The 70,700-nt window shown below is 41.6% G+C and overlaps 5 protein-coding genes across 7 annotated transcripts in view; 3 read left to right on the top strand and 2 right to left on the bottom strand.

Annotated features, from left to right (window-relative positions):
• pwp2h (PWP2 small subunit processome component) overlaps positions 1-6,902 on the top strand; it is a 9,374-nt gene extending 2,472 nt beyond the window's left edge. Inside the window, exons 7-21 of the mRNA XM_020941794.2 lie at positions 410-636; positions 1,257-1,400; positions 1,839-1,909; positions 1,987-2,123; positions 2,406-2,554; positions 4,398-4,545; positions 4,628-4,778; positions 4,894-5,074; positions 5,184-5,331; positions 5,424-5,532; positions 5,622-5,687; positions 5,761-5,979; positions 6,233-6,383; positions 6,495-6,569; positions 6,661-6,902. Of these exons, the coding sequence (XP_020797453.1) occupies positions 410-636; positions 1,257-1,400; positions 1,839-1,909; positions 1,987-2,123; positions 2,406-2,554; positions 4,398-4,545; positions 4,628-4,778; positions 4,894-5,074; positions 5,184-5,331; positions 5,424-5,532; positions 5,622-5,687; positions 5,761-5,979; positions 6,233-6,383; positions 6,495-6,569; positions 6,661-6,829 (2,145 nt within the window). The 3' untranslated portion in view covers positions 6,830-6,902. The remainder of the gene's footprint in view (positions 1-409; positions 637-1,256; positions 1,401-1,838; positions 1,910-1,986; positions 2,124-2,405; positions 2,555-4,397; positions 4,546-4,627; positions 4,779-4,893; positions 5,075-5,183; positions 5,332-5,423; positions 5,533-5,621; positions 5,688-5,760; positions 5,980-6,232; positions 6,384-6,494; positions 6,570-6,660) is intronic.
• A 491-nt stretch (positions 6,903-7,393) lies between these two features.
• On the top strand, positions 7,394-13,006 carry eed (embryonic ectoderm development). The gene is made up of 12 exons (XM_020941805.2): positions 7,394-7,533; positions 8,530-8,682; positions 8,781-8,873; positions 8,986-9,051; positions 9,163-9,288; positions 9,640-9,721; positions 9,983-10,074; positions 10,154-10,287; positions 10,644-10,749; positions 10,824-10,982; positions 11,054-11,127; positions 12,206-13,006. The coding sequence occupies exons 1-12, from the start codon at positions 7,414-7,416 to the stop codon at positions 12,330-12,332; spliced, it is 1,332 nt and encodes a 443-aa protein (XP_020797464.1). The 5' UTR covers positions 7,394-7,413; the 3' UTR covers positions 12,333-13,006.
• An 8,744-nt stretch (positions 13,007-21,750) lies between these two features.
• Positions 21,751-38,512, top strand: atp7b (ATPase copper transporting beta). Of its 2 annotated transcripts, XM_020941788.2 has the most exons (22): positions 21,754-22,067; positions 25,781-26,164; positions 27,363-27,801; positions 28,292-28,480; positions 29,682-29,845; positions 30,188-30,349; positions 30,432-30,505; positions 31,071-31,239; positions 31,308-31,541; positions 31,880-31,971; positions 32,046-32,173; positions 32,259-32,413; positions 32,558-32,692; positions 32,764-32,958; positions 33,034-33,216; positions 35,803-35,986; positions 36,109-36,249; positions 36,328-36,470; positions 36,550-36,753; positions 36,826-36,943; positions 37,400-37,502; positions 38,165-38,512. In XM_020941788.2, exons 1-22 carry the CDS (start codon positions 21,903-21,905, stop codon positions 38,319-38,321), a joined length of 3,918 nt encoding a protein of 1,305 aa, XP_020797447.2. In that variant the 5' UTR covers positions 21,754-21,902; the 3' UTR covers positions 38,322-38,512. The 2 variants fall into 2 exon arrangements, with proteins under 2 accessions (XP_020797448.2, XP_020797447.2); XM_020941789.2 differs by lacking the exon at positions 37,400-37,502 and having other exon boundaries at positions 21,751-22,067; positions 38,165-38,335.
• A 2,984-nt stretch (positions 38,513-41,496) lies between these two features.
• Positions 41,497-42,497, bottom strand: LOC110175621 (leucine-rich repeat-containing protein 3-like). The gene is made up of 2 exons (XM_020941826.2): positions 42,042-42,497; positions 41,497-41,817 (listed from the first exon to the last, which is right to left on the bottom strand). Exons 1-2 carry the CDS (start codon positions 42,495-42,497, stop codon positions 41,497-41,499), a joined length of 777 nt encoding a protein of 258 aa, XP_020797485.2.
• A 9,723-nt stretch (positions 42,498-52,220) lies between these two features.
• Positions 52,221-60,143, bottom strand: pcbp3 (poly(rC) binding protein 3). Of its 2 annotated transcripts, none has more exons than XM_055164412.1 (12): positions 60,069-60,143; positions 59,961-59,984; positions 59,851-59,883; positions 58,883-58,999; positions 57,934-58,065; positions 57,344-57,472; positions 56,388-56,531; positions 54,500-54,541; positions 53,577-53,652; positions 52,806-52,858; positions 52,455-52,624; positions 52,221-52,275 (listed from the first exon to the last, which is right to left on the bottom strand). In XM_055164412.1, exons 1-12 carry the CDS (start codon positions 60,141-60,143, stop codon positions 52,221-52,223), a joined length of 1,050 nt encoding a protein of 349 aa, XP_055020387.1. The 2 variants fall into 2 exon arrangements, with proteins under 2 accessions (XP_055020387.1, XP_055020393.1); XM_055164418.1 differs by having other exon boundaries at positions 53,577-53,655; positions 56,457-56,531.
• Positions 60,144-70,700: the final 10,557 nt, after the last annotated feature.

Raw genomic sequence — 70,700 nt, 5'->3', positions numbered from 1 at the left:
GCTGCTCCGTACACGCAGCACCCACCCTCCACACCTCTACTTTTGCACCAAAGCGAAACAGGTCACATATGGGCACGCAGCTACAATGCACAAGCCAGGAACTGTGGAAACCGTACGGTACGCACACATCCTGAACCGTGATAAGAAAACCCTTTTTTTTTTTTTTTTTTCATGAACTGTGCCACCCCTAAAGATAATGTCAGTTCTTGTTTTGGGCTGGTTATAATGCAAGGCTTGGTTTGTTTTTCATGCTATTTATACATAACAAATTCTAATTTTCCTAAAACAAAGATTTACCTGAGGAGTCTTTACTTTCCAAAGTGAAAACATTATCTGTACTATTTTTATTGCAATGGTGTTGTTGTTCCTACACTGGGCCAGATGTGAAGGTGGAATCTTCTTTTATCAGTTGTACACAGTGAGCCAGGACGGGACCCTGTGCATCTGGGAGAGTGACACAGAGCCAGACGGTTTAGTCCTGAGCAAGAAACAGCTCCAAAGAGAGGAACAGGAGGAAGACGAGGAGGAGGAAGAGGAGGGGATGGAGGGACGGGAGGGGGAGGTCATCAGGGGCAAAGCACACACCCAAAAAGACAAGAAGCACAACAAGAATGTCCGATATAAGCAGGCCAGCAAGTAAGTGTCTCGTGCATCTTAAAAAACCACTGCATAGTACAGATACTTTATGTAGTGTTATGTTATATGAGTATTTGATTTTTGTCCAACACTTGACATTTCAGCATGAAAGATACTAGCATATTATTGTATTATTATTATTATTTCATTCATACTGTAGATTAAGGTCTTTTTAATTGTATTGTTCAGAAGTATGATTTCTACACAAAGTGAATAATTTATTGATACTGCTTACAACCAGTATTTTTATTAAACTTGTATTACACCTGAAAGTTCTGAGATTCTGAATCTGCTCTGTGCTATGACTGCCACCAACATGTTTGATCATTCAAATGAACTGTAAAATATATTTATTCCAAAACATGTCTCAAAAAGAAAAATATCTAAAAATGAAACAGCAGGACTATAATGGCAGTTTGTTCTCAACTTTTTGGTGGAATTAAGAGTCTCCAAAAAGTACACTATTTCAGGAGTCTGCAGAATGTTGCATAATTGGGGATTTATCTCTGTATTGGGGATTTAACTGTTCCTTTCACAACACCCCCTTTATTATTCCTCTGACGGTCTGGAGCCACTATAATCTGCTGTTTAAAATGATTTACCCTGCACTTGTTTCTCAGGCACTTCTTTAATAAGGAGGGGGACTTTAATAACCTGACCGCAGCTGCCTTCCATAAGCCCACTCACATCCTGGTTACAGGCTTCGCCTCCGGGATCTTCCACCTGCACGAGCTGCCAGAGTTCAACCTCATCCACTCGCTCAGGTACAAGTACAGCTGCAATGTCACAAGTTTTATGACTAATAAAGAAAATCAACTAGATTATTCCATTTAGAATAGCTGTATTGAATTAGACGTTAATTTAATATTAATTAGATTAGATTAAGACTGTTTTAAAAAATTAAATTATAACCACAATTGTTGTTTTTTTGTTGACATTTGGTAATGTCTTGCTCCTGTTGTTAAGTCCTTGGGCAAGACACCACTACCACTGTTCTCTTTAGTCTTAGTAAAATGTCTGAAATCACCTGAGCAAAGGGCATCCTACATAAAAATAAAAATAAAGAAATCAGTGTGCAACTTGTACTGTGATGGCCAGTAACAGAGTAACCAAACTGGACAAAAGGAACATCTATCCAGACATTTCTGAATATGATATAACTTATGTCTTTCTAATAATAGATCACTTTTATGTGTGTGTAGTATCTCAGACCAGAGAATTGCCTCTGTGGCTATCAACAGCTCTGGAGACTGGATCGGCTTTGGCTGTTCAAGTAAGTCTGTCATTTTGTAGATTAGCTCACAATGTTTATTTGTGTTTGAACTCTATATATACTTGGATATTTTCTAGGGATGGGTCAGCTGCTGGTGTGGGAGTGGCAGAGTGAGTCTTATGTGTTCAAACAGCAGGGACACTTCAATAACATGGCGTCTCTGGCCTACTCTCCAGACGGACAGTACATTGCGACTGGAGGAGACGACGGCAAGGTCAGGGCTCCAAGTTTTTTAATTTATTTACAGTGCCTAAACTGCAAAACACAATTACATCCCTGAGTAGAATCGAGAACATTAAGTGTTTCTAAATAATTTCTTTTTTTTTTTTTTCTATTTTTTTACATTTGAGGCCTTGAATATTTTACCTATTATGAAATTTATATTGTTATTTTTATTTCACGCTTATAAAATGGCACAACGAGTGAAGATTTTTTAGACTTTTGTGTAATTAAACATACGAGATGCTTTATGTCATTTTGTGTATCTATTTTTCAGGTGAAAGTGTGGAACACAAACAGTGGCCTGTGCTTTGTTACCTTCACGGAGCACAGCAGCAGTGTGTCTCAGGTGACCTTCACCTCCAGTGGGATGGTGGTGGTCAGTGCCTCTTTAGACGGGACGGTTCGTGCTTTCGATCTACACAGGTGAGATACAAACTGCTATTGAGCTTTTAAGTATAATAAATTGGGTTTATGCAGATTTGTTGACCTGGTTTATGGTCAATATTTTTACTTACTGGACCTATCCACATGAAGCAATAACTGGAACAAAGTTCAGCGTCTTCTCTGTCAGTCAAAATAAACAGAGGTTTCAGACCATGGTGCCGTTATTCAAACCTAAAGACCTGATTTTTGTCCATCAAGGATTTTAAGACATAAGATTAATACGGTATATGGTGTCTTGGACACTCGGGTGAAGAGAGGGGCTGAGCTGTCAACTGATCACCTGGTTGTGAGTTGGGTCCACTGGCGGAGGAGGAAGCCGGAAAGACCTGACAGGCCCAAGCGTGTAGTGAGGGTCTGTTGGGAACGTCTGGGTGAGCCCTCTGTCAGGGGGACTTTCAACTCGCACCTCTGGAGAGCTTCTTGCAGATTCTGGGGGAGGCTGGGGACATGGAGTCTGAGTGGGCTTCATTCTCGGCCTCTATTGTCGATGCGGCCGCTTTGTAGCTGTGGGCATAAGGTCTGTGGTGCCAGTCACGGCAGTAATCCCCGAACTCGGTGGTGGACACTGGAAGTAAGGGATGCCGCCAGGCTGAAGAAGGAGTCTTATCTCCTGAGGCAGCTGACATCAAGCGTGCTTCAGCCCATGCGGTTGCAGAGGCAAAAACGTGGAGCTGGGAGGAGTGCGGGGAGGTCATGGAGGCCTCAAAGCGATGTATTTATGGACAGAATTTCTAGGTGCAGTCAGGAGCCTGAGGGGGTCCGGTGTGGGGACTGCAGGATCTCATCTCTGCTGTTTGCAGATGATGTTGTCCTGTTGGCTTCATCAAGCCAGGTCCTGCAGCGTGCACTGGGGCGGTTTGCAGTCGAGTGTGAAGCGGCTGGGATCAGGATCAGCTCTTCCAAGTCCGAGGTCGTGGTTCTCGACTGGAATAAGGTGGCTTGTCCTCTCCGGGTGGGTGGAGAGTCCTCACCTCTAGTGCAGGAGTTCTGGGTCTTGTTCACGAGTGAGGGGAGGATGGTGCATGAGATTGACAGGTGGATTGGTGCAGCATCTGCAGTGATGCAGTCACTGTATCGGACCGTTGTGGTGAAGAGGGAGCTGAGTCGAAAGGCAAAGCTCTCGTTTTACCGGTCAATCTTCGTTCCTACTCTCACCTATGGTCATGAGCTCTGGGTAATGATCGAAAGAACAAGATCGTGGATACAAGCGCTCGAAATGAGTTTCCTCCGCTGGGTGGCTGGGCGCTCCCTTAGAGATAGGGTGAGGGGCTCGGAGTAGAGCCGCTGCTCCTCCATGTCGAGAGGAGCCAGTTGAGGTGGCTTGGGCATCTGTTTCGAATGCGTCCTGGACACCTCCCTCAGGAGGTGTTCTGGGCATGTCCCGCCGGAAGGAGGCCCCTAGTAAGACCCAGGACACGCTGGAGGGACTATGTCTATGGGCTGGAGGATGTGTCTGGAGTGAAGGAACTCTGGGAGTCCCTGCTTAGACTACTGCCCCTGCGACCCGGCCCCGGATAAGCAGAAGAAAATGGATGGATGGAAGATTAATATGGCAAGTTTGTGGAGACAATTCCTAACAACAAATAATAATAAGTTCTACAACTGCAGATTTTTTTGTTTGGTTATTGCTTTTTCAAAAACATAAAGATGGATATACCTCAGTCCTCCAACTGAAATTCTGACATCAGATTCTATAACGTGACCCTGACTTATTCTCTGTGTAGAAGATTTTTACTGTGGAAAACAATGCAATACCGGTATTAGAAAATAAGCAAATAAACAAATGACTAAAAGCTGTTGGTATTTGCATGTTTGTTTAAAGGTACCGAAACTTCCGCACCTTCACGTCCCCTCGGCCAGCGCAGTTCTCTTCTCTGGCAGTAGATGTCAGTGGAGAGCTGGTGAGTGCAGGGGCCCAGGACTCCTTTGAGATTTTCCTGTGGTCCATGCAGACGGGCAGACTGCTGGAGGTTGGTGCATTTCACTGTAATGACTAAATACTGGTGTTAATGAGTCTGAGGTTAAAGTAAGAGTGATCTGTTTGATGTTCAGGTCCTGGGAGGTCACGAGGGCCCCGTTTCCTCCCTGTGCTTCAGCCCAGTGCAGTCAGTTCTGGCCAGTGCCTCGTGGGACAAAACTGTTCGACTGTGGGACATGTTGGACAGCTGGCAGGTCAAAGAGACACTAGCCCTCACTTCAGATGGTAGGTAATTTGTGATCTACCAAAGAGGTGGATAAAATTATACATTTGGATTCAATTGGTATACAAAAATAACAATGCATAGTTTTAAAGTATATAAGTAGTATATTGTTTTCAGGCCTGGCAGTGACGTACCGCCCTGATGGTGAGGAGTTGGCAGTGGCCACTCTAAACGGTGAGATCTCATTTTGGAGCCCACAGAGCGCCGCACAGACCGGCTCTGTGTCCGGACGCCACGACCTGGAGCTGGGACGCAAAGAGACAGACAAAGTCACTGCCAAGCAGACCGCCAAGGGCAAGTGAGTGACCATAGAAGTTATCTGGATAGATCACTAAAAAGCAGCATACATTTTGCATTGAAATATATTGTGGTTTACACCCATTTGACTGTATGTCTTTTGTTTAAAGGTCTTTTACGTGTCTGTGCTATTCTGCCGATGGGGAGGCCATTTTGGCGGGAGGGCAGTCCAAGTTTGTGTGCATCTACAATGTGAAGGAGCAGATGCTGATGAAGAAGTTTGAGATCTCCTGTAACCTGTCCTTCGACGCAATGGAGGTTTGCACCCAATTTCACCACAAATATTTATGTTTGCTTATGTAGATATGGAGTTATTTTTATGCTGAAACTTTTGCTATGCTTGTTTTCAGGAGTTTTTAGACCGTCGTAAGATGACAGAGTTTGGCAGTCTTGCTCTGGTGGATGATGGAGCAGGAGATGGAGAGGGGGTGAACATCAGCCTGCCCGGTGTCCGCAAAGGTATGACTTGTCCACATAACATGAAGCCTTACTACTCCCTTTTCATTCAAAGGTATGAACTCACATTTTCCTCTTCTTTTCTTCTAAAGGCGATATGAGCTCAAGACACTTCAAACCTGAAATCAGAGTCTCGTCTCTACGGTTCTCTCCTACTGGTAAGTAACACTGTCAGTTCACACACATTTAAAAGGTTTAGCTGTGTTTGAAATGTCAAATATTGTCTGTTAGGCCGGAGTTGGGCAGCCACCAGCACAGAGGGCCTGCTGGTCTACTCGCTGGACGGCTCCATGGTGTTTGACCCCTATGACCTGGACCTGGACGTGACCCCGGAGAGTATCCACAAACAGCTCCGCCTGAAGGAGTGGACCTCTGCCATAGTGCTGGCCTTCAGGCTCAACGAGAGGGCTCTAAAGCAGGAGGTCATCGAAACCGTCCCCCACGACCAGAGTGAGAACACAACACATTTTTATATACGTGTAGTTATGGTCAATTTTTTTTTGCCAATATTGAAATAAGCATGGCTATATTCATATATTCTTTGTTTGAAACCTCTGATGTAATAGATTGTACTGTAGCATGAGTACACAATAATCACATAATAAGAATTGACTTGCATTTTCCTTCCCAAGTGAAATTTGCATAGATTTCATCTTGCTTTACTAAAAAACAAGCAGTGAATATATTTTTCTGTGTATTTCAGTTGGTGTGGTGTGTGGATCTCTGCCTGACATCTATGTTGAGAAGCTGCTGGGCTTCATTGCCTCATGTCTAGAGACGTCTGGTCACCTACAGTTCTACATGAGCTGGGCCCAGAGCCTGCTCATGCTGCATGGCCAGAAACTCAAGAACAGGTGGGACAAATCAACCATCACCAGTAGCATCTTGAATAAATGCTTCAGAGTAGAGACATTGTTTTGGTCAGCGATATCATATAATCTCCTTTGGTTTCATGTATTTCATAGATCTGGCGCCATCCTGCCCACACTCCAAGCTCTGCAGAAAGCCATCCAGAGACACTATGACAGTCTTTCCAAGCTGTAAGTCTGAGAGCTTATTTTATCCATCAGCTTTTATTAACTACTAGCCTGGAAATGAAGGGTAATACTGAAGGTTTATGTACGTGTTTAGGTGTGATTTCAACAAATACAACATCCGGTATGCAGTAGCCTTGTCCAAACAGAGAGGAGTGAAGAGGGCGGCTGAGGAGGTGGAGGGAGAGGAAGAAGAGGAGGATGAAGATGACATGTCTGAGGAGAGGAGTGAAGCTTCACTGGAGGAGGCAGAGATGATATTATAACTAGATTGGACATCTACATACTGAACATTCTGCTTTGTAAATGTGTTTTTAATAAAATGTATGTGTAAAGGCATATCGGTGTGATCAGTGTCTTTTGTCTATATTGTTGTATTGTATATTATTATTTGTGGCCACAGCAGCTTGTCAAAGGCTGATCCCGTCAGATCTCAGAAGCTCAGCAGGGCCAGGCCTGGTTAGTACTTGGATGGGAGACCATTGAGAAAATCAGGAGCCACAGGGGGGTGCCAGTCGCAAAAACTGTTATGTCCATAGGCAAGGCACTTCACCTATATTCCCTAGTGTGAAAGTGATGGTGGTGGGTGGTGGGTGGAGGGGCAGATGGCGCAGATTGGCAGCCTCACTTCTTTCAGTCTGTCCCGGGGCAGCTGTGACTACATTAGTAATTCACCACCACGAAGTGTGGAGTGAATGAATAATGAAAAAATGATTCCTTATACAATGAGGGCCAGTCCAGAGGATCAGTGAGTCCAGCGCACGGTCCAGTGTGGGATTGATTCTTTTTTTCTTCACGCTGTGGGAAAGTGTTTCCGGCGCAGGGCGGAAGAGGCGGAGTCTGAGCCAAAATGAGGGAAAATAAGAACATGTCTGAGTCCCCGTCTCCAGCGGGAAAAGAAACACCAGCGAAGAAACAGAAACTAAGCAGTGACGAGAACAGTAACCCCGACCTGTCAGGAGACGAGAATGTAAGACCATCAGCGCCATTTGTAAACCGCTACAAACATGTAACACCAGGTGTTAGCATCAAGCTAAAGCAGGCTGCTAGCTTAGGAAGCTAACTCCACAGCAGCTTTGTCTCCCGCACCGGCGCCGCGCACACACAGCTCTCTGTTCACTCTCAGCACACACATCACACCATGTGTACCTCGAATCCATGTCACACCAGTAGATCTGCTCCTGTAAATGGAGTGTCGACAGAAACAAACTTATGTCCGCTGCTTTAGACACATTCACGTGGACTCGTGAGCCTGAGGTGTGTTCACATCAGGGAGACAGGGAGAGCTGCTCACACCATCTGTCATCACTCAACATAGAACTATAGGCTCTTTCCCTTCTTTTCTACTCGTCAGAGCCTCATCAATCCTTTAGACAAAAACTGGAACACTTTGTACTTCCTCATTGACCAAACCCACAGTTCTTTGTCATTGCTGTAACACTTGTGTTAGGAGGCCAAACCTCATTTATCTGAACATATGTACTATATAGTGTCCGTGCAGTGAGACTCCCTTCCCCAACACCCAAAGAAGTACATTTTAAATGCAAGTGCATAATATTACAGCATTATCTGTCTTCCTATGACCTCTTGTATAAAGCTGAGATTTTATATTTTATTACTTATCTTTCTATTTTATTTTGACTTTTACATTTATATAATTATGTGGTATTTGATACCTGTCTCTTGCTCTTTTTTGCTATTTATTTAGAATTTACTATGACCATTTATATTTTTTACTCTTTATTGTATTATATTGTGACGTGTGAGCTACTGTGTCCAAATCATTTCCCTTGTGGATCAATAAAGTTTTTCCAAGTCTAATTATACAGACACACACATCTTTGCTGACAAAATGTTTTATACTTAAGTTGTGACACCATCACATCCACACAGAATAAATACTTGTGTGCTAAAACTGCAGTCATACACACGATTTAAATATGTGTGTGATTTGTGTGTGTTCCAGGACGATGCTGTTAGCGTGGAGAGTGGGACCAACACAGAGCGCCCAGACACCCCCACCAACACAGCCAACGCCCCCGGCAAAAAGAGCTGGGGCAAGGGCAAGTGGAAGTCCAAGAAGTGCCGCTACTCCTTCAAATGTGTCAACAGCCTGAGGGTAACACGATGACAATAATTAGAACATGTAGTCACTGAATGTACCATTACTTATTCCTTATCATTATTTTCAAATCCTTGTGTTGCCTTTCTGTCCAGGAAGACCATGGGCAGCCTCTTTTTGGAGTCCAGTTTAATTGGAACAGTAAAGAAGGGGACCCACTGGTGTTTGCGACTGTGGGGAGCAACAGGGTAAATCACAATTTACATTATTCTTACTGAACAGTTGTGTCAGTGTCCATAAAATCTACTTTTTAAGTGGCATTAGTAATAGAAATAATGACATAGTTCTGTGTTTTTCTAGGTAACTCTATATGAATGTCACTCTCAGGGAGAAATCCGCCTGCTGCAGTCCTACGTAGACGCTGATGTATCTTTTCTACATTGTTATTACTCACTTATTCTCTCATAGCTCTAAGCCTCCATGTTGTGAGAACACTTGAGTATTTGCGTGGAATCTTCTTAACCAGCGTGTGCCCAGGCCGATGAGAACTTCTACACGTGTGCCTGGACCTATGACACCAACACCAGCCACCCTCTGCTGGCTGTGGCCGGCTCCCGCGGCATCATCCGAGTCATCAACCATATCACCATGCAGTGCATCAAGGTCTGCACCACCACTATGTTTTACAGTGAATAGTTTCATCTTGATGTCTCTTGTTTTGTCTTATTGGTTTAAGTTTTTTAATTGTATTCTAGGGCTCCATGATTTATCCCGCTAAGCCTGTGTTTCCAAATTGCATTTCTTGTATTAGTTTGTCAGTTCATATTTCAGTCTTTTTGTCATATCTTCAGGACACATTTAAAATATGAACCCTGAATAGAATCCTATTATTGAAACGTGAATTGCGAATCTAATCACAATTGCAAAGCTTGAAAAAAAAAACGCTAATTGCTCTGTTTTATTCAATATATTCAGACTTTCTATAAAGCTCTTTCTAAAAACATGTTTTCGCAGCATTATGTAGGACATGGGAATGCCATTAATGAACTGAAGTTCCATCCCAGGGACCCTAACCTCCTCCTTTCCGTCAGCAAAGGTACAACTTCTATATTATACAGTGTATTACACAACAATAGTAAGTAATTCAAATGCAAGTAGTTGTGGTTTTTATCCTGTTGTTATCCCACACCTTGGCAGAACTTAACTTGACCTGCTTATGTTCCTATAAAACTCATAGATGATGGAATGTGATGGTCAGGGGTTCAGCAATCACTGTAAAAATCACTGCTAAAGACTCATTACTGTGTTAATTAACTGTGTTAATAACTGATGTTTTTGTAATGCTCTGTAATTGTAGACCATGCACTGCGCCTGTGGAACATCCAAACTGATACTTTAGTAGCCATCTTTGGAGGCGTGGAGGGTCACAGAGATGAAGTGCTCAGTGCCGTGAGTTGTAATCTTGTCTACTCACTAATATTGCATCACCCTATAATCACTAAATAAACTGCCTTCTGTATTGGCGCAGGATTTTGACCTTCTGGGTGAAAAGATCATGTCCTGTGGGATGGACCACTCTCTGAAACTGTGGAGAATTAACTCAGAGAGAATGCAGAAAGCGATCAGAGGCTCATATGAGTACAATCCTTCAAAGACAAACAGGTACCATTTGCGCTGTTCACAATATCCAACTATTAAAAAAAAAAAAAAACATTATTTGCTTAGTATGGACTACCTGTAACAAATGACTGATAAAGAATCCTGAGGACCACTAAAATATACTCTGTGACACATTTGCCTCTCCGTCATTGCTTTGATACCTCCAAAAAAAGAGGTCAGTTTGCCAGACAAATTGTGCGAGAAGTGATTGTACTACCTCCATAGACGAGTGGTATGACCATTTGGAAAGTGCTGTGTCCCTTTCTGTGACGTTTTATGACAATAAGACCTTAGAAAATGATGAATTGTCCTGTAAAACCTTTTATGCTGTTTCCTTATTCTCCTCTTGCTGTCTCCAGACCTTTTGTCTCACAGAAAATCCACTTCCCTGACTTTTCTACTCGTGACATCCATAGAAACTATGTGGACTGTGTGCGCTGGCTGGGAGACCTCATCCTCTCCAAGGTTTGTCATGTAGTTCTCATATACACTTTGTGAATATACTAATAATTACTCTTTCTGTTTATTTTCTTGAATAGTCTTGTGAAAACGCCATTGTGTGTTGGAAACCGGGGAAGATGGAGGACGACATAGACCACATAAAACCAAATGAGTCAAATGTGACCATTCTGGGGCGCTTTGATTACAGCCAGTGTGACATCTGGTACATGCGCTTCTCCATGGACTTCTGGCAGAAGGTAGCACACAGACAGAATCAAATTTAAAATTGAGATGCTGAATATGAATCAAACCCAATTCTGTGTGGCAGATGCTGGCTTTAGGAAACCAAGTGGGGAAGCTGTATGTGTGGGACCTTGAAGTGGAAGACCCACATAAAGCCAAGTATGTTACTCTCCACACAAACCATTGTAATAATGTAATACTCATCGGCAGGTTGTTAAAGTTAATAGATAACTTGTGTTTGGGCCACGCAACAGCCAGTGGCCAGAAGAGAATGTTGACTCAGCAGATTTCTCAGACAGATTGGCATGGTTTGTGGTTAACCATCATAATTCATATTTTATTGGCACACAGGACTCATGACTCAAAAAGGAAATGAAACAGGATTTATTCTTGCTTAATTTTTAACATCCATGCTTCAGGAGTTTGGGGTGTAAATTTTCTAATATTTTCTTTCCTATTTCATCTTGTGGTTATATATTTGTTCATATCCCTATTTGAACTTAATGACAGATTATGTAAAATATTTTTTTTAGCTTTCTGCCATGTTATAATGTTCCTTCGTCAAAAACATTCTTGAAGCGGTCATCCATGCATGTTTCAGTAATTAAGCATTTTTGGCCCTCAGGTTAGCTGTAAGACTCTGTTCAAAGCTCCACCCACAAGCCTACGTCACCCATACTCCCGCATGACAAGTCTCTATCAATATACAAAAATATGACACACAACTGTACACAGCAACTTGACAAACCTGCCGCATTGTGCTGTAGTTTCATAACTGGGATGCAGTGATTATGTTGGCAGGGTTCCCATGGAAATCCTGGAAAAGTCATGGAATTTTAGTATCGCTTTCACACAGCTGCAGCGTTCTTTTAAGTTCTCATGAGGCTGTTATGAATATTTCTGAATGTCTGCACCTTTTGTCTGAAAGAGATGAGAATAAATGCACTGACAGGATTTTGAATGTTCAAACTGTAAGGTGAGTGGAAAGAGTTAATATTTCAGATTTAACCCTAAATTGAAATTTGTCAGTGAAAAAGAGTTGGAAACTTGAATATAGCATATAGCATCAAAACAAATGGTAATCTAAATACACACACCACCGTGGAAGGTGAGAAACACCTTTTTTACATACAGACATACATTTATTTTACTTAGAGCAAAATCCGTGAGTATACCTTCAAAAAACGTATGCAAAAATGTACAGACGCACACTTTTATTTCTATTTTCTTTGTGTAGATGTACCACCCTAACACTCCCCAAGTGCACGTCGGCCATCAGACAGACGAGCTTCAGCCGGGACAGCAGCATCCTGATCGCGGTGTGTGACGACGCCTCCATCTGGCGCTGGGACAGACAACGTTGAGAATATCAAGACTAGATTATTGACATTATTCATCTAATCATAGATACATGCACGCTGCAAAAACATCCATTTACAACTGCTGACATTTCACCACAATACTATAGCAATTTGAAAACGGCTATACTAGATGTCTTTGAGTGCCTTGTTTACTGAATTACAACTTTTGCAAGAGATCACCTCACTGGTTCTCAATGGATGGTTTTGCAGTTTAATAGTACAACTGACTTTTTTAGTTATTTTGAAAAACATTCCTTTGTGTTTTACTCTCCTTCTGCTTTTACTCCTTTCCTCAAAAAAAGTCTGGACAATAAAATGTTGTGAATTTGTGCAATACAGTCAGTTTGGGGCACCTGTCATGGACACCTTATAGAAAACTTAGGGTTCAGCATGTTTTACTTCGATCATGTTTTTCATTTTGCGTAAGGAACATTTATGTGACTACATAAAGCTCCCTCCTGCAAGTATTAGTATTGAGATGACCCTTGTTTAAAATAGTGCAAATATTTGGATATAGTTTGGATCTATTCAGTTTTATTGTCATTTTATTTGTCTAGTAATCATATGAAGATAGAGTTGGAATCTGGTGCCAACAGAAAAGAATTGGAAGCTTTCAGTTTTTTACAGTACACTTGTATGCCAACTCATGTGGACTTAAATAAAACTATTTTTCTACATCTGAAGTCTCTTGAATCTGATATTAAACATGTATATGAAGTTATTTGAAAACCACAAGGTCAGGGTAATAGAACTAAGTAAAGTTTCAAAGGAAAAGTAGTTTGATTTGGTAGAACTCCTCACTGTCTTGCTCTGTCGATGTAGTTGAAGTAGTACTTATTTATAGTGTTATGCAGATATGTAGTTTATTGTAAATACTATTGTAATTCTATTGCATAACTGTTGTACTACTGACTTATGAATAGTGTGATAGAGTAGTGTAAATTAGCTGTCAAGTAAAGGTACAGTTACATGGCTGAATTGTAATTGTAAATTCAAAAAGTGTAAAATACTACTCAGAGTACTAGTTAGTTACGACAACTTTAGAAGCATTTTAGATCTGGATTTTATGCAAAACCTGATCAATACAATTATCCCTAAATCTGTTCAATTAGGCTACACGAAAGAGTAATTGTTACCCTAGTGGCTTCACCGTGTCCAGAAATAAATAGATTATTAGGATGACCAGATGTCCTTATTTACCCGGGACAGTCCCAGTGTTGACCCTGTGTCCCCTGTCCCTGCACATTTATACAGAGCCACTAATTTGTCCCAGTTTTATACAAGAAATTGTCCCAGGTGTCCCAATCTGATCCTGCCAACAGTAAAGAGAGACATACGTTGTCATTTGTCAAAATGTGACTATACTGACTCACATTAGTGCCTAGTGTAGAACAGTTTCCCTTCATTACGTTTCACACTCCTTTCACAATTTTATTATTAGCAACCGTCACAAACCAGGGATGTATATATATATATATATATATATATATATATATATATATATATATATATATAATATATATATATATATATATATATATATATATATATATATATATATATATAGGTGTAGCCCATCTATATAATATATTTTGATGAAATGTTATGTAGTATTTATCAATTACAGTATATGCACTGTTAATTTTTTTAATTAAATTTGAATGTAATTAATACACTGTAGCATCGAGAGCAGCCAGGAAATGGGTGGTGCCAATAGTTGGGGGGTCCAGCTATAAAAGTAGGTCAGACACGCCCATCCAGGTGTTGTGAGTGTGGCCTGCGCTCAGGTGTTGTAGCCTTGCGTGCCTCGCATGTAATGAACCGGTTGATAAAATAAACGTTGCAAAACGGAACTATTCGCCTGGATTATTTAAGAGTGCAACAGAAATCTTGGTGCCGTGACCCGGATAAGAGATCGCATTTGGGACAACACTGATGGAGCAGAAAACAGCTGAGTGGAGTTGAAGTTAAGCCACCAGCTGACAAGCTACAAGCGCCGCGGCCCACTCACCTGGACTAATTGCTTTTCACCTCTCGCTAAGGTAAAAGCATAAAATCATGTCGATTGCGGGTGAAAAGATGACCGTGATCTGGGAGGATACACTGGGACAGATCGAGGAGAAACTATTGACTTTACCTGCCGCTGGACTATTTGATCTGTGCACGATGTTGGAGTTCGCTGTAAGCGAAGAGGACAAGAACTTACCTCGTAAACTGATAAGGATTATTCTGCAGTATCTGGAAGGAGATGACGTTATTTCTCGGGAGGACAGAGGGATGTCTCTGTTGCTTATAGTTTGCGACCGCATTGATGAACTTAAAACTCAAGCCGCGTCTACTCCGGCGCGGGAGCCCCCTCTGTTGGATTTACCAGGTACTGCACCTAACACTCAGAATGCGCCTACTGTTTCCAATGGACAACCAACTGCTTCTAATGCGAGCATTCCTGTTTATAATGCCAATCCACCTTTTGTTCACCAGTTGTATAGAAAGGAATTGAAAATTGTGGGGCAAATTGGTGAGTCACACCAGAAGGACAAACTTGGATATACTAGTTTGGAGAGGCAGATTCAAAAAGCTCTAAACAAAGGATACAGTGAGTCTGACATTGTGGAAGCTGTCATTCAGGCCATTGCTCCAGGAATAAAATTAAAGAGCTACCTTGAAAGCAGAGTGGACCTACCTCTTAGTGCTTTGAGACAAATTCTGAGGACACATTTCATTGAAAAGGACACTACCGAACTGTATCACACTCTCACGAGAGAGCAGCACAGGATCCCAGAGAGACACCAATACAGTTTGTCCTCAGAGCAATGGACTTAAGGCAGCAGATTTTGTTTGCATCTGAAAGGGCTGAGACTGGACTCAAATATAGCTCTGAACTAATTAAAAACCAATTCCTGCAGACAGTGCTTACGGGTCTGATAGATGATACAATAAGGACTGATTTAAAGCCATACTTACGTGACCCAAAGGTTTCTGATGAGATGCTGCTGGAAAAGGTGACTGATGCATACACTCTGGAAATGGAAAGAAAAAACAAGCTGGCTTGTAGTTCCAAGGCACGAGCCACCCGAATTGCAGCAGTGGGGGAAGACAATATTAACAATAGAGAGAGCCCAGCCCTGACACCCACCAACTGCAATAAGCCCAGTGAACCCAACAAACGTGAAACTCTCCTGGAAAAAGTGGATCAGGGCAATAAAGCAATTTGCGAAGCTATTCAACAGCTTTCCACCCAGCTCTCCAACCTCCACCAAGCGCCAAGACCCCCACCACCAGAGAGGCTCAGTCGACCATACGGCAGAAATTTCAGGTCCCAGCAGAAATCGTTTATCTCAAGAAAGTGCCAGCGTTGCCAGGCCAACAACCCCCTTGGCAAGTGTGACCACTGTTATAAATGTGGCAGTTCTGATCACTGGGCAATTGGCTGTCGTAAGGTCACACACGTTTCAGCCTCTACTAATAAGATTGACACTACGGTACATCTTGGTAAGACTGATGCCCAGTTTACTCACGATGCCCCTCTCACTAGCAAACAAAGACAAACAGCTAAGCTAGTGGGACGAAGATGCCTGATCAGAGCCTCACTCAATGATGTGGATACCACAGTGCTATGGGACAGTGGCTCACAAGTATCTATTGTTGCTGTGGACTGGAAAAACAAATACTTACCTCATGTCAAAGTGCGACCGGTGGCAGAGCTCTTAGAAGATGGGGAACTTGACCTGTTGGCAGCAAATGGAACTGAAATTCCCTATGAAGGATGGATTGAGGTGGAGTTCACAATCGCTCACAAGGCTGTTCCAGGAATGAGTGAGCAGTCAGTGTTTGTTCCTATCCTTGTGGCCAGTAGTGATCTAGAACGTCCCATTATTGGCTTCAATGTCATAGAGGAGCTAGCCCTAACCAGTGACACCTCAGAGAACTGTAATCCAGTGGGCCACATGGTCCAGAGACTTTCCTCAGCCCTAGAGGTGGGCCGTCGCACTGCTCATGCTGTCCTCTCTGTGTTAAAGCAGCCTACACCTGAGAGTAACATCCACATTGCCCGCCTCAGCCGACGCCCTGTGAGTATCCCTAAGAACAGTATTATGAATGTGTATTGTGGACGCGTCTGTGGTGGTGGAACCTATGCTGTGCTGGAGCCGAACCCAGAGTCGCCATGGCCAAGTGGGCTAAAAGTAAGAGAGCAGCTTGTGATTTTCCCCCCAAGACATGACACGAGTCACTGTGGCTGTGGAAAATATAACGGACAGAGACATTACAATTAGTGGCCGCACTACTCTTGGCTGGTTGCATAGTGTTGATAGTGTGTGCCCACTTGAACCCAAGTCACAACCATCTGTACCAGAGGGCAGCATTATCTCTGGAGTGGAGCAGTCTATCGAAGTGTCACCAGGGGAGCTGTGGGACCCACCTGTTGATCTGAGCCACCTCTCCCCAGAACAGCAACAGAAAGTACGACAGATGCTAAGGGAGGAGAGTCAAGTATTCGCTAAAAATGACTGGGACATGGGATGTATTAAAGGACTAGAAATGGACATTCATTTGAAAGATAATATCCCGGTGCAAAGGACATATAATTCCATTCCACGTCACCTCTATCAGGAAGTAAAGGCTCACATCCAAGATCTGCTGAGCAGGGGGTGGATCCAAAAATCATGTTCACACTATTCCTCACCTATTGTTTGTGTCCGGAAGAAAGATGGGAGCCTTCGTCTTTGTGTAGATTACAGGTTGTTGAACCAAAAGACTCTGCCTGATCGCCATCCAATCCCCCGGATTCAAGAGATTTTGGAGAATCTCGGGGGCAACTCGTGGTTCACGGTCCTGGATCAAGGGAAGGCGTACCATCAAGGCTTTGTGAGTGAGAAGAGCCGCCCATCTACAGCCTTTATTACACCATGGGGACTTTATGAATGGGTACGGATTCCCTTTGGACTCACAAATGCCCCAGCCACCTTTCAGCGCTACATGGAAAGCTGTCTGGGGGATCTGAGGGATGAGGTATGTGTCCCTTACCTCGATGATGTTCTGGTCTTCAGCAATACTTTTGACCAACATGTAGAAAATGTGAGACAAGTGCTGCATAGACAAAAACAAGCCGGCATTAAACTGAGACCAACAAAGTGTGAGTTTTTCAAGCATGAGGTGTGTTATGTGGGACGCATCATCTCAGCTGAAGGCTACAGAATGAATCCCAAAGAAATAGAGGTGGTCCAAGCTCTCCAAAACGAAACGCCATCTACTGTCAGAGAAGTGAGGAAATTGATGGGATTCCTCAGCTATTACAGGTCGTATATTCAAGACTTCTCAAGAACAGCCAAACCCCTCTATGACCTACTTTCCAAACCCAAGTCTGCTGGAAAAGGTCTCCAGTGGAAGGGCTCAAGTCGCCAGTCAGCTCAGCTTCCTCCATCACATCCAGTGCAGTGGACTGCTATTCATGAAGAAGCATTGCAAAAGCTGGTGAAGCAACTGATTAATCCACCAGTGATGGCTTATCCCGATCTGGAGAAACCCTTCGTTCTGCATGTGGATGCTTCAGAGGAAGGACTGGGTGCTGTACTCTATCAGAGACAAGAGGGAGTCCTTAGAGTTATCGGATATGGCTCCAGAACATTGTCTGTGACAGAGAAGAACTATAAACTTCACTCTGGAAAATTGGAGTTTCTGGCTCTGAAATGGTCTATTACGGAGCGCTTTCGGGACTATCTCTTTCATGCACCTCATTTTACAGTGTACAGCGACAACAACCCCCTCACGTATGTCACTAAATCTGCCAAGCTTAATGCGACAGGGCATCGGTGGGTTGCGGAGTTGGCTGACTACCAGTTCACAATTAAATACCGGCCTGGGACAGCAAATCGCGATGCGGACTTTCTGTCAAGACACAAACCTACTCATACAATCATGAAAGAGTGCACTGAAGAGTACCATCAAGAGGACATTGAGGGCATTGAAATGGGCATACAAGGAGAGAGCAGGGGGGAAGTTAATTGAATTTCATCTGTCACCTGCAATATTGATACTCTGCCAGCAGAGGTCAGCATTGTCCCACCTGTTCAGCCCTTGGAAGCTGAAGATATCAGAGCTGCGCAACGGTCTGATCCAGTTATTGCCAGAGTGCTCACCCTGAAAAAGAATCATACTCACCTGAAGCACAAAGACAAAATGGCAGAGGGTGCACCAGTTCGACATCTGCTCAGAGAGTGGTCCCGCTTGCATGTAGATGAAGATGGAGTCCTCTGGAGGGAGACAGCCTGCAGAACACAGTTGGTTGTCCCAGAGACCATGAAGGCGCTCATCTACAAGCACCTGCATGAAGATATGGGACATTTGGGAGCAGACAGAGTCATAGCCCTGGCACGTGAGCGCTTTTTCTGGCCCAAGATGAGGCAGGACATTGAACATCATGTGACCAGTGTCTGTTGCTGCCTGAAGAGAAAGAAGCCGAACAGAGTCACCCGAACACCAATTCAAAGTATTGAAACATCAGCCCCATTCGAGATGGTCTCTATTGACTTCCTGCACTTGGAGAAAAGCAGTGGAGGAGAAGAGTATATTCTTGTGCTGGTGGATCATTTCTCCAAGTATGCACAGGCCTATGCCACAAAAGATAAGTCGGGGAAGACGGTGGCCAAGAAACTCTTTGATGATTTCATTCTACGCTTTGGCTTCCCTTCAAGAATCCACCATGACCAGGGAAGGGAGTTTGAAAATCAGCTCTTTCGCAAGCTTGAGAGTTACTCTGGTGTACGACATTCCCGCACGTCTCCCTACCATCCGCAGTCAAACCCGGCAGAACGTTTCAACCGGACGCTGCTTGGCATGCTGAGGACACTGGCGGAGACCGAAAAGACACACTGGAAAGAACATCTGAGTAAAGTGGTCCACGCCTATAACTCAACTGTTCATGAAGCTACTGGGTTTTCTCCATTTTTCCTCCTCTTTGGCCGTGAACCAATTCTGCCCATTGATCTGCTCATCCCTCGTAAGAGGAAGGGGGAGAAGGAACACCAGTCTCCCATTGCATATGCAGAGAAGTGGAGAGAAGCTATGCAACAGGCTTATGCCATAGCCATGGAGAACATGTGGAAGTCAACCCGAAGAGGGCAGCGGTGTTACAACCAACGCACATGGAGTTCTACTCTACAGCCTGGCGATCATGTGCTGGTTCGAAATCTGGCTCCCAGAGGTGGTCCTGGAAAGCTGCGGAGTTATTGGGAGGAGGACATCTATGTGGTCAGAGAAAGGAGGGGTCCCGACAGCCCTGTTTATGCTGTTGAGCCTCTGCAAGGTGTTGGGAGAAGACGTGTGTTACACCGCAACTTGTTGTTGCCTTGCCCTTACCTGGTGAATGAGCCACCAGGAGATGTTCCACAGCCTGCCACACACCGAGCTCGGACAAGGAGAAACCAGACACTCGAACCAGAGCTACAGCAAATTGACACTGAAAACTCAAGTGAGGAGGACTTTGAATTTTGGATGGCTCACCAACCAGTCCCACCACTCGACAGAGCAGCTGCAGGAGAGCCCATGCTAAGAGAGTCACAAAATGACAGAACTATGCCTGCACTTCAGCCAGAATCGATTGGTCCTGACAGTCCTGGAGGTGTGCCTGGGCCCCAGGACGATCCCCAAACTTCTGCCACTGAGTCGAAAGAAGAGCAGAGAGAACTCACTGCCGCACCACAAAGACCTGTGAGAGCAAGACAGCCGAGGCGTCTGTACACCTACGAGCAGTTAGGCAAGCCATCTGTTCGAGAGCTGCACAGCTGTCCCATTGGTGTGAGAGGAGCTGAAGGGGTCCCAGACAACTACAGGAGACCCTACATGTATCCTTTTTCACGTTATTGATATGGGAAGGGTTATTTGTAAATAGTGGTTTAGTGATTGTGGTTTAACAGTGGGTAAAGCACATGTTAACAGTAGTACAGTGGTATGGGTACAAAGTTTAAATATCCTAATGGGAAAGTACCTAGTAAACTGATGGGGTATGGTATGATCATGTAATTACATGTTTTCGGGTGAAAAGAGTATTTTCCTTGTCCCATTGTGTGAAGATTGGGGGGCCCACTGATTCTTTACTGGACTGTACACCCTTGATGCAAATGGACTAAACGCAGAGTCATGTATCATTGCCATAATATAAGGAGTAAAATCTTAACGAGAGACATTTTAAATTAATTATGAAATGTGCAATAGTGTGTAATACTTACCACGGTTCTTACTAGTTGACGCAGTCTTTTATTATTGTATTTTGTTTCACTTTGGTAAAATGTAAAAAAATGGAACTAAAAAAAATATGGGGAGCACTTCTCTTTTCAGTGGGGGAGGGTGTAGCCCATCTATATAATATACTTTGATGAAATGTTATGTAGTATTTATCAATTACAGTATATGCACTGTTAATTTATTAAATTTGAATGTAATTAATACACTGTAGCATCGAGAGCAGCCAGGAAATGGGTGGTGCCAATAGTTGGGGGGTCCAGCTATAAAAGTAGGTCAGACACGCCCATCCAGGTGTTGTGAGTGTGGCCTGCGCTCAGGTGTTGTAGCCCTGCGTGCCTCGCATGTAATGAACCGCTTTGATAAAATAAACGTTGCAAAACGGAACTATTCGCCTGGATTATTTAAGAGTGCAACATTATATATATATATATATATATATATATATATGGGAGTGGGAAGAAGAAATGATTTAAACCCACCCCCCTCTTCTAATTTTTACATTACATTACATTTACATTAGGCCATATGAACTATTTACAAGTGTGAACAAAGTCACTGAGTAACAGAACTGTCATCAAAGTGCAATAATACAAACGGATGCCAACGATGGAGACACATACAAGTAAAGATAATGACTCAACAACAACAGAACACCAGCACTACACAAGACACACAGACACACACACACAGACACACACACAGACACACACACACTGACACACACACACACACACACACACACACACAGACACACACACACACACAGACACACACACAGACACACACACACACACACAGACACACACAGACAGACTTTATTTTAAACAAATTAAAATATATGTCTCTCTTTACTGTTGGCGGGGATCAGATTGGTCAAAAATAGGGACATCTGGGACATTTCTTGTTGGTTTTTGTATAAATGTTCTGGTACACAGGCTCAAAACTGGGACTGTCCCGGGTAAACAGGTAAAAGTAGAAAGAGATATACAGTGTAATGCCATTCTGTGGTACGTTTTAGGCAAAGCAGGTGACAGGGGGCCTTAAGTCTTCTGTTGAAAAGTTTCGTTTCAAGGCTACTGAAAAACCAAATCATTTTGCCCACCCATCTGAACTTTACGGACAATAGATTTTGTTTGCACACAGGTCAGTCAGAGTCCGTCACCAGTCCGGCGTCACCTCTCCAAGCCTCTCCCCAAAAAAACTACACTCCTGTGACGTCACGCCCGTGGCCCTCCTTATCTGTCACGCACGCGCTCCTGGACTTTTACCCTTTTACTCCGGGCCATCTGATAACCGCAGCACACACCGACACCGTGCACCGGACTGCAAAACATGTTCACCCCGAAGTCACCCCGCGGCCTCTCCAGGAGTCCCCGGGCGCCCCAGCCCCCTGCCGCCGCCGCCGCCGCGGAGGAGATCCGCATGGTGGACTGTGGATGTGAGCCCGACCGCACCTGCAGCCTCCACGCCGGCTGTCCGACAGCGGCTGAGGACAAGGTAAAGCCCGCGGTCCGCTGCGTGTCTCCGGGGAATGCTCCGGGGGTCACCGCCGAGGTGACCACTGTTTTCTGATCTGTGCCATTATGTTGTATCACCATCAAAAATAGGCTGCATGTTGTGTTTTGTTTCATTCACACATGTTTAACACACATATCCTGAAATCACTCTGTTCCACCTTGTGATGTCATGTGCTCCATTGTGTTTTTACACTTCATACACCTTCACCAGAATCATTTGGATAAATTCAGCCCTGGAATTGCCGATCTCTCCTGAACAAGGATAAAGGTAAAAGGAGCTGTGAACTTGAAAGTTATACTTGACATCAGAAAGACAAAATTATAAAGAGAATCAAACTCAAATGTGTGAATGAAACAGAACACAACTCTGTGTTTCTTGTTTCAAGCTTTATACTTGAATTTAAACTGTAGGGTATTTTTTTCAAGCTACTGGAGGTTATTAATGAAAGAAAGTAAACCATACGTGAATTTTGAATCTGAACCAGGAATGGCTTTTATTAAGTGTATACTACACATTCAACAGCCTTCAGACACTTGACTTGAGACTGTCTATTAACAATCCAACTTCCCCAAGCAAATGAAAACTTAACCAGGAAAGTCTCATAAAAATGAATCCTTGGAAGGATTTCAGAACTAGTATAAGATTAAGAAGCCTACTACACTTAAAAAGAATTGACTATCCTCTATTTGTGTCTCACCACTTTCAACAAGGTGTCACACACACACACACACACATACACACAAATACTACGCAAACTTAATTAGTTATAATCTACCATCATAATTATATAATTATATCATATCATAATTATAATTGCTTCACCTTCCCAACAAGTAGGTTTCGACTCCCGGGCAGTGTGGAACCTTTCTGTTTGGGGTTTGCATGTTCTCCGTGTGTTTGTGTAGGTTTTATTCTGGTTCTGGATGCTCTGGTTTCCTCTGCCATTAAAAACATTAAACATTAACATTAAAAACACACTCCTAATCTCAGTGGGATTTTCCTGGTTAAAAAAATGTAACTATAATAAATCATTAATAGGGTTGTGTAATTTGGGGAATTTTCAAAGTTGGAAAATGTTCATGGGAATGAACAGAACTATATGAGAGTTAAACCCGCTGAAGGTTGTTTCTGTAGTAGGACTGATGTAGCCTGCACTATACAAACCTTAAATATCTGTTCACCCTAAAAAAAAAGTTTGATGAGGGAGACTTGTGTTGAGCGTTCAGGTCAACACGTGTGTCATTTAAGGGAATTGAGTGTTTATTATGTCACACAGTGTGACAGTCATGTCTTATCTGAGCACGCAGGATCTTGTCTGTGGGATTACACTCAAAACAAACACACAGTTTGGTGACTTGTCAAACACACCATGAGGCACTATAGAATTAACCTGACAAGGTTCAGACACACTGCTCCAACGCACTTCAGGAATAATGTTGTGTGTAAGGTCCTCATTGGTGTTTCATAATTGGATTATATTCTATAAAAATATGTTTCATGATAAAATCAGTAAGAGACAGTTCTAAGGTCAATGACATTGTGCAAAAAGTCAGCAAAAATATTGTTTTATAACCCAACATTTCCACTAACACTAATATGATTAAAAAAGACAATATAAAAACATGAAACAAAAATGTAACACTTACATTAGACAGGTCCACTTTTCAATAACTAATCTAATGATCTTATTATAACTTTCTGCACAATATAGATAATATAATAATAATATATAGATATAATATAAATTTCATTAAAAAATTTAAATTTTTCATTTCATTTATAAAATGAAAATGCAAATAAGATGCAGGCATGATTCTGTCTCACATTGACACCACCAACACCACCTTGTTTCACTTCCCAAAACATCAATTATAATTCCCTGTTTGGTCCAGTTAAACATTTCATTCCTGAGACTGAAGCCGTGAACTCATCACAGAGCGACAATGCAGGTACAATAATCCAGAACCTGTTTTCATTACAAAATGACAATTGGAGTAATACATTTTGGGGGTCAGTATTTCGTGGGAGCTATTTCTTTACTGGAAAACAAATCCTGCTTTAGAGTTATCTGTGTCAGTGGGATGTTTTTGTTTTTTTTTCAGTATAACTTATTGTCTCTTCTTTGGTTAGTACAGAATTTCTGATCATAACTAAACATGATCAGTTTTATTTTGTTACTAATTTCCCACATAGATTTGAGTTTGTATATTTACTTGGCATGTCTGCTCTGTCTACTGTATCTGTCTTCTCTCCGTGGACCACAGCAGACAGGGACTGCTCTGGTTAGGGGCACTGACTTTAAGCAGAGTCATGCTGAAATTCCTTTGTGAAGGTCTGGTCATGTGATTCTATCCAAAATGCCACAGGGGCTGCCTGCTCTACTGTTCCACTGTGGCCAACCCAGGAACAAGGAACCAGCCATGTCTGTGGGCTACACAATTAAGACTTGACCAGAAGTGAAAACATTATTAGGCTGGAGGTTAGGGTCACACCACAGCTAAACTGAGGCCAGGAGCACTTTCTAAATCTGATAGAACAAGAAATGAAATTCAAACCTACGACTTAACCTATAACCAAAGGAGAACCAAAACAACATTCAAACAGCCTGACAATGCTGCTCTAAATTGAAGACTCCTCTTGTACCTAGAGTTTAGTTATTTTCAAATAATTTTCTTTTAGGTTCTGTTAAGTTAACAGTGTAGTTTTCTAACAGAGAATGAGCCACCTGCCTGTCTCCAGGGAGATGTTATTGCTTTACCTGAATGCTCCACAGTATGGCATTACATCTATCTCCATAGAAACATACATGATGGCGGCAGGTTGAGAGGCAAAGTCTGCAGTCTCTGGTGGTCAAACAAAAACCTGAGATCTACACCACCACTGATGGCAGCATCATTATGGAGGATGAGTTTCAAAAGCTGCCATGCATTACTAAATGAAGCTTTGCCATACTGTGATGGAAATTTATATTGTGGAAAGATTTCTCTCAATCTGTCTTTGTGTAAATAAATGTGATTTCTAGCTGAGACCAGATGAGTCCTTAACATGTGTAAAGCTCAGCACACACAACTGTCCCCACACTCCACAGGAGACGCTGTCTTGTCTTAGCTGTCCTCAAGTAGTTAAGTTGATTAGCACAAGTCTGTGAAAGTCTCTCTGCTTTGATATGTATGTAACTTTATTTCAGTAGAAATATTGAGAGCTCAGATGCTCTAGAGGAGATGCTGAGAAGGAGTGACTGGAGAGAGGAGATTCAGGAGAGGCTGTGGGTCTTTGACCAGGCCAGGCTTAGGCCCTATCCATATCTGCCCTAACAAAAAGAATAAATCTTTGTCTGTATTACAAAAACTCATTGGGCTTCGGAATAATTATTTATCATCAAGAGACACATAATTTTTTTTCCACAACTCATACTGTGGAAAATTCTTGTTAAAGCACCACCAAAAAACCACCAGAAAAGTCAAGAAATAGTGCATCTTTAAGCTTATCTGCAGTTGCCAAGAAATCATAACTTCACACAGGATGTGGTTTTATTTTGGCTGGCTCGGCTCTGGGTATAGAACCTTAGCAGACAGGAAGCAGAGTGTGGGAAGATACCTACTGTCATATCAGCTGATGCACACTGTCATTTGTATTACTCCATCGTAACATTACAGTTATACATAATGACTCAGTCTTACATTTCTTTCCAGGGGCCCATTTCGGACTCGGGCCAGTACGGCTTCGATAACTTGGCCTACGACTACAGCAGTGAAACCCATCTGTGTTCTCCCTCAGTATCTTCTACCACCTTCACATTTCCCAGAGTCCTGTCAGAGGAGCAGCTCCGGTTCATCCAGAATTGTGTGTCCAGGATACATGGAGTCCTTTCTACCTCCTCCTCCATCTCCTCGTCTGTGCTGTCCTCCTGTTCGATCACCGTGCACTACGATTCAAATGTCGTGAGTCCAAAGGGGATCGGTTTGCACTTGCACAACATGGGCCACAGTGCGGAGTCGGCCGTGCGCATCGGAGTGGAGGGCATGCACTGCCAGTCCTGCGTGCAGACCATAGAGGCTAACATCTCCGAGCTAAAGGTAAGGGTAAGGTACATATGTAAGGAGCATTCAAAAGGACTATATTGTAAAAGTGAAGTGAAGGGGAGCTGAGGTTTGAATTTGCTGTGATGTGAGATAGTTGATATCTTTGAAAAAAGAAGGACAAAAAGTTGAAGACAAACATTTCTTTTAGATTTTTTACTTTTTCTATTGTTTCCTCATCAAAAACATACCTGGAGTTTTGTTTCATTCCCAGTAGGGTGGTCAAAAGTCTGGAAAATCAGACACTCATCGATACTAAAGCTAGTATCAATACTGGACACTCATTTGAGCAGGTATCCATACTAAAAAGTCACTTCCACAGGAAAGAAATGAAGCCTTCCTGAACAGCTTTTACAATTTAATATTGAAAGTGGCACTTGAAGTGTTGAAATAAAATAGAATGTTATACTGTTTCTTAGCATCAAAATCAAGTTTGAAATGTTTATATTACATTCATTCCCACAAACACTGACTCTTTTCTTATACATACTTTTTGTAGGGGAAGAGGTCAGACATTGTGATAAAATATAAGGTTAGGAGTTGAGGAGAATTGATTGTAAAATAAAACCACAGAAATATCCCTGTTCTTCCTTGCAGCCTGGTTTCTAAAATTAGTCTCAGTGTTAAAGGGACAGGGACAAAATTACCATGATAACTAACACAAATCTACACAAAAAGAAACAATAATCCTACAGTTAAGAGCATATTGTATACAGTTTTATTTTCCCTAAGGTAAATTGATATGCAGTAGTGTCAGACACAAAAAATATGAAAAAAAAAGAACAGGAGATGTAACAGCATTTCACCACGACTGATCCAAGCTATAAGAGCATTCATCCTGGTTATGGCTTCAGAAATAAAAGAAGTCCGACCTCTCTGAGTTCTGATCCGGGCCATTCTCAGACACCGCCCAGAAGGACGAAGGTTAAACTCCTCACAGAGCGAGTGCTCAGGGCTCTCCAGTATTTGTTGGACCTTTCATTTAATCACTATTTTAATTTAGTGCTCATTTAAGTATTGATTTTAAACAATTCATCTTACATAAAAGTTGTTTAAATAAATAAATATATTTTTACCTGAATTAGGACAATGGAAGAAAGGTCATTTCAAATTCTAGTATGCACACTTCTCATTTTTGCATATCTTCAAAATAAAGATGCAGATAATCTCTGTACATCTCTGTCTCTGTGTCCAGGGCGTCATCTTAATCCATGTGTCTCTCCAGAATTCATCAGCGTTCATCACATTCCAGTCTCACGTAACCACAGCGGAGGCGCTGGTGGACCGGATACAGGACATGGGCTTTGAGACCTCACTGCTGCAGGGACAGGATGGACAGGGTGGACAGGGTGGACAGGGTGGACAGGGTGGACAGGGTGGACAGGGGGGACAGGGGGGACAGGGGGGGCAGGAAGACTCGGAGCAGTTGATGGTGGAGGTGTGGATCACAGGAATGACGTGCCGCTCCTGTGTGGACTCCATCACGGGCCGTCTGAGCCAGGAGCCCGGGGTGAGCCGAGTGTCCGTGTCCCTGGAGGAGCAGAAGGGGAGGGTGACCTTTGACCCCAGCCTCACGTCACAAGAGAGGGTCAGGGGGGTCATAGAGGACATGGGATATGAGGCGTCGCTCACAGGTACACAAATGAAAACTCTACACAATATTTATGGCAAAGAAACACTGCGAAAAAATATTCATCTAAAAGTGAATTATGTAACTTTTCAAGTGGAGGGTCTGCCAACTTATCTCCAAATAACCAAACAAAAGTGACTTAGTTCAACTTTAGGTTTTGGTATGATTATAACTAAACCTAATTTCAATATGGCAAAGAGAGAGTCATCACATTGCATTTGTGAGAGACTGTGAAACACTGTACCCACGTCAATGACATTCTCAGGGCTCAGGCTTTGTCAGTCACAGACCCTGTACCACTTCATTGCCATGGAAACCAAACCAGAATGCTCTTAAGAGTTTGATGAAGAGTTCTTGTTGGACTGAATGTGAAAACCTCTCTCTAAGGGTTCACTTGGCACTCGTTTGCAAATTGCTTGTTTATGTAAAGTTTTGGCGTAGATGTTGTAGTAGTGTAGTAGAATGTTACGTAATAGGCTGTGTGCTGTTTTTAGAGCCTGCTCTTGAGAGGCCTAGAGCAGCTCCATCTGAGGGTCCCCCCACATGGTCCCGGCCCCCGCAGATGACTCAAGTCCTAAACGGGGAGTGTGAGCAGAAGGTCGAGAGGTGCTTCATCAGTGTGACGGGGATGACCTGTGCCTCATGTGTGGCCAACATTGAGAGGAACCTGCTCAAACACAGAGGTCCCAACACACACATTTACTACCCAGTCAAATCTAACACTCTATATCCATCTCTATATCCTCCCTCTGTTCATTCAGTCTCTATATCCTCCCTCTGTTCATCAGTCTGTGCTCGATTACACCTGTTCTCCTGTTTTGTTTCTTCAGTATTTTTTGTTTCCTAAGCTCGGGGGTCTTGGTTGATTTAACATGGACTGACTGAGTTTTATTATTTTATTGTTACACATGTTAGGATGTGTTTGAACTTAAGCTGAACAAAAGCTACAAATAAATATTGAAATCCTTGTACCTGATGATGTAAATTACATTATTGTAGAATAGAACCTGTTTTTACATTTACTTGCTCAGTTCAAGGCAATGGGTTTCCATGGTTTTACCAAGTAAGATGAACCTACTCTTAAAGTAAAGGTTGCTACATATTTCAGATTTGAGGAACTGACTGATTCGTTGGCACAGCTTCACAACATGAGTCTATGAATGAAAACTAAAGTTCACTTCACTCACTGCGCCTGGTTAGATGAAAGAGAAATTTACTGAACACTACACTGAGGAATTACTTGCAGGCTCAGCTTTAGATTCACAGTTCACTTTAGTCAGATTTTTCAAGGCCGTCGGCTTCCTAGATTTTTTTCAAGCTCTACATATTAGAGTTTATAGTGTATACTATTAAATACATGTACCATTAAGTACAACACCTAATATTTTAAAGTGTAAACTCTCTCTCACCTTTCATAGTGCCCAGTGTTTCAATTCATGATCTGCTGATTAAGTTACTAGGTTAATGTAAAAAGCAATGATCTCCAACCAATACAAAATATAATAAATAAAATATATTCTTAATAGATAGGAGGCATTGAATAGTTAAGCCTCCAACAGGAAACTTAACCATATCTAGTTTTGAAACATGAGTGAAGAACAGGCTTCTGAATGAACTGTTAACCCCGCACACAAGGCCCTTGACAGAGAAGTTGTAGTAAAAAAAATAATGTTATTTACAATATTCTAGAATATACTAAAAATAAAAGGTGTTAAATGTCAGGCCCTTTAAGGACTCTTTAAGGGCCCTTTTTATTTTTCAAATAAGTATTTCGATGAAGTTAGGGTTATAAAAAGTTCATTGAGATCTTCATTTTCCTTATCACTGATGTTTGTTAGTTTGAGAAGTTTTTGTAAAAGTAACACCAATGCACTTTCTCTGCAGGGATCCTTTTAGTTTTAGTTTCTCTTATGGCGGGTAAAGCAGAAGTGAAGTATTGCTCAGATCTTATCAGCCCGATTGGTATAGAGCGCCTGATCCAGGACCTGGGCTTTGGAGCCACACTTATAGAGGACAGCGCCGCCACAGATGGGAAGCTGAACCTTACAGTGGGTACATTTACATTTTACATTTACATGGCCAGTAAAATCAGATAACTCCAACAGTCAGATAACACAATAATAAGATCTAAATTTACACTCACAAATCATCAAAAACACCTGGCATGACATGTTTGTTTGTTTTTTTGTTTTTTTTTGCATTTTCTTGAATGTGAAAGAGCACCCATTTACATGAGGTTTCAATAATCTGATAACTCCAGAAATCAGATAATGATCAGATTTTTGAAGTGAATGTAAACACAGCTACTGAGTATTATGCAGTGTTTTGGGTCTGTTTATTTGCATGTACACAATATGCAGTGAGAGTAATAGTTTAGTTTTTTTCTGCAGGTGACAGGCATGACGTGTGCATCCTGCGTCCACACCATTGAGTCCAGGCTTACGTCCACTAAAGGGATCCTCAGAGCCTCTGTTGTCCTGGCAACAAACAGAGCTCAGATCCACTTCAACCCTGACGTCATCGGGGCACGAGATATAGTCAGAATCATACAGGTAATTATCCATATTGTTAATGTCAAGTCATGTTTTTCCCAGTTTATATACTTTATATTTATAAGTCATATCATGTGTCCAGGACCTTGGATTTGAAGCGTCTCTGGTGAAAGAAGGCATCCGGAACAATCTGGACCACTCAGAACAAATCAAACAGCAAGTATCTAAAACTTTTGCGTTTTCTTAGAATATCATCCGGCAAACTGAAGCTACTGTTTACATATAGTATCTTGGACATTAGATATTACTTAATATTACCAATTCTTAGAAACCTGTGACATATTGTTCATAAACTTTTGTTCCTGCCTTGTTCTGGATAGAGGTAGAATTAAATATTAGAAAATTATGCTATTTTATATTTATTTAATATTATTTAATATTATAGGCTAATTAATATTAGTCTATAGTTTGTTTGTTTTTTCACCACAACAAACCTCCAACATTATTTCTACTTCTTCTTTATCCAGATTTGTGATCTTGCATAATTGTCTGATAGTATTCATATTATATATGGCAAAGTAAAAATTCAATTTGTCAATTGGACAAATGTTTATTTAGGTTGAAAATGTTTTCTGAAGAACTGAAGAAGCAGCTTGGATGAGCAACATTTTTGACCTAAATAAATAGTTGACAAATGAAATTTCTCCTTTGACACTGAGGGATTCTGCACATATTTACATGTCTAAGCGTAATGTCTAACTGTAATGTTGGCCTTTTGCAGGTGGAGGAACTCCTTTTTGACCAGCCTGATTTTTGGTGTTCCAGTTATGGTCTTGATGATCTACATGATGGTGATGGAATACAGAGGCTCAATGCACGAAGACCACAACCTCCTCCCAGGGCTGTCGCTGTTTAACCTGTTCTTCTTCTTACTCTGTACCCCCGTGCAGGTAGCAAAACAACACTTATAACTTCCAATTTCTCAATGTATATTTCTCAAGCTCTTGATTTCTTGTAGGTAATTGGAGGGAGGTACTTTTACATCCAGGCTTACCGCTCCATAAAGCACCGTACGGCTAACATGGACGTGCTGATCGTGCTGGCCACTTCCATAGCTTACATCTACTCGTGTGTGGTGCTCATCGTGGCCATGGTCGAGAGGGCAGCTCAGAGTCCCCTCACTTTCTTCGATACCCCGCCAATGTTGTTCGTGTTCATTGCACTGGGAAGATGGTTGGAGCACCTGGCAAAGGCATGTTCATTCTTTTTCTATTTGTGTATAAGCAAGTATAAAAGAAATAACTATATGTAATAGACAGAATATTTTAAGGAAGGAGTTTACTAGAAATACAGAAATAATTATTAATGTAGAAGTAAATCATAACATCTTAACCAGACAATAAACTGTAACTTTGCAGCATCTGAAAACCTGTAATTCCCTGTAATTTCATCTGAGGTGTATTTTTTATTTTATTTTAAACTGAATAGGCCAATATTTGCAAATGTGTTTTGAATGTTATTTTAATTTGTAAATAATAATAATAATAATAATAATAATAATAATAATAATAATGTATTCTCTTTTTTCAGAGTAAAACCTCTGCTGCTTTGGCTAAACTCATGTCACTTCAGGCCACTGACGCCACAGTGGTGACTCTGGGATCAGACCTGTCCATCCTCAGGTAACACAGAATGTATGTCCAGTGCAAAAGCTGATGTGTCAGTCTTATAACCCCTCTGTATATGTCTGTGTCAGTGAGGAGCAGGTGGAGGTGGAGCTGGTGCAGAGAGGGGACATCGTCAAAGTGGTGCCTGGAGGAAAGTTCCCTGTGGATGGGAAGGTCATCGAGGGAAGCTCCATGGCAGATGAGTCTCTCATAACAGGTGATGCACAAACTGACACGGAGAACTAAAAATGTATACAACAAAATAAAAATAGATGAAGACTTTTCTGTCTTTCTTTGTGAAGGTGAGCCGATGCCTGTGACTAAAAAGGTGGGCAGTATAGTGATCGCTGGATCCATCAATGCTCATGGGGCTCTGCTGGTGGAGGCCACTCATGTGGGGGCAGATACCACTCTGTCTCAGATCGTGCGCCTGGTGGAGGAGGCCCAGACCTCTAAGGTAAACTTTACAAAGTGTAGCTTAGTCACTATCATGTGCAATGCATAGTGTTGCGTTTGGTGAGTTGTGACCTAATATAAATTCTTTCACAAATTTCTATAATGTTGCAAGGTTATAAATGTGTGTTGAATTGTGTCTGCTCAGGCTCCCATCCAGCAGTTTGCAGATAAGCTGAGTGGATACTTTGTTCCTTTCATAGTTATCATTTCTCTGTTAACTCTGGGAGCCTGGGTGGCCGTGGGGTTTGTGGACTTTGAAGTTGTCAAGGAGAATTTTCCGGTAACGCCCCCCTCTGGTGTATTCACATGTTAACCCAGGTGACACTTTGACAAACTGTCTCTCCTCCACAGGGCTATAACCCCAACATCTCCAAGGTGGAGGTGATCGTGCGCTTTGCCTTCCAAGCCTCCATCACAGTGCTGTCCATCGCCTGCCCGTGCTCTCTGGGGCTGGCCACACCGACAGCTGTCATGGTGGGCACAGGCGTGGGCGCTCAGAACGGGATTCTTATTAAAGGAGGAGAGCCCCTAGAGATGGCACATAAGGCACGAAGTTCAGTCTGTTATTATTCCATTTATCACTTACTGAGTATCTACACAGTACACTTTTGTCTTCTGTAGATTAAAGTGGTGATGTTCGATAAGACGGGCACCATCACAAATGGGGTGCCCCTGGTGACCCGGGTGCTGGTGCTGTGGGAGGTGGCCCGGATGCCCCTCAGGAAGGTCCTGGCCATCGTGGGCACCGCAGAGGCCAACAGTGAACACCCGCTGGGACTGGCTGTGGCCAAGCACTGCAAAGAGGTCAGCTCTGCTACCGAGGCTAACCTAGTGCAGGGATCTCAAGACTGGTGTGTTTGTCTTCTAGACCTATGCCTCACAGGGATACATTGAGTTTTCATATTCATTGATTTGTGCTGGCAGATATTCACCATTATGGTTTTTAGTCTGACAAGCCCTTAGATCAGGGGTCTCAGACTCGCGGCCCGGGGGCCAACTGCGGCCCTCAGAAGGATTTTTTGCGGCCCTCCACTTAATTCCAAAGAATAATGTCAGTGCGGCCCGCGGTAGATGTACGCACAATCCCACCCCTCTACCGCAGGCTGCACTGACAGATGAAGCTGCAATCGGTGCCCATGCAGATTCACAACAACAGATTATTAACGCAGTTTACATCCCAAAACTCAATTTACAGCAGTTGTGAAGCAACGAGCGAGTCTAAGTGGATCTGTTAATACAAGTACACGTGCACATACGGCGTCACCGAAGAACCACAACAAACCACACATGGTGGTACACGTGTGCGCGCTTCACTTTACGCTCCCACAACCACAGTATCAGAGCGCAGAGGAGGCGCTGACACAATTCCCCTGTTCATAAGTATGGGACCTTTGTTGGAGGGGGTAATAAGAAATAAAAAGACATTGACAGTCTGTTTACCTGCTCAACACTCGGTGCGTAACTTGCTGGCAACTCGATAACCAAGCTCCACCTGTGCATCACCGAAATCCAAGCGTACTCAGCGGTAAACACAGCTGTCCCATCAATATGCAAGCACCACAAAACTGCAGTGATCTATTCCAGAGGCTTGGCGACATGTTAGCAAAAAGTACGAGGCAAAAACAAGCGTCTTCCATCCATGTTTGACATATGAGAAGCAGATACACTCCAGTGTGGTCCACTTTCACACCGGCAAACGAACCAAAACTGATTAACGAACCTCTGTATTCCGGTAGAACAGCGATATCTCCAGTAACCAGTACTGATGTTCAGTGTTAATACCGTGGGCTGTCCTCATCTTATTACCATGAACTCATAAAACAGCAACATGTAGAACTTCGTACAAACTCACCGCATCATCCCAGAGTTCGGGTAACAGCAGAAGCCAACAGCGCTCACCATAGCGCGCAGCTCCTCAGGACGGGGCTGGGGTCTGGTCCTTGGTCTTCTGTCGTCCTACAAGCGCGTTGGTCAGATGGTCCGGAGGCTCTGTCCTCCATGTGCTGGTTCCAGTGCGCAATGACTGGGTCTGAGCGGGTACGTTCCGCCGTCTGCGCGCTTGTTCCGTGCGGGAAAAGCGAGAATGCGCTGTGGACTACCTACAGGTCTGTGCGGGCTGCTCCTGTCCTCCGCGCTCAAGAACCGCGGCTGGTTCCGAGGTGGTGCAAAGCATCTGGACAGAAGCGTGAGTCCAGTTTAGTTAGTTGGCATCCGTCCTCCGCACATTTGGTTCTACCCGGGGAAAGCGCTTTTCACTCCCCGCTCCACGTCATCTGAGCCCGGACAGAACCAGAGCTGCTCCTGCTGGTTCGGGACTCTGGTTTGGATCTAGTCCGACTGTATTTCTCACACTAGGCTAAAAGCAGGACATTTTTTCAAGGTGAATCAATTGAATGGGCGATTGCCTATTGCCATAAAATTATTTGGTTAATTAAAGCCTAAAATAACAAATGCTGGTTCCTACATGATCACGGGGAACACCGGGACCTCTGTGCAGGTCCCGAACAGACGTACACATCCCCAATTTTGACTCACTCTGGAGCCACATGTTCGCACGTACTTGCTCTGGTGTTCGTGTGTTACATTCTCTGTATTGGCCATTGTTGGTAAAATAATTTGAAAATGAATCGCGGCTGCGTCTGAAGAACAATCTGTCACTGCGTTGGAGTCGTACAGCGTGTCATTACAGGCAGAGGAGACGCGATGCATCTAGAATAGTTCGTTTGGACCTGCTGTCTGTGGTTTGGACCCGGGTTCGCGTTCACACCAGAAGAACTGCACCAAAGTTGGTCATTTGGTGCGGATTCAAGCGAACCGAGACCACCTCTTTTTTGAGGTCTTGGTCCGCTTGAGTTGGTCCGGGTCAGAGTCCGATTGACGCTTTCACACCAACGCAAACAAACCGAACTAACCACTTTTGGTTCGAATGGACCGTTTGGTGCGCACCAAATACTGTCTGTGTGAAAGCACCTAATACAGGTCAAGGCTCACTGACGAGCATCTTCAATCTATCCTGAGGATCTGCTTCCTCCTGCAAGCCAAATATCTCCCAGCTGTGCAAGATGAAATGTAGCCAGGTTTCAACCAGCAAGGAGTAGGCAAAAGAAGAGTAGACGTATTAGTTTAAACTTACGTTCTGAATACATTTTCATGTTCTGAACTGTTATTAAAGATTAAGAAAGTGTGTTGCGTGTTGTTCTTTCTCTCTTTTTTTTTCCCGTGCAACCGCTATTTATTGAATACTCAATGCGGCCCAGCCTCACTCAGACTTTATCTAATGTGGCCCCCAGGGTTGAGTTTGAGACCCCTGCCTTAGATGTTAGATGTTTTAATAATTGCTTTTATAAAGCTAACACATTTGACCTTCATATGTTCATTTGTGTGTCTCAGGAGTTGGGCTCTGCAGTGCTGGGCTTTTGTCAGGACTTCCAGGCAGTCCCGGGCTGTGGGATCAGCTGTAAGGTCTCCAGTGTGGAGCACCTCCTCGAGCAACACGACCAGCAGCACTTCATCCTCCCCGGAGCCACTACTGATGAGAGCAGCCTCCTGCCCACTGGAGAGGACACTTCCAGAGGTCACTCCTCTTTGTCTAACAATTCATGATATTAAAAAGCTCATATTGTAAAATGTAAAAATAATAAAGGTGACAATTGTGTGTTAATATTTCTTTCTCTTTTGTTTTGCTCTCATGTTTAGGTGAAAACGTTGCGTATTCAGTCGTCATTGGAAACCGTGAGTGGATGAGAAGGAACGGCCATTCCATTGGAGCAGACATTGATTCGGCCATGTCCAGTCATGAAACTAAAGGACAAACCGCCATCCTAGTCGCTATTGATGGTAAAGTCACATTGCTATGCTAAACACATAAAGGCTGTATAGAATGTTAAATACAGTGGTCTTTCTCTGTGTCTCCAGGCGTGTTGTGTGCTATGATCGCCATCGCAGACACGGTGAAGGCGGAGGCGGCCCTGGCAGTGCACACACTCAACAGCATGGGCATAGAGGTGGTGATGATCACAGGAGACAACAAGCGAACTGCCAAAGCTATCGCTGCTCAGGTAACACTCAGATTGGACCAGAAAGTAAAAAGTTAGCCTGTTTAAAATTCTGTGGCCTTTTCGTCTCTGTCTTCTTTAGGTGGGGATAAAGAAAGTGTTTGCGGAGGTGCTGCCCTCACACAAAGTGGCCAAAGTTCAGGAGCTCCAGGAGAAGGGACTGCGGGTGGCGATGGTGGGGGACGGGGTGAATGACTCTCCAGCGCTGGCCCGAGCAGATGTGGGCGTTGCCATAGGAACGGGGACAGACGTGGCCATTGAGGCAGCTGACATTGTCCTGATTAGAGTGGGTACAGCACGGTCAGTATTTGTCTGTAAGCTATTACCAAAGATTGAATTTATTGAATTTTATTTTCAGAATGACTTGATGGATGTGGTGGCCAGTATTGAACTTTCTAAGAAGACTGTGCGGAGGATCAGAATCAACTTTGTTTTCGCTCTCATATACAACCTTGTGGGAGTTCCGATCGCAGCAGGTGAACATAGCCCTCCTTATTGTTCCTATATTAAAGGTGTACAGTGTAACTTTCCAGTGGGGAGTTTGTCACCTGCTTCTTCCCATGTAGATATTATTGATTTGCCTGGAATGTTCCACAGTAAAGCTTACAAAAGTCATACATTTATTTCATTTTTACACACATCCTTATTGTGAGCGGGCTCATAACTTAGCCTGGTAGTGTAACCTGCTTGTCTCCATGGAGATAATTTAATGCCATACTGTGGAATATTCTTGGCAAAGCAATAACATCTCAAATGAGACAAGCAGGCGGCAGACCCTCCACTATAAAACTGATATAATGCACCATTAATACTGTCCCTAACCAAAAATCATGATTGAGAGTCTAAAAGAATACAACTAAGTACTAAGGAATGTATAAATACACATTGTATATACTGCATAAGTATGTGTAAATTGTACACTTGGTGCACAGGAGTGTTCATGCCGGTGGGCCTGGTGCTGCAGCCATGGATGGGCTCTGCTGCCATGGCGCTGTCATCTGTGTCTGTCGTGGGCTCCTCTCTCCTGCTCCGACTGTGAGTGTGCACCACAATAACTGATCTGGAATGAAGCAAAAAATATATAACTTGCTATTATTCTCAAGTTTGACAGAAAAAATCAAGCTCCAAGTAATTTATTTTAAACCAAGACAAAAGACCAGTGTAAAACTGAACAAACAAACTCAAAACCAGGACTAATAACAGTAATTAAACAATTCTTCGTTGTCTATACAGCAAGTCAGATTCTGATGTTTCAAATTGAAGCTTCAAATGGATTTACTGATTGCTAAAGATGTTAATAGTAGTAATAGTAATAAATAGTTCTATATGAATTACTCTACAGTTATGTTAGACCTTTAGAGAAGCAATAATGGCCAAATAAATATTGGACATGCACTATATAACTTTTCTGGTTTCATCTCCATTACGGATGTTTTTATTTATTTATTTTTTATTGCTTTCATTGCTTACCTGCATCTTGGCCTGGTCACATGACTTAGAGATAGATAGTTGAATGCCATTTTGTGGAACATTCAAAGAAAAGTAGTAAGTACTAACCTCCCCGTGGAGACAAGAGAGTAGAGAATCCTCCATCAGAAAACTTACATTGTGCATCTTTAAATCTAAGCTGATAAAAAGTGAGAGTGAATAGTAAATATCTTAATATAGTTTGACCTCACTTGTTCCTTGTGTGCCAGGTATAAGAAGACATCAGTGGAGGTGTACGAGGCGCGAGCGGAGGGCCACATGAGGAGCCTGCGCTCGTCTCAGATCAGTGCTCATGTGGGGCTGGAGGGACACCGGCCCCCCGCAACCCGGGACCAGCCCAGCACCCAAGGGAGAGACATTGTATAGGAAAGGGATTCAAGTACACAGACTGATTTGATTTGAATACTGTAATTATGTGTCAGGGTCTTTCGAAATAGACGTTTTGCACTTCTGTAAATTATATTCTGGCCAGTAAAATTTTTTATACCTGTATTCTAGCTTTGATATGACCTCAACAAAATGCCTTAAGATGTAAATAAAACCAAAGACTTAATGCACTTTTCTTTTTTATTAACCACATTCTAAATACTTCTGTAGCCTGAAACGGAACAGAATGGAAGAAATTTGATAAACAATTGGCACTGACAGCAAGGTGGTGTAGTGCCTTTGCCCAAGGACAACAACAAAAAAATCTCCTTAGAGTGGGATCTAAACCATCAATTTGTCAATGTGTTATTCTGTAAAAAGATGATTAACAATGATTAAAGATGTAATGTTAGGTGTGCTTTTTATAGGACACCATTTCCTGAACATTTTCAATCAGCCGAGGTGCAGACAGACTCACTGAAATGTATTTTTAACTGTGCCCCAGATAGACAATATTAATTGCATGATCTCATTCATTAAGCACTTCCTCTGTCCACCTGTGAGTTACACCAAATTTTATGATAAATATTTAAGCTCCTCCATATTTTTAGAGTCCATAAACATTTACTGGACTGTTTTTTGTACTTCAGCGGCCCTCATTACAATGAATTTCCATTTAACGTATTGACAATAACTACCTAATTTGTCATTTCAAAATGCTTGGCTCTACATTTTTGCTGGCACATAATGAAAGCATTTCATCACCTGAGGCTGCACATGATCAAAAACACAATCATTTCTGGTTTTGGATTTTATATAAGCTGAACTTCTTTAAATTTGGATGGACAACAGCAGTGAGCAAAAACACAAGACTAAAGAGCAGCTAGTTCATGGTCGGTTTATTGAAATAACTAAATAAATTACTAAAGATATTACATCAGTGTCTTAAGATGACTCAAAGTTGTACATTTTATACTGTTCAGAACCTTAACCTCATATCTGGGGACAGAGAACTTATAACATTTAAAATCTAAATCTTACATACGGTTCCTTTAAAAATGTAAGGTAAGTATAAAAGTGATGACATGTTAAAATGGCGACCTGGTATAACTCTATGCTATAAAAAGAGAGTGCAGACAACGTTTTACCTCACAGCTTTCTGCGGAAGGCTATTCTGCTTATCTCTGCATCTCTTGTATCTCAAGGAAAAGTCTAAAATATTTAATTTAAAGTGCACTCACAGACTGCTCTTCAACACTTTTCACATCTCAACATGTCTCATGTGCTTTGCACTTGTTTGGTCTTAGATATAACTGCATGGCTCAATGCAGGAAGAAATTCAGTGTCAAACTCAAATTTAAACCAACTGAACTGTTATATTTAAATTTCACAAACGATTCTTCATCTTGACTTTTACAGTATTTACTTTTGGACACCTTTTAATCGAATAAGATTAAATAGACTGTTCCAAACAACAGAGTAAAATAGTGTCTGCTCATTTGGTTTAACTGACTAAAGCAAAATGGTGAGGTAACACACAGATAACAATTTCAAGGTGGATAAGAAGGTTTCCCCCCTTAACAAATAGATCTGGATACAAATCAAATATTGACTCCGTTCAATCGATACACACCACTGTAACCCTCACATGTTGTAATGTGAGGTGTAGTTCAGCAGGGGGCGCTGTTACACCTCATCACCTTCGACATGACGCGGTCACACGCCCGAGGAAAATGAACAAAACGGGCCAGAAATATGAACATTTTCTACAAACCAAGATCCAAACTAATAGAAATAATTTACAATAATTTACAAACAGGTCAAAGACCCTGACAAAAGCACACAAGTGAGTTCGCATCAAACAGCCTTTAAAAAGGCTGTCTTCGCTACGCAACGCTAGCTCCATTTCTGCTCATGTAATGTAGTGTTACAGTTTACATCATTTTAAAACAGAGAACAATAAAAAACAGCTGGAGTCCTAATGCTAAGGTTCATTACCAGGATTAGCATAAGGAAATCATACTACATATATGCCTTTTAGAAAATGAACTGCCTTTACATGGTTTGAAACCTTATCTAAAGGCAAATGTTACAAATCGTTCCCATTTTCTAATGTTATAGTCATGTAGTGCTTGTTAATACTTTGTGTGTTTTAAGATGACCAGACATCCCTATTCACCCGGGACAGTCCCAGTTTTGAGCCTGTGTCCTCTGTACCAGCAGATTTATACAAAACCATTGATTTGTCCTAGTTTTATACAAGAAATGTCCCAGTTTTTCCTATTTTGGACCAATCTGATACCTGCCGACAGTAAAGAGAGGCATAAACTGACATTTGTTGAGGTAAAATAGAGAAAAGCTGCTTAAAAATGCCCAAAACACAAAGACAATTTGACTGCACTGACTCACATGTCAGTCATGAATGGGGCGAGTGCAGAAAAAATTCTCCTTAATTACGTATTCATTTCACAATTTTATTATTACCAACCACCACAAACCGAGAGTGTCCCAGGTTTTGATTTTGAAAATCTGGTCACCCTGGTGTTACTGCAATAAACGCTAATACAACTTTCCTTAACTCTTACAGGCTGGCTTTACTTGACTCTCAAATGTCCAGATGTGATGGTGACGTATGCCCGATGTGACTGCAAGAGGTGAGACATGAAGAGACATCACCTCAAGAAAGCCATTGTTATTTGAGAATATTTAGACACACATAGCAAGCACAACCACGTTCAGGTACAGACTGTAATGTAAAGATACTAGAACAATGACCCATAACCCAGAGTCAGACCCAAGCCTGAACCAAACTGGTGTCCAAACTGTGTTGTTGAGCTAGAGTTGGTCTGAGTATGGCTTGTGTCTGGCTCAAGTGTAAAAAAAAAAAAAAAAAAAAACATGTTAGGTATGACACTAACAAATATTAACATAAAAAAATTAAATATGCAGGCTTGGTTTGAGCCTACAGCTACAACAGTTCTCTTCGAGGAGTAATAACACTTCCAGTTGTTCATAGTTTACTAAATTTGGCTAGACATTCCTACCCAGTATGTTCTTTGATAACCCCAAACCTAAGTGCCTATCTCACGTCGGTAGTGTTTTCTTTTAGGCAGTTTGTGTTTTATGGAAAGAACTAGAAAATGATGTCATAATCCCACTGTTCAAAGGCATATATTCAAAAGACACTGCTGGCAGAGTCGTAGTCCTTGCTGGAGTGTGCAGTGCTGGGCAGGGACTTGAGGTACTCCATGTGCCTGCGTGCGTCCTCCTGGTTGTGCCGGATATAATAGACGATGTAGGCTGTCACCATGCTGAACCAGCAGAACATGGCTACAAACATGGCTACGTCTGTAGTCTTCTGGTGGAAGGTGCAAAAGTTCACCCCAGAGTCCAGGACATGAATAACTGGCTGCCCCACGTATTTGTCCTGTATGGAGGTGTGGCAGCTCACCTGGGTGACTGTCTCTGGGTCCAGCCTCAGCCCTCTCAGCACCTCCTGCAGGGAAGGATGGGTATCATTAAATATTCTAGAAATAATGAAGAATTAAGTACAATTTACTACAAAGAAGGATTCACAAATCTGTGTTTTCTCAACATGGTTCTTAAGCATAAACACAAATTACAGTTTTATTAAATAAATATGTAAATATGTTTTACCAGATTATAATGTTAGGTGATCACCCAAGTCCTCCCACTTCTTTATGTGGCACCTATCCCTACCTGTAGAGCACATCCACAGTGCCAGGGGTTGTGGGACAGGCGTACCCGGGCATGGAGATGGGTGAAGGTATCTCGGGGCAGGCTGCTTAGGAGGTTGTTGGAAAGGTCCAGCATTCTCAGCCCCTCGGAGACCCCATTAAAGGCCCCCACCTCCACACTCTCGATGGTGTTGTGGGACAGGTCAAGTTCTCTGAGGCGTGGCAGCTCTCCAAAAGCCTCTTGTGGGATTTGTTTGATTCTGTTGGAGGAGAGCAGGAGGACTACTGTGTCTCTCGGCAGCTCAGAGGGAATGGCGTCCAGGCTTCGGGACATGCACTGGACTACCATCCCACCGCGGTCAGAGCAGTGGCAGCTTCGGGGACAGTTGCCTGCACTTTCAGTCATCATGAGAAGCCAGAGAATAGCGGTGAGAGGGACATGACCAAAGAGTTCCGCAACACTCCATACTTCACACATATTGGAGAGACATCAGGATGCAGACTGACAGTGCAGTTCAGACCAGAGGATGTCGTCAATTCTGACCTCCACATACGAGCAAACCTGTAAAAAAAAACACAAGCAAATTCATCTTAACAAATTGGATCATGATTTGGAAGGCAAGTACTGATGACCAACCATGCTCCTATAATTCTTTGGCTCATTATGCACTGCAGTGTCTTTTTAAAGCAGCACTTGACACTTGTTGCATTTAATCAAATTTGTGACGTAAATGGAAGTGCCTCTCAACTAAATCAATACCCAAACTTATGGGACTGTCAAAGAAGAACTAGACAAGAAATAGCACAGCTGGAACATCTTATATTCACAAAAGTTTTTATCTCTAATGTATGGGCAGGTCTGTGCATGTTCTCTTATGCTGATTGCTGATTGAAGGGATTCACATTTATATATTCAGAAATAAGTGGCTTTATTTAGTGCAATCAAGTCATGACTGCAGCTGTAGAAGTGGAGACAGTGTATTGATTTATAGCTTCACATATGTTGAAATGGTATACCCCTATTATTCAAAAGGGAACAATGTGAACCTACAGGCTCACTTAATCAGAACACCTTTTGGTGGAGCAGGATTACTCAAACATATGTCAGCGAGGGGCATTTTAAATTGACAGTTGTACCATCATTTCCTGTGGCAATAAACGTGTGTGTTTTGCAGCAGAGTTCAGACTTTCGATACATACAGTTCAATTGTGTGTGAAATGACACTTTCCCTTTAAATGGCATCAGTGTTTTGCATATCCACAAAGGATCAGAAATCGGTCTTGATTGTGTCCATGATGAAAATGAGTTGTCACTGATGCTCCTATCACATGTTGTGAAAAGGCTGTTCCTCCCGCTTTAAAGTTCACCATTATCATCACAATGGCCTTACATGGTCTGCTGCTGCTGCTCGTGCTGGGGGAGTGACAGCCAGTGAACAGGTGAGCTCAACCGAGCAGACAGTGAACTTTTAGTGAACAGTGAATGAACAGTTAAATCTGGCAAATGAAGACGTGTGGAGAGAAAATGCTGCATTTATTGAGTAATATTCAGTTTGTATTAATTCATTTTATTCTTTCAGCTTCTGATTGGTTTCATCATATTTCTGACTTTGCGTCTGTGCAGTTTACATATTCAGTAGTCATTTGTCTTTATTGCAAAACATCAACATAATCATCAATGGGCTGAGATGCACTAATATGATACTGGTATCGGACATTGGTGTCGGTAGTAAAAATTTTGGTTTCCAAGATATCTGTTCAGTTGTTTTCATGTTTTATTATTTGCCCGTCTGGAATATTGTTTGATAATGTAGGTATTATCCATATTTTTTGAGTTAGAATTAGAAGACGTTTATTCAGATAATATTCTGATCATTACTTATACCATTAAATAATGGTGAGATACATGTAAATGTAAAACATTTTCATTTTCAATCAAAAACATATAGACTATAGTACTTTACACACACAGTTTCGGATTACTAGACAAAGCTGAGGCCATGTTCAGATGTTTTTTGGGTTTTTTTTCTTACGCTGTAGAGCATTTATAAATTTTTTTTGGTGAGTTTTTTATCAAGTTTTTAACATCAGATCTGGAGCAATGGGTTTATTTATTCTACATTAGAACATAAATAAGTTAACATAAAAAATGATACTATCAAGCCCTGAAAAGAAATGTATATTGATAATTCTTTAGAATTCATTTCTCACCCACCTTGTCAGTGTCCTCACATATGTGCAGTCAGGTGAGTCGTCCTCTGTGTGAAGTAACAGCAAAAGAATAGGTCCCAAATCAGAGTGATCTGCTTTATCTGCGCTCCTCTTCTCTGCCCTGGTCCTTCAACAATATGTGTGTGGTGGAGGAAAGAGAGACAAAGAGGGGGAGGTGTGAGAAAGGGAGAGGTAGAATGGAGAGGAGCCAATGCAACATGTTGAAAACTCCCATAATACGCTGATTTAACTATGTTAAAACATAAAACATACCTTCATTATAGATTTTTGATCCATCCATTTGTGTAACTGTCGAGTTTGGTGTTTGTCTCCTGAACAGATCGCCCTTTTCTGATGTCAAAAAAAGCAACCAAAACCAGTAGTTTTATTCAGCGCTTAAATTGCAACTACTTCAAAGCATCTATCTATTAACAGCTGACAATCACACAATTCCTAGCAAATCAAAACAGTGTTTCTCGGCCATAGTCAAAGTCAATGCAGAAAATACGTGTTTAAAAAAGAGTTGAAGGTCAAGTTTGTTTGTCCTGAATAAATCCTGTCTATCCTCTGACAGACACATCTATTCAGAGTGCTTGAATCAATGTTCCTCAACCCACTTTTTGACCCGTGCTGCATAGTGCTTTTGCCATTTGGTTGAAATGCTCTCGATGGAGAGAGAGACAGATAATATTTTCATTCCAAGGGAAATTCAAGTTGCTGTGGCAACATTTACACTGCATTTCAAAGTCGCATTTGTTTCTCAGTGCAGTTTAACAGCAGGACTGGTCAGGTAGGGTCAGCAGATCTGTGTGCTAGTTATTATTCAGGAGAATGAAGGTTTGTTGGGCATACAGTATATTTTAATTATGTATCTGAAACCAAGACTTTCTAAATATTTTGAGGTTGTAAAGACATGTAATGCAAATCTGTGAACTTAAGGATTTCTTCTTCTCAAAAGATTCCCATCATGCTTGCTGCCTCCATCAAGACTAACATTTGCTCGTGCTTGATGAACAGCTGTAAATGCTTGGTTTAAGCTTTCTATGCACCAATGAAACCACCACATAGGCCTACTTTACTTGAGGTGTGCATTGTCAGTGCTTAAATTAACTACAAAGTGATAAGTTCTGTAAGTGCCATGCTGCTGTTTTGTTGTTGTTGTTGTTGTTGTTGTTTTGCATTTGATAATATAGAAAGAATGAAGATATGAAATGTGTGATTGATCGTATCTGCAGCCGTCTCTGTCCATGCTATATTTTCAGTTTATTTAATTTGATCCGTGGTGTCCATTGTGCAAAGCAGAACTGTACTCCTCTGAATACAGTGTCTGGCCAAGTCCACCCTCTTGAGTGATTAAACGTCTCAGTACAACCCCTCCCTAAATCGATTATATTGATCACATTAGCATCACATTGTTTCCACGACAGTTATATAGAATCATACCCCTAAATGTCACGTCATGCCTGCTGGTTAATTCACTTACCCCCTTTAGCGTTGTAAAACCGAGCACCTGCCAAAGAGTCAGTGGGACATCATGCTGTCAGTTTGCTGACTCGCAAAGTGGTGAGCCTTCTTTAGAACCACACGCTGATGTCTTTATTAAAAATCATGTAACACTAATATTATTCCAGACGTATGCTGCTTCAAATTAAAGCTGCATTATTTCTCACTTTTTGAGATATTTTTTAGATTTTTTTTACATATACATTCATGACAATTGATTTTTCGTTAACGCATGCTGTAGATTCTGTTTTCAGTTGACCTTCTGGAATAAATTCACTTTCTGGAGTGTACATTCACCTTGGCCTTTACCATTACACCTTCAATACAGGCAGAGTAAAATTTTCATGAGACCAACTTTAAGACATGCGTGTTTTTAAGATCCAATCCACTTTATTTCTATAGCACATTTCATAAACAAAACAGTTTCCAAAGTGCTGCACCATACAAATAAAATGTGTCCAATAGAAATATAAAATAAAGCTCTACTTAACTCCACTAGTCCTCATTAAGACAATAAAACTAGTCAAATCAAATAAAAGCAAGAATACAGAGAGCAAGAATACAGAGCTTAGGACAGGCCACAGAGAAGGCCCTGTCCCCCCTGATTTTAAGTCTCGTCTTAGGCCCCAGCTGGAGCTGGCCCTCGGACCTCAGAGCACGCGGGATTGTAAATTTGGATGAAATCCTAGATGTAACATGGGGCCAGTCCATTCAAAGCTTTAAAAACAAACAATAATCTCAATTCAATCAAATCTAAAACAAACTGGAAGCCAGTGCAACGACGCTAAAATCTGGGTAATGTGCTCTTGTTTTTTGCTTCCAGTTGCGCAGCAGAATTTTGGACCAACTGTAAGTGAGAAAGTGCACAGAGGCTGATGCCAGAAAAAAGTGCATTACAGTCGTTTAAACAAGAGGAGATAAAAGCATGTGTGACTTGTTCAAGAGTATTAAAAGATAAAAATGGTTTCACTTTGTATAAAAGCCGCAAATGATAAAATCCAGATTTTATGACTGCATTCACTTGTTTTTCTTATTTAAAATCACTGTCAATAGGTTGCTGACAAAGGGTTTGACAAAGTGCTCCAACGGACCCAGATCCATGAGGTGGTCAATGTTCCCAAACAATAAGATTTCAGTCTTCCCTTCATTGAGACTCAAACCAACCAAGCCCTGATGTCCCTGAAACATTCAAGCAGTGGTGTCAGGGTGCATAGAGCTTCCTGAATGGCAGGTAAATTTGGCAATCATCTGCATAATGGTGACTCTGTATGCCATGTTTTTTGAAAATGAAGGCGAGTGGGAGTACAGTGCAAAAGATGTGTCTCCCTAGTGTCTGTATTTTGGAGAAGGTTGTGTAAGCATATCAGAGCTGTGCTGAGTGGTGGATGGACATGCTCCAATGTTAAGTCCATGCCAGAAGCAGACTTTAGCTTTTGGATGCCTTGTTGGGACTTGTATTGAAGGTAAATTGAAAGCGTACTTGCTAGAGTTCTCTGTGCTAAGGTTCATGTATAACCAGGTCACATTTAGGGAGACAGTTGACAAGGCAGTTGGAATTCCAGCTTTGGAAACTATGAAGTCACTGATGAAAATAGTTTGCCCTTTGGAAAGCTTGTGACCTTTTCAATTTTGGCTTTAAGTTTTATATTTTATACAATTTTGGATAGATTCTTAATTTCCTATGCTGTATTTAAAGGGAGTCTTGTCCTACTTGAACATTTTCCTAACCTTAACCTTTAATCATATCTTTGTTCCTAAACTTCATACGTTCACTGACTCCACCACAGACTGTCCCTTCAGAGCAAACTAGCAGCAACCTTTTCTCAAAAGTTCCTGTTGACAACCAATATTGTGACTTCTGTGGACATTACCTTCAGACTCATTTATGATTCAGCGAGATATTTTTTAATCATTTTCTTACTAACTTAAATTATTTGATAGATATTTGGTGCTACTTTTGTTCGCCTTTTGCCAGACAAATGCACTTTATTTCAGTGGAGGAAGTAAGAGTCCTTCCATTGTGCATTATTCAGACAAAATTGCTGCAATTTCTTTAGACAGTCTGTACTAACCCTGCACCACTCAGGCTTTTGAGATCTTTTCAGCGTAGTATGAGTCTAGCTACATGGCTGTTCCTCTATCTATTTTGTGGACAAGTGCACTTTTGAACAGGGCCATAGATTTCTGTATTTTTTTTTTTGAAGAAGCACTATCTCTGATGTAGCATATCCTCTATTTTCAGTTTTAGACTATGATGGTTCCCCATCAAAATATACCTGGCCCTGTCCATAGACTGTATGACATATCTGTGAGCATCTAAGCGTTTCAGACTCCAACAAATTCAATTAACTTTGTACTGAAAAAACGTCGCCCCTCTGTCCATAAGTTAGACTCATCATTTCAGTTTTAAAATGTTTGTATGTATGATCCTAGTGTTTTTATATGGCTGTTTTATCTGCAAATGAAGACATGAACACTAATAACAGACCAATTTCCCGTCCCCTGCTAAACCATCGGTACGGGTGGAACAGAGCATTACCTTCATCAAATACAATTACAAATACTCAAAACTTAGCTACAAATTCTCCCCTGTTATGACACATGACCTGGCTCCACCTCACCCTGCCCTCCCCATTTGCCTTTTGAATTTGCATGTGCTGTGTTGTCCCTGGTGTGCGATTGGTGGGGTACGTCCCCGTCTCTGCTGGACTGGCTCCAATGTTTGTTGTGCCGTGGTTGGAGGATTGTCGTCCCCTTCCTGATGCGCCAATGCCTCGCCCAGTAAAAGTCCTGTGTGCCTGTTCCTCCTGATGGCAGAACTACAGTGTCACCTCCCCATACTCCACATTAGACGTGTCTCTTGTTTGCCTTGTGGAAGTTATTTGTGTGTAAATTTGTATGTGAGACACTAGAGGTCGTTATTGAGCTATCGTTTTTGTAAGTGCCAGTGTGGCTCGGCCTTTGGGCATTTGTACTTTCTTTGATTTATCTTAGTCCCATTAGAGTTACTGTTTAGTTGTACTGGGAGTTTTTGAGTGGTTATCTAATTTAAAATACCCCTTTTTGCTATTGTACTTCCTTACATTGACTTTATAAAGCCACTTAAATGTCATCACATCTTGTTTGTGTTACTTTCCTTTGTCCCTAACACTGGTTTGTAACATAATGAGGGATTTGAACTCGGGTCGCACCTGAAGCGAGAATCACACCCCTAACACTGTCCCTAACACACTCTGTGACACCCCTATAACCGCTGGCCTCAATTCAGTTCATTTGGCTGGAGCCGAACGCTGTGGATGACATCACTCTCCCTCAGTTCTCTTCTCTCTACAGTCTGTGCTTCTGTCACATTATTTTGTTTAGCACTATGTTTATGGTCATGTTGAACAGACTCAAACACTTCAGGTAATTCAAACCAGAAGGTGCTTGTGTGTTTATAGTCACACATTTTGCTTTTAATAATTTCAGAACTAAAATTGCCTTCACAGTGAAGCATCTGTTCATCTTGTGGTAACAGGTGTGCTAAATTGCTCCTCTTATTGTTGTGTGCACAGGTCTTCAGGCACCTTATCCAAGTATTCAAAAGAAATGTGAAAATGAAACATGCTGTCAAAGAGAAAGTTCCTGTTGTAGTATTTTTTGTTGTAATTGCTTTACAAAATACAAATGCTAAGGTGTTACAAATACAGTCATACAGCACAGCATTCGGAGAGCCAAACCTTTTTTAATTTTTTCCCAACATCCAACATTTTTCCAAAATCATTCGAAGCAGTGGTCAGGCCTGTCACATTTCAGTTCAAAGTACATGAAAATATCTTCTCTGCAACATCGTTCAGGCCCCAAGTTCAGTTTTACTGAAAGAGGAATACATATGCTTCGATGGATAAAAAAAAAATAAAAAAATTCTGAGTAAAATTATGCTTGCATTTCGTAACTGAATAATACTTATTACTGCACATTAATGTGAGTTAGAAGCTTCTGGCTACAGCTTCAGTTTGCTCGCATTATGGCTATTACATTGTGTTTCTCATCTTTAAACACGATTCTTCTCTGATGAACTCACTGTCATTGTTGATGGTACATACAGTGCCTATCTTCTTCATATCAGATTTCTTTGTTCAAATGAAAACACAATCAAATCTCCTCTTGAAGTTGAGAATAGATTAGATTATCATTAAACCTGTTTCATCTGATTAGTGAGCTCATTTAGCCATGTGCTCATAAGCACAATCCAAATGCAATCAAGAATTGTGCACAGTGATGTGTTATCAAATACAAAACAGGAGAGGACGTCACAGAAAGCAAAATTAAACTTTATTAATCGAATACTTAGCAACACCTTCAAATGAAATCCTATGTCATTATTCACAACTAATGTACATCTGCACAGAGCAAACAAAACTGTCAAAATAGTTACAAAGATGTCCACTTTTTTCAAAATGGCATTGCTCTCAAACAGAAGTCATTCTTATCTTTCCTGCCACAGTGTAAATGTAAAATGAAAGTAATGAATTGCACATTGCACTTATTATTGCATTAGCTGCAGTTGGTTTCAACAGTAGTCACAATAACGCAGCGTTACTTACCACGTGAAGCAAACATGTCCATGGTTCACAACGCGCTACAAGCCTTAAAACTCCGAGGATGTAGAGAATAGTGATCAAATACACACAATATCGTGTCAATGAATATGCAAATGATCTGAAGGTTGTTTTGGTTGCATATCAGCTATTAGCAAGACGCCGTCTGCATGTTTGTAGTATACTAAATATTATACTAAATACTGGCTCAACAACAAGAACATCCTCAAGAGTGTCCCAAATATTATAATACTTTTCTTTCAAATAACATGTAGTTTACCAACAAGCAAAGCATGGAAGCACAATTCTGCCACAGCAATCAAATGAATACAGTTTTTTGACATTTTATTATCTTAAACCATTGACTTTGAGTTTCTCAAAAGCCACGCTGTGTTTGATGTACCAATTAGCTCTATCTATGTAGTGGCTTGTTGTAAAAAATTGCAAAACATTTACAAAATCATTTTGTGTTTTTTATTTTCAGCCATAGATCTTTTCATTTCCTTTTTAGCTTATTTGTCAGGTTGTTGTTTTGAGAAACTCGGCCTACAGTCAACAAACACAACAAACAAGCCATTTTCCCTTGAATGGGAGAAAGTTGCTTCCGTACATAGTTATGTGCATCACAAGAGCATAAATAAATACATATTCCAAAAACCCCAGTTATTTTTAAATAAAATATACATAATAATAATGGCAATATAAAGACATTCAAACCTAAAACATCCGATGAAAAAAAAAAAAAAAGACAAGATGAACAATCTTGAAAAGAGACTGAGTGGTCACGTCCGCCCAGGCCCCGCTGGTCCCCCCTGAACCCCTGAACATTCTTGGCCCCCAAAAAACCTCCGGGCACCATCCAATGAAATCAGCTTTCTACCTCACTTCATGCTTCTGCTAAGATGAGATCGCTGAAACTTTTGGAGGCACCTTTTGGCTTTTCAGTCCAAATAAATCCTCCCACATCAGAGGAAGTCCAGAGTAAAGTGTTCAATAGTCTATTGCATGAGCGCCGCGTAGTCGACTAATGTGCTACTTCACAATAGTCTTGTACAAAACAAAGAGTAGAAGTTGTTAAACAATCATTGCATTTGTATGCATACAGTGTTTTTGCCACTGATTTTCACTAATTCCCATTCATGCATCTATATACTATTAGTCAATAGGGCTGGCTATGTCGGAAAGCTTTTTGTTTAAGCAGGGAGCAGGACTAGACGTGAATGGTTGAAATGGCTGAAAACGTATGTGGAAAAGAACAGGAGCACAGATATATTATAATAATCATAATAGGTTCACAAGTTCACTGAACAAATACTCACTGTACAACACTCAACATGCAGTAGAAGAATTTTAGAAATAATATGGGAAGCTCGAGGTGTGATACCATTGGCTGAACAGGGTCATGTGATGCAGCAAACAGTATTGGGTAAATGCAAATTAGGACAAGCAGAGCAATCAAATGATCAAAATATCCTTTTTGAAAATATAGTTACAAAAATCTGTGAATTTAGCTACATCCCAACACATTTGCCGATAGCATCACTGAGCAGCTGAAAGATGCAAAACTATTCTCTACAAGTTTGGTACATTACTATTTCAGAAAACAAATACGCAGCACTGACAGAGAAAAGATGGAGGCATTAGAAGAACGCAAACACAAGTTGTTCCTATAAACATTCAACATGCTTCAACAATTTGCTACAAACCTAATCAACAGAGAACTTTTACATAAATAATGGTATTTTTACAGTTCTGGAAATGCCGACACCCAGCCTGTCCTGGTCAGGGAGGTGCCAGGGCGGTAGGGGGTCAGGTGTCCAGAGAACTGCAGTCAGAGTCCAGGGGGCGTGGTCAGGAGCGCGCTGGTCGATAATGAAAGGGCCAACCGGAGAAGCCAGACAGGGAGCTTATGATGTTGTCATGGAAGATGGGTCATTCCACATGGCTGCAACATCTCGGAACCTACAGCAACAGAGTGGAGTCCAACATTTACAAAGTGAAGCCATTTTTACGTATACCAAAAAGCTTTATTTTTGGGGTTTACTGAAAAAATAGCACACATAAATCAAGTTACAAACCTGAAGGGACCCTATACTGTACTGTTTTTAGGTTTGTAATGTTCTTGTGAAGTGAATGCACACCTCGCATTGATGAGGTATTGGGCCAGGCTGATGTTAGCGGGAGTCCCTGTGATGGTGATCTGGCGCTCCGATGACCCTTCCATAGCATTAGCAATTTTGATCTGTGCCCCAGACATCTGACGGATCTCGTTGATTTTGGTTCCCTGGCGTCCGATTATGCAGCCTATTAGCTGGGAAGAATATGGAGGTGCCACTTAGATAAAGCAGCATGAACACACATAACCACATTTCTGACTAAAACCTGTTAGTGAAGTCAGACAGAAAAATATTTTAGCTAATACATAACAACAATTGCACCAAAGAACTAAATTGCTATTATGAAATACTTAACATGCTGCATAATCTACTCACATCATTGGGAATGGTGAGTTCATGAGTACTGGCCTGGTTACTGGCATCCAGACCTGCTGCTGCAGATGGGAGCACACAACAGGGAGAACAGAGATTGGTACAAATGCACTCATCACCTATAATCCATGATACTTTGTGCACAAGATCTAGAGGATTGGTTGTGTCCTCTCAGTGGTACAAACTGGGTCAGGGCAGCCTGGTGTGATTGGGCCTGTTCAGTTTGTTTCAGTTGTGTGACTTTTGTGTTCGTATGCAGATACACATTGACTGGACTTTAGCTCAAAAGTAAATTAAACTCTTGACCTCTTCAGCCAATAATGTGACAGTAGAAGTACTGTATTAGGTCTCCTTGCCAATTTACAGATGCATAACAAGCCACCTTGCTACTAACAAGGATTAAAGGTTAAAAAGTTAACATGTAGGCACAGAATACAACAACTATGACAGGAGTGATGGGAACACATGTAAATTATTAAGCCATTAATATTAAGCCATCAAGGAAAATATTTTTCACACAACAATGGCTTAGTCGTGCCAGCTGACCCCCAGCATAATGTACTGAAAATAGGGCTTTAACTTGTGCCAAAGCTCTTCCATAGGTTTTCATTCAAAAGAGGATAGACGGTGATGAAATGACAGCAGAAACCTCAACATTAGCCAGAGCAGACCACCAGCAGGCCATGTCTACCACAGTAGAGAGGACACAGAGAGTGTGCTGTGTAAGGTCCAGACAGGAGCTTTGGTACAGGACGAGTGTGGGTGGGTACGTACCGGGGAAGGCAGGGGTGGTCTGTCCGAGGGGGGTAAAGGGGGTTTGCTGCATAGCCAACTGGTGGAGCTTGCTCAACTGCTGAGGGGGGGAGGAGGAGGACAGCAGAGCTATAAGGTCCAGATTGTTAAAAACTCAAACACATTCACCCAGTCACAAACGCACTCATCCATTCATCCACATGTATAGAGACACTGTCCAGTTAACTACAACAGTAAAGAGTGGACAAGGAGAAGTACAACACAGGACAAAGTCAGAGAGAGCTGAGAGAAGGCGCTCATAGGGGACTTGACAGTAGTGACAGGAGGCTACCTGACATTTCTACACCCAATTTACTCCTCAACATCTGTACAAGCAGTGGTCTACTGATACTATTACATTTCAGCAGATTTATGGTGTCCACTTAAAGCACAATCAGGGCTTATTGTTGCTTTCCTATTGTTATAGTTTGAATGGCTTCTGCTGCTTACAAACTTTCTAATCAAGGCATTTGATGCTTTATCCAAGATGAGATCCATTAAGTTAGGGGCCATAAGTAACATGAGAACATTGTTCAAGAGCTTAAGGGATATTCACTGAACTTTCCACTTGCGGCACCTATGTGATATATAGACGATATAATAGTGTCTGTAATCCTCCCATGTGTAACAACAGTATTGATCCTATAAAGCCAAAGGCAAAGTCAGGATCATATACATAGGAAAGAATTGTTTGGATAGTATTTCTGCAATTGTTGCCTCAAAATATGGTGTAGATTGTCTAAGTCCCATGAGAATTGAACAGGGAAAGGAGGCAAGAGATAGAAGATACATATTAGAAACATTGCTGTATTAATATTATAAATTAATATTAATAAGGGAGTATAGATGTAGGCCTGTCTCAGAGAGAGGTGAATCTGGGGAGGGCAGCCTTTAGGGGCACTCACATCAGGATGAGGGATGGCGTACTGTCCCTGGATAGTGTATGCCTGCAAAGAATAAAAAAGAAAAGAATGTTTGGGTGAATGAATTCAATATCAGGTATGAGTGCAATATGCACTACATCAACTGAACACTGATGTAAAGAGGAGTGGAGGATTTGTTTTACATTACGGTGTGTGAAAAGGATGTGTGCCACCACAGGTCTGACAGCATGAAGCGTGATCATTGTTATTCATATAATTTGTATGTCCAAATATAGTTTGAGTTTTGTTAGTGAAATGTGGTCTTTGTCACATTTAAAATACGGGGCACACAAAGCAGCAATGTCACCAGGACACCAGAAGACAAACTATTGTGTCTGCCCATAGTTCTTGTTTCTTCTGGTAATCAAAGTCCAGTATGCATTAGAGGTACAGAGGGCCCAGTTTATACTCTTGACTATGAGAACCACAGCAGCATACATGACGGAGCTTGGCGTCTTAATCGTGCGATACTTTTTAGCATTACCTCTAATCATGCTAAACGTTTAGTCTGGAAACATACAGCACCTGAATGACCAACTGCAACAAGATAAGAATGGTAATATCACACTTAAATCCAATATTGATATATTGTCGACCCCTTACTTTATAGTTACATATTTTTAGCATGTGCTTCACATACTGTGCTCATAGTTTTTGATACTTCTTTTCCTGATGTATGATACAGAGAAATTCTTGCTGTCAAATTCACCTGACTGCTCAATATTGGGGCTGTAGTAAATTGACAGATTTTTTTTGTAATTCTCAGAGATCCAACAATATGATGATAAAAGTGTATTGGAAACTGTAGTGTGGATGTGCCTTTTAGGTGAAATTGACACTTTTCTCCTCCCACTCCTCTGGATCAGCCTTTATTTAAACCTGCTAGTCGCTCTCTCCAGCGTAGTGGTCTCATGGCTTTAGGCATTATGAAAATATTAATTGCACACATTGTGATAAAAAACAAAATAATAATAATAATAATAATTGTGAAATCTGCTATCTTAGAACGTGATCTCTCACTCCTCTTTACCATAGACAAAATGACTTAAAAATGATTAAAAAAAATAAAATAAAAAACTATATGGTTTATTACTGACATGCATCCCACATTCAACTCATCAGTCAGATCCAGTTGAATTGAGTACAGTTGAGGACAGTGACAGTGGGTGTGAGTGGAGGGCGTGGGACAGAGACGTTCTAAAGAAGTAAATGCTTTGACCTATTGATGCTGAGTGTGTTTAATAAAGGGCAGACAGGTCAGAACAGAGATATAAATCTACCTGACAGTTTGGGCACCATCACCATCAGGAGTTTTTGTTTTAGAGTTTTATCTAATGTGTCATACTTTCACAAAGCATCATGCTTTGTGAAAAACTTTTATTGTTAAAATCTTACATGCATCTGAGAGAGCACAAGCCTTGTATGTCCCTATTTTTCAATCTAAAGCTGCTGAGCCTTGGTTTTAGTTTGTGCCTGCTACAGAATTACAGCAACAAGATCAAGGTTGTCCTCTTTTGTCTTTGAGTCATGGTGGAGACTGAGGGATTTGGATCAGTGTCCCCTGCTGATTTCCCTCAAGTTAAGGGTGTGGATAGGTGCTCAGAGCGAAGTGAAAAACAAAATTCTGCAGATTTTTCTTTTACATTTTAAAAATACTGACTCTGGAAACTCACTTTACAATCTCTCTTTCTGACGCAATGACCTTTGTTAGAGTATATAAAGTATATGAATCCTCATAATGACTGGCGGCATTTGTCTGAGTGATGTCCTGGCCTGATGGATGGCAGCAGTGCCCATGTCATGCTCTAACCAGGGGCAGTGGGGGCGACAATGAGGGGTGGGGGTGAGTAGAACCTGGTGTGACACTAACAGGCAGTGGCTGGTGCTGCAGTAAGAGGCTGAGGTTTGCCGTGGACGCCGCCAGCGGATCTGCCCTTACCTGGCCACCTGAAAAAATGACAGGGGTGGAGGCAGGCTTGGGGCGGTACGGAATGGTGGCACCTTTGGGTGGGGACTGTGGGTGGGGCAGAGGGGAGAAAAGTGGGGGAGAGAGTGTGTTAGAACAGAAAGTCGAACAGTGCTGGAAAGGGAGGCCACCTCACAAAGTGCTCCTGTGTGCACATGCTGAAGGCTGGGCCCGAGTAATACCTGGAACACCACTTCAACTGGGTAAGGAGGACTTTACAGGTTAGCTTCAGCCCGTATGAACTTACAATCATGTGACAAATGTCCAAATGTCCAGGGCTGGGGGCGAGATCAAGGCCCAATGAAGAGGTGGCTGTAGATAGTTCAGAGTTAATGAAGAGACTACAAAACAAGTACTTCATGATGTCTGTTTGTCTCATTGTACCATTTAGAATTTGGTTATGCTGCTCAATAATCCAAATAACAAATGGCAAATTGTACCCTACTGTCGTAGTGTTTTTGGGCTATTAAAGAGAACTTTCTATGTAATTCACACATTTGTGTTTTCCTACAAATGTAAAAAATGGTGTGTCATAACTGTGATCATTATTGAGCAGTTGTACAGTTTACTGTTGTGTGCAGGCTTTGCATATGTACAGGGCCCTGCTTATGAGGTAACCAATATCTGAATGTGAAGTCAGCAGCTACAACTGTAATGTCCACCTGAAATCATAGCAGCATTTGTATATTTATTGTTAAAAGGTAATTGTATCTGTGGCTTTTTAGTGAAATGTCTGAGTTGTTGAATCTTCAGAGGGATTTGAAATCTCCTAATTTGAGCTTTTATATAAATATATAATGTTCAATTTATTTGGAAAGTCTTGTTGATATGAAAAGTTCTTGTGAGTTTCCAAATGTTACCTCGAGCATGACCACACATATTTGTTTGACACACTGGATGATGGCTTCAGGGGCCCCCGAGATGGTTACGGCCCTCTCTGTGGAGTTAGGCAGCATGTCCCCGGCCACCTGCACCTGCGCCCCAGTAGACTGCAGATACATACAACACAAATGTTTAGCATTCACACTGATATAATATTTGGTCAAATCCACTGTGTAAAATGTGTACTCCATTCATCTGTGTGTGAAATATGTATATTAAAACCCTCACGCTCTCTTCGGGGTTGCGTTGACCTGAACACATTTTTTTTCCCTTCCCGCTCTCTTGGGGCGGGTCAATCAGACCCAGAAATGTATTTTCAAATCAATTCTCGCCAGGCAAGAAAATAAATGTTTGGGTCTGATTGACCCACCCCAAGAGAGCGAGAAGGAAAAAAAAAATCTTCGGGTCAATGTGACCCTGAGGAGAGCGTGAGGGATTTATGTACAGTATATTTTAAGATTACATAAAAAATGAATGGACAAGTTTATACGGGATTAATCTGCCCCTGTGTTCCCCAGAGTTCAGGAGACATAATAAATAAGCATAACACAGAAGTACTGGGACATACTTCTCTCATCTCCTTGATTTTGGAGCCCCCCTTGCCAATGAGTGAGCCACACTGACTGGCTGGCACCACCAGACGCAGAGTCACTGGGGGCTTACTGGTAGCTGGACTGTTGCTCATTGAGTTGATGATATCCTGCACAGAACAAAAAAATGTTGTCAGTATATAACCTTTGTTATATCCTATTGAAGAGGGAGCAGTGGTGCAGTGGGTTGAGTTTTTGTCATCTAACTGGGAATAGCCAGTTCAGTCCTACCCCGGAGGAAGATAGTTTGCCCATGATGAAACAAAAAATAACATTGTCTCATCTTGTATAAATGAGTGCTTAATTAACAGGGTACCAGGAGAAGTTCATTATCATAACATAGGGTGAAGGGTGTAGCTCATTTGACAGAGTAATCTGAAGTTTTTAAGTTTGTTTCCTGCTATTGAAATTAGATGCTGTTGTTGTGTCTATGAGCAAGACACGGTTGGAAGGGCTGTTGCCCAGTTAGACATAGTTTCAGTTTGTCTGTCCCAGACACACAGAAGTTTACTACCTGTAAAGTCCTGAACAATAATGCAACAGTGTAGTGTGATCTCAGCTGTGATCAGATGTGATGCATGTAAGAAGAATGAGTGAAGTGAAAAGTGACTCCCTTGAGTTCATAATGGCAGAGGTTTGACGTCTGCCTCTATGCAAATATGACAGACTCTTTGTATTGAGTTGAGAGTCTGTCCTTGCCTGGGCCTTCCTTTTGGCCCACTGCCCACCCTCTGTTCTCTCTATATACACAGGATAATGAAGAGTGTCCCCATGTACTGCATCCTGCTGATAATGCACCAACCCTCTGCTCTGGATACTGTCATGTCCTGCTGAAGGGCACATCAGCAGATCTCTGTCCCACCTCTGACACCTTAGGACTGGACTGACAGTTTTCTCTCAGAGGGTAGACAGTCAGAGAAGAGTTACCTCCTCAAACTTGTAAGCGATCATGGCAAAGGCTTTAAAGATGGCATCTGTGGGTCCGGTGATGGTGACGATCCTTTCAGGGCAGTTTCCTTCTGAGATGTTGATGCGAGCTCCGCTCTGCGCAGCCATATAATAGTGACAGTTCAAAAACTATATAAAACAATGTTTTTGTATTATTATTTCAGAACAAACTAGCATAAATCACTGATCATTTGTGGTGCTTTGCTGGCATCACTACAATGAATGACTTTTATGAAGCAAAACATTCTAATCACTCTATTCTTTGTGGCATTTATTCTGTAAAGAGCCTACATACAGTATATTACATTTACACCTGATGAAGAAAAAAAATAAGAAAAGGAAAATAATAATCATGCCATCACTCTTCTATATAAATGTTAATGCTGCCATCTTGTGGAATCGAACACTCTTGGAGTTGAGCGTTGATGCTGTAGAATAAATTGAATGAATGAATTTAATGTGATGATACAGTATCGATATTGTGGTTTGCTATATAAATATATATCGGCAAGAGTATTTATGGTATGTTTTACTAAATTATTTTGTTACAGCTACAGTTTTGTTGTTTGTTTAGAGGAAGGAAACTCGTTTATGCGACACATTTGACATTTTCAGTGTTTTGATGATTAAAATGTTTGTGTTTCATATGAACTTTGCACAAGAAGTGGTTTAACAAAAACTTTTAGTATCACAGCCATGACTTAGTCTTTTTTCTTTCTTGAACTGTAGCGAATCAATTTGAAATATATCGTATCAAACTGAAAGTGCACTGTATCGAATTATGCATCATATCAGCAACTTCTTAATGATACCAGCCCTAATAATAAGTAGTTAAAAACTCAAGTCTACATTCAAGAATGTCAAGTATATTCATTTATTATTTTCTGTTTGTTTGTGCTGTGATGCATGACATTTCCTTTGTATCTATATTCCACAAAATAACTTACATCCTCTCGCATTTTCTTCACAGTCTCTCCTTTCTGCAAAAAACAAACATTTTACCATGGCTTCAGGCCCCTCATTCATTTCTCTGCTCTGCTTGTGTTGGTGCTATTACCTTTCCAATGATGCTGCCCACCTCCTGTGAAAGCACACACATAGAATGATTAAGTTATATATTATGAAAATATGTCCGTGTCTGTTTAGTGCTGTGACAGCGGCGTACCTTCCCGTGCATGAGCAGTCGGATGGTCAGGGTGACGTTAAGCCCGCCTTCGGACTGGACCTTGATGGGTTCCATGACTGTGGTTGGTTGTGTGAGGGAGGTGAGGTAACAGAGGAGGGGGGGTCCAAATAGTGTGATGGAAGAGGGAACCAAACGGACCTGCAATAGAAGATGCAGTGTGGGTTAAATTTTCTAAATTTGATGGGACTTTGAAGGTTTTATAGTGCAGTGTGTGACCACTCAGACCCAAAGAAGTTCAAGAAGAAACCATTTAAAAGTGCATTTGACTTCAAAATGCCAGAATAATTATTATAGTTTTGGCAAAGACGAGGGCCCACACTACAAAGTTGAAGATTAACTTACATGTTAGTTACACTTTATACACTGAATCAGGTTTAAAATTCAAACATGTCTGACTGGACTCAGGTCTATACTCAGGTCCCTGTGTCGCACATCCAGGTCCATCCAGGTTGTTAACCTTCACGTACAAACAGATTTGACCCATTATAAATCCTAGTGGTGGAAACTAGTCATGACAAGTTGGCTGCAAGGTAGTAATTCAATTTAAGTTAGTGCATGTGGTCAGTTAGTTAGAAGTACAGAGAAATTGTAACAAATAGCAAATACAAAAGTTTGAATACCGAAATTATTTAATAAAAAAAAATAAAAAAACACACATTCTTGTGCCAATGCTATTATTTTAATCAAGCTCATTTCAGCTACAGCCTGGTGGCAATCCTCCTGAAAGCAAACGTAATGCGTGTGGCCAGAAGAGGGCAGTACATGCAGACTTTCTTTCTCATATTCTAATTTCCAAGATCATTAGTAAATTATTTTCTTTTTTCTTCCAATGGGAAATTGATAAGAGATACTTTGTGCAGATTTTGACCAATCAATCATGGGTATGTTTTGGACATTGTATAATTTGATGTCGTTTCTTGCTATTCCTGTATTCGTCTAAATGAAGCTGCAACTGCTTCTTTGTAAAATATTTGGTAACACTTTATAATAATGATGAATTCATGGTGACGTCTCGTCTGGTGAAGTCTCGAGGTCATGCATGAATCATGATGAACTAATGCATCAACCCATTTACCATAATTAAACCATGTTAACAAATATTTTATTACATGTGTTGCACATTACCGTGACTAAAGTTGATAAGTCAAAGAGTCAGAAAGTGCATCACAGTCAGTTACTTGATTCTGTGCAGTTTGTCACACTCCTGGTCTTTGTGTGGTTCTGATATAATTTTTGTTGGTATAGACTGCATGTTGTTGGTTCATTGTCTCCCCTTTATAACTACAGTATATGCAGTTGTTCTCACTCAGAGCTGTTACACCTACTGTAAATATACACCATGATGTGTGCTGGTCCCATGCTAAAAGTCCCCATGTGCTGGTCTAATCCGACCTCAGAGCTGGGCCGAGGCCAGTGGAGGTCCACACATAAGACTAGGATTCTGAACCAGCTGTCCCTCCAATCCCCCCAGTCTCACTCCACCTCTCCCCCCACCCCACCACCAGCCACAGATTACATAAAGGCCTTAATCTGAGGGTTTAGAAACAAGAAGCCACTCAGGCCAGAGGTGGCATGAACCGAGGACTAGACCAAGGCACATGGGGGAAACCTAGACCCACCACCAAAGGACTGGAAAGGAAAGGTTTAGGTCATCTGATCAAAGTGGTTTGGACATGATATTCTTAGTTTTTATCACATTGCTTAAGATCTAAAAAAAAAAATTTTATTGTGAGGGAAAAGGCAAAAAATCTTCATGTTACTTGTTTAAAGGGCTCATATTACACTATTTTCTGATCTATACTATGATGTTTCCTCATTAAAAACATACTTGGAATCTTTTTTTTTTTTTTTTTTTTTTCCACACATGTTTAATACACAAACCCTGAAAATAGATGCAGTGTTCTTCTCCCAGATAGAAAACACTACACCTTGTGATGCCATGCGGCAATACACTGTTTTTAAACTCCAGTCACCTTCACTAGAATCATTTGGATAATTTCAGCCCTGGAACTGCCAATCTCTACTGAACTAAAAGTAAAAGATACTGTAGCTGTTAACTTAAAAGAAAGCTACTATTACATGACATCACAAGGTGGAACTAGAATATTTTGAGCTACTAATAATGCAGGATTACTCAAACGTGTTTGAGGTAGCAACATTCTTAAATGACTTGAAGCTCACAAGAGTTCATTTGGAGTAATATAAGACCTTTAATGCTGCACAGTCCAGCCCTAAACTCTGAACTGAATGGATTTAGGTCAAGGCCCATGATTCACTCCACCATCCAGGATAAAGCCCTCCAGCACCTCCCTACTTAAAAAGCAGGATTTGGTGCTTTCACCCCGCACCACTTACATCTTTTCTCTTTATATGTCTCTCTCTGTGAGTACAATACAAGAGAAGTGCCTGTGGCACAGTCAGACAGAGGTTAATAATGGCTGAGAACATACTGCAGCTCTAAGTAGACTGCAGTGTCCCCTCAGTGTCCCTTCAATGTCTCCTCAGTGTCCCTTCAGTGGATGGACGTCAGTGTCTGTTCACTGTCCCTGGCTATTGATTGCATTCCAAACGGGAAGTGAGCATGGGTGCTGCTATTTCGAGGTCTGGCTCTGGTTGACTTCTGTTGAAAAATCACCACATTCTGTGTATCTGCTGCTCTCAGGCTTTCCTCACATTCATTTTATGTTGCTGTTTTTACTGTAAATAAAGACATGCACATTAATAACAGATCAGCTAGGTCCATTGTTTCCCTAAAGAAACTGCTGCTAGCATTAGCAACAAGTTTGACTGACAGTACTCACAGGAGCAACTACCTTCTGCAGCCTCACTCCTGATGGGCTTTTAGCTGGTCTTGGTTGCAGATTAGCCGGCTATAACTGCCTCAATTGGTTTCTCTCAGATGCGACCAAAAGCCGACTCCCTCAGTCCACTTCTGCACAGGCTATTGTGGACCCTCAGTGAGTCCTTAGTGTCCCCTAAGTGAATCCTCAGTGGGTCCTCATTGTCCCCCTAGTGTCCCCTCAGAGAGTCCTCTGTGTCCCCCCAGTGGCCCCCCAGTGTCCCCTCAGTAGGACAGTGGTGATGCTCCTGATGTCTGGGAGAATCTGGGTCACACTGAGCTCGGCCTCCTCCTCTGTGCGGACTATACTGAATTAATCACGCTTTACGCTCGGCTGGACCACACAGCGCACAAAATGACCCCCCCCCCCCCCCCATGTACATGGAACCAAAGCAAAGGCTAGTGAATATAATGTTGGAAAGTGGTCTTTTTAACTATCACAGTGTCTGCCCTCCAGCACGTCCTCTGCCTGCTGTAACCAAGAAGAAAAGCAAAGATGGTTTCAAGTGCACTTAGTTTGATCCTTCCCTCAAAATCTATAGAAGACATAACAAAGCGAGGACATGCCCAGAGTGACCAGAAAACTCATTTTATAATATGCTTTGGTATGGTCGATGCAATTCTTAGACCAAATTTAAACATGTCCCTTCTCATGCATCAAATTGTGTTTAATATCCATCTGCAATTTGTATAACATTCACTGAATATTGTACACAACATTACTCTGTAACAATTTAGGTATTATCTTTCAATGACCCTGTGTCTGTCTCAAAGTGTAAACTGATGTACAGAGAATCAAAACCCCTTTTAAGCAGCAGGGACTCTGTTCTACACCAGACATCAGGTTGCCAGGATTATCAATCAGCAAGAATGCAACAAGGGATTGAAACAAATCATGAAAATGAAAATAATTCCATAGTTAATATACATTTGATCATCGATGTTTCTCCAGATAGGATGACTGAATTGTCACAGAACAAAACAGTTATGTATCCATAATAAAACTTTTACAAATATTATGCCTATATGACTTACATATGAGGTGTCTGAAAGTAGGTCATATTATCATATCATAACTATATGCATATCGTGTGCAGCACCGTTAACATGGTGCAGACTCGAGGGCAGCGGTGAGAGCCTACAATGATTAAATTCACCACCGTGGTCTAATCTAGAGCAAAGCTGCTGTCATCTGTTCAACATAATCCACATATCTGCAGATCGGGTTTCATCATGTTCAGTGGTAAAAACTGAAATAGACTGGCATCATGCCAATTAAAGTTTATCTATATGTTAAATATTTATTTTTTTACTTTTATGATTACTATTTAAAATGTATGTATTTGTTTGTTGCTGTCTGTGGTCAGGACTACCTAGTCCTAGATGGAGGATTGGGCTGTTTTAAGGATAATTGAGAGAAAATTGTGGAAACCGCCTACACTTGCTGGCATATACTGTAAGTTTATAAAGCTGCCTGTCCACCTGAAAAAATCATGTATGTGAATACTGGCCATGTGGCAAAGGATTTGGGAGAGCCCTTTTCTCCTTTCATGGGTACCCCAGCTTTATGTAGTCATATTCATACAATGTATGTCGTTTTTCCAAAGTAAGGGTGTTTTTTTGTTGTTTTTTTGTTTTGTTTTTTAAATCCTCTTACATGTATTAATTATCCCACAATTGCCATGTTGCAGTATTATCTGTAATGTTAGCTTTTATGTATCAATATATCAATGTATCAATATGTGATACTCAACTCTAGTTCATCTACAACAGTAACACTTTGGAATTGCTCACAGGCAAAGAGTGCACTAACAGGGCTGAAGCTCACGTGGCTAACATGGCACCTTTGAAGTAGCAGATAGGGTTTTGCATGTGTGGGGCGGGGGGCTGCCTCGTGGATGTGTTTGCGCCCCAGCTGAGGTTAGACAAAGGCGGGAGTGTGGCGCGTAGATATGGGGCAGCAGGAGGGGGTCAGGAGGTGACCTGGATGCTCCATATGTTTCTACCAAAGCAGTCAGCATCACTGGAGCCAGGTTTAAGAGTCTGAATGTGCCACAGAGAGACCATTAGAATCTAGAATTTGTTGGGTGGGACTACTATAGAAAAAATGTAAATTAATCTTTTGCAACATTAGAATCACTTTTAGCCATTGGCATAAAGTGCACCAACTACTACTACTATGACTTGCTGTAGCTGTGCAGAAGGTCTTTATTTTAACAGTCAAAACATGGATCTTTTTTGTTCTATCCAATGTAAGAAAATTGAATGAATTATGGCCATGGTCATATTTTGTGTTAGCATACTGGCTGTAAGTGTGCTACCTAATAAGTCAGTGTACACTTTACTCTTCGTTGGAAAACCTTTCATAAAGTATTGCAATGTTTTATTTAATTTCAAATGCAACACTGAAATTTCACATGGTAATATCCATTCCATCCATGATAATATAAAATTCTGTGGGCATTTTTTCTTCTCCATTCTATTCTTCACCTCGTTCGCCTGTGCAGTAACATTCCCTTACACTCTGCCACACTTTCAGCCGGAATACTGTGAATAACGTCATATTCAGATAATTGCTTGTGAAAGCCTGTCATAACCGTATTAGTGGAGTGGAATGAGGAGTCTGGAGAAGTTTCTTAGCGTTCCACTGGTATGTGAACAGTCCTGGCCTTGTCTGTGCGAGCTTTTGTTGTATGTGGAGTAGGCTGGGGCGGGGGGCACGTCTGCCCAGTGGGCCTTCCTCTGCTCCGATAAGACAATGCGCTCAAGAGCTGTCAGCCTCAATCAGCTGCCCAGCGTGGTGATCGCTCGGCCCAAATTACTATCACTATGAGGCTACCACTTCCTTAAAAAAGCAAGAGGGACCACCACACAGCCACAACTTTCGCTGTTTTTTTTTTTTCCTTGGAAAAAAAGCGCCATGCGGCATGGGGGTGGGTGCTGGCCGTGACCGCGCACCATGTTGCGTTGGTTAGTCGGCCATTTTAGATTTGCCACAATTTGTAATGTGAGATCAGTGCTTGTCAGAAAGTCATGGCTTCCACAGAGGAGGTGTACGAGAAAAAAAACGCTGGTGCTAAACGGTGCAGATTTAGCGAGAGACGGTTACGTATCACGCTGTTAGCTAGCATTAAGAAAGCATGATATGCTTTTACTTTTGATCTCAACACATATTTCACAAGGTAATTCAAGTGCACGCGGCAATTAGTTTTTTTGATAACAAGGAATGTGGTGTGCGCTCAATGTCCAGCCGCCGAAGTAGGCCGTAATTAGCATTAATGTAATTACGACTATAACTGGAATAACTGGGAGAACCAGGAGAAGACAAAGCAATCCAACGGAATGTAAATAACAGGTCTTTGCCTTTACACAAAACATAGCAACATATTTGTATTGATCCATATTTAACAATTTAGCACAAATCTGGTGACAATGAACCCGCTCAAGCCTGAATGGAAAACAATGGACACCCAAAGCTAATCTGGATAGCCCCAAAACCGTAATCGACTGAGCGGAAGATGGACAATTCTCTCGGGAGAAGAAAGTATGTCCCTCTCTGCATGGGGTCAAGATGTTCGGGCACAACTTCCAAAAACTGACCAAGACGGCTCGAGGTAACCAGATTACATTACGAATCAGTGACAAAACATGCATTGATAAATTATCTCACATTTTTAGGCATTATGAAATAAAAAAAAATACCCCAAAGAAATAAAATAATTGAGTTAAAAACTATAATTTGAGATTGAGAGTTTACCTTGGTATAACGGAGTAAGGGCGGCTGATGACCACTTTCGCCGACGTAGGATTAAATATCGGGAAAATGATGTTTTCCCCCCTCTGCTTTTGCTCTGCCCTCGACAAACTTCGGCACGCTATTGGTCCATTCTGATGCGTCACGCGGGCAACTGGAGACCACGTGACCATTTTATTAATACAGACGAATTTTGCGTTGATGAACACTTTGGGGTTGGGGGCTGTAGGTCTTGTGTCAAGGCTAAATAGGCCGTGTGATGATGCGTAATCTGGGTGACCCGCACCCACGGCCAACACTACCCCCCTCCACATGGGCATGGGGCAAGTCTCGTTGAGGTAGTTTGAATCAGGACTGTACCCTCCAGGGGTTGTCCCAGAAGAGAATTGCTCCCCCATTATCCTCCTGCCATTGTCCTTGTCATGGCTCATAATAATCACAAACAGTGCAAAAGTCAAGTTTCAGTTTGGAGATCAGACCAGACTTTGCAGATGTAAAGATTGTTGATCACATTTCTAAACATTCTTCAGCTAACTGGGGCAACACTTTTTTATACATAGTATAAAAATATAGTGGAATGTGTTTTTTCCAAAAGAAAAACCTACAAATGTTCAACCTGATAAGTTCTATTTACATTATGTCAATATATTCATCTGGACATGCTACAAAGTCTGCAGTTTAACAATAGATTTATATTTGTAGAATAGACCTTATGACCCATCACAGTTCAATGCTACAACAGTAAAAGAGTTGGTGAAAAAATACAAGGTAATTATCATTTTAATCACCATTATAGCTTTGTTTTCCAAAACTGTTAAATTATCAACGTGCGATTCAAGACAATCAGAACCTTCAAAATTATGAATGTCCATATTGAACTACTGATTTTCAAATCGCCTTTGACATCTTCTCGTGCAGTGCCATGCCTCCTTCTCTCTGCTCTCGCTCTTGTTTTTTTAATCTACTGCTGCCAGTGTGTGCATGGAATTACAGTTTTAACAGCAGCCCATCCAGATTCCCAATCCGCCTCAAATCCCTTCACGTCAGATGGACATTGGACTTAATCTCACAATATTAGAGTCAGAACGCTGCAAAGATGCTACACACGGATTAGCAATGACAATAAAGATATGTTACATTTGCATTTTACCGTGCTGTCATTGTTTTCTTTCTATTGAACATATATCTACTCAGGTATACCTTATATTTGGACATATAAGATTTTAAATGGTAGCTGTGCATTCACCTCAGCATGTGCCTGTAAAATGGCCCTTGGGAAAATACACAAATAGAGCATTAAATGTGCTCCACATTGAAGCATAAAAGGCAAAGTAAGAGTGTGAAAAAAACATGGCCACGTCAGAGGGAGATCTGAACACTGATGGGTTTGATTCATCAGATTATATTCAATGTCAAAACACAAGTGTGTCACTTAGGGATCAAAAGGAGAAAAATCTAGTTTCACAGTGCAGGGTCTGGCAAACCTTCTCCTGAGATGAATGACAGTTCTTAATGTGGAGTACCTACGGCTGAGGATTTGCATTTTATGTCTGATTCCTGAGCAAAGAAACCCATGGTAGGAGAGAGTGCGTGGATGTTCTGGTGGTTGAGGACCAGGAAAGCAGGTTTTTGGACACACTGAGGTGTCAGAGGGGCCGTGGTGACCTATTAGGACGTGATGACCCCCCACCCCCACCCCTCATTCTCTGTCATGCCCCCCAGCAGTGGAAGACCAAGCCCAACTCCGCTCATTGAGTTAGGCCAGTGTCTGTGTCAGGGGCGCTGTGCTGATGTGGGCAGAAGGGCGTGAAGGAGGGACAGGCAGATCACAGCAAAAGTCAATTGTGCTTTTGTGTCATGAGTGTCACATGCACAGATTAGATCAAACATGCAAGACTTCAGCTTCAAAGACTCGTAAGAAAGTTTTCATGATTTTGAAGCACCGTCCTCCTAAGCCTGTACTGTACTGTAACCGAGACCACCTAAAATGTGATAATAGCAAGTTATCATACAGGTTTAACTTAATATTGTTGGAAGAGAAGCTTTATGAATCTTAAGCATTATGTTAAAACACAAAATGGCAGACAGTGCATTGCATTACTACTTGAGAGTACTTTTTATATTTAGAGCATGTGTGTTACATCTGTTATGCTAACCTCCACAGTTTGAGTTATCTTGCTTTAGACAATACGCCTGTATGCTGCTTGAAGCTATTTCTGTCTAGTCAATGCTGATTTTCCACAGTGGATCATAATTCAATATTGAGCACTAGTGCAGCTGAACAGACAGGAGGGGGGCTCTGCAACACTGTCGATAAAAAAGTGTAATCTGAAAACATAAATTGTTTAAAACACATTTTTTGTTAATCAGATCAGATTGGTTCACCAAAACACCTACACCTTTACATCCACACTTAAACTTTAATGCCCTCTTTTATCTTCATTTTCTTTTATTCACTCACATAATCCTGTTTGCTGAGGCTGCCTCTTTCTGAACTGATGCAAATGCTCTGTGTTCAGCTAAGCCTTTGAAACCCGGAAGTTATTTTTCATACATTCTTTTATGTTCTTATTGCCACAAGCGGAGCACTTTAGTAGGAATTAAGTTATCTGGGACTGGCTGTTCTAATGGAAAAAAGTTGCCTATCCCAGCCCTGGTCAATGCAGACCTAATGGAAGCACTGCCCTTTGGCTAAAACCCATGATGAATAGCTTGTTTAGAGATGGTCCGGATGGGACAAACTCGGTGAACACTTTCAAAGCTTTGCATCTTTGTGGGGGCAAGTACAAAATGAGAAAAGTTTTGCTATGTTCTAAAAATATATTAATGTAGTTAGCATGCTGACTCAAAATGGCCATCTTTTGCAAAGCTTGAAAAAATTCCACTAATTCTAAATGCACTCTTCACTCTGGCAGTAGTTTTAGTTTTTTTTTCCCCACTATATCAGGGCAAGAGACTACGTAGTACAAACAAGAAAATGTGGATTATTGCTTTCTCCAGTCCTCAGTTTCCTTAGTTCTCAGGTAAAACAGTTCCGACAAAACGTTCATTCACATGTGCTGATCTGAAACAGGATTTATTCTGTCTAATCAGATGGTCCATGTCGAGATGAGAGCGCACTCAAAGCACTGAGCATGGAGGACATGTGCTGTGGTGATAGGAAGCAGGGGATTATGGGTAGCTGCAGAGCTGGAGAGGACACATCCTGGAGGTTTTAGTGTGACACATGGAGATAGACTGGGAGCAAAAAGACAGAAGACAAACCGAATAACTTTGATTAGAAGATTTATGCAGTTAGAGACGTAGCTATGAAGATTCAGTGTGACCATTACATTTGAATTCTTTGTGTTCTAAATGTTCTTACGTTACCCAAACAAACTGGTAAAGTAGCTGGATTTAGCCTCCAAGCCTCCTCTTTTTTTTACAGTGACAGCCCATTGGTCTAGCAGTTGTGTGTAACAGTTTTCTACTTTTAATGCCGTTTTGGGTAAAAAAAAAATAAAAAAAAAAAGCAAAGCTGAACACAATACAGAAAAATGGTATAGTGTTTATACATAGGCCTATATGTCCTGAGTGGGTGCAGGTAATTGCTTCTTTCTGATTTGGGAATACACAGGCTCCACCTCCTGCTCCTGGTTTTGCTCTGGATCTGGACGAGATTTTGGCTGTAGCCTCAGAAAATCCACTTCAGCATAATGAACCTCAGCTTCTCTCTGTTTAATACAAAAAAATAATCATAATATTGAGGGTAGAATCTACAGTGTTTACAGATGTTATTGTTGTTATCTCACCTGTGCCTGGTTTCCATCCTTACGTCTACATTGGAAACACCTAGAAAAAGTATTTTGCCAAATAACTCAAAGCAAATTGGACCAACTTTAGGACATATTTTCACTGCTCACGTTTTGAAACATTTAATCAGTGGGGACTAATTTGCAGCATGGTTAGAAGTCAGGGTGTTTTTTGTTTTTTTGCTACCAGTACTTTCTAATAATGTTAATGAATTCCATCAAATCCT

The sequence above is a fragment of the Boleophthalmus pectinirostris genome, unplaced genomic scaffold (assembly GCF_026225935.1).
Source record: "Boleophthalmus pectinirostris isolate CB_2022bp ecotype Guang Dong unplaced genomic scaffold, ASM2622593v1 HiC_scaffold_11, whole genome shotgun sequence".
Lineage (NCBI taxonomy): Eukaryota > Metazoa > Chordata > Actinopteri > Gobiiformes > Gobiidae > Boleophthalmus > Boleophthalmus pectinirostris.
The sequence above is the reverse complement of the archived record's forward strand: the minus strand, read 5'-3'. Positions and strand labels throughout refer to the sequence as shown.

Bases quoted from the DNA above. Each gene is read 5' to 3' on its own strand.
- atp7b (XM_020941788.2), top strand. From the start codon at position 21,903: ATGTTCACCCCGAAGTCACCCCGCGGCCTCTCCAGGAGTCCCCGGGCG. The intron at 28,481-29,681 runs GTCCCAACACAC...CTTTCTCTGCAG, and splicing joins GAACCTGCTCAAACACAGAG to GGATCCTTTTAGTTTTAGTT. The intron at 32,693-32,763 runs GTAACGCCCCCC...TCTCCTCCACAG, and splicing joins TTGTCAAGGAGAATTTTCCG to GGCTATAACCCCAACATCTC.
- pcbp3 (XM_055164412.1), bottom strand. From the start codon at position 60,143: ATGGAACCCATCAAGGTCCAGTCCGAAGGCGGGCTTAACGTCACCCTG. The intron at 59,884-59,960 runs GTAATAGCACCA...TGTTTTTTGCAG, and splicing joins TGGGCAGCATCATTGGAAAG to AAAGGAGAGACTGTGAAGAA. The intron at 58,066-58,882 runs GTAACTCTTCTC...TGTTCTGTGCAG, and splicing joins TCGCTTACAAGTTTGAGGAG to GATATCATCAACTCAATGAG.
- LOC110175621 (XM_020941826.2), bottom strand. From the start codon at position 42,497: ATGTGTGAAGTATGGAGTGTTGCGGAACTCTTTGGTCATGTCCCTCTC. The intron at 41,818-42,041 runs GTAGGGATAGGT...CCTTCCCTGCAG, and splicing joins ACTGTGGATGTGCTCTACAG to GAGGTGCTGAGAGGGCTGAG.
- eed (XM_020941805.2), top strand. From the start codon at position 7,414: ATGAGGGAAAATAAGAACATGTCTGAGTCCCCGTCTCCAGCGGGAAAA. The intron at 8,874-8,985 runs GTAAATCACAAT...GTGTTTTTCTAG, and splicing joins CGACTGTGGGGAGCAACAGG to GTAACTCTATATGAATGTCA. The intron at 9,052-9,162 runs GTATCTTTTCTA...GCGTGTGCCCAG, and splicing joins AGTCCTACGTAGACGCTGAT to GCCGATGAGAACTTCTACAC.